Raw genomic sequence first — 72,089 nt, 5'->3', positions numbered from 1 at the left:
CATTTTTGCATCCTTAGCCGTATAAATTCCCTTTATTTGATTAGCAATTAGAAGTGAATCAGTTTTTACCTTTAAGTTTTGAACACCGAGGTCTAGACATACCTTTAAGCCTACTATCAGGGCTTCATATTCTGCTTCATTGTTGGTAGCTTTGAATTCACAGCTTATAGCCTGAGTTATCACGTCTCCCTGTGGCGATTTAAGCACTAATCCTAACCATGTCCCCCAGGCATTGGATGCCCCATCTATGAACAAAGTCCATTCTTGGTCTGGGGTTTTATTTTCTAATTGGTTAACCTCTTTTTTCAGGTCAGGTTCCAGGTTAGGGCTAAAATCAGCCACAAAGTCTGCTAAGGCCTGCGATTTAATCGCTGTCCTGGGTTCAAAGGAAATATCATATGTACTGAGTTGAACCGACCATTTAGCCATCCTACCTGACAATTCAGGCTTGCGTAGGACAGCTTTTATGGGTAAGTTGGTCCTGACTATGATGGGGTGACACTCAAAATAAGGACGTAATTTAGCACATGACATAATTAAGGCTAAAACATATTTTTCAAGTAATCCATACCTTATTTCAGCATCCAGCAGACTTTTACTTACATAATAAACAGGATGTTGCTGGCCTTTTTGTTCCTTTACCAGGACTGCGCTTACCGCTGTGTCAGTGACAGATAGGTATACTGATAGAGGTTCCCCTTTCTCTGGTTTAGCTAGTAAGGGTGGAGATGATAGATACGATTTTAAGTCTTGAAAGGCTGCTTCATGCTCAGGTGTCCAATGGAACTGTTTATTTTTTCTGAGCAGGTTGTAAAATGTCTTACACCTTTTAGAGGATCTTGATATAAACCGGTTCAGCGCAGCTACCCGGCCTATCAATTTCTGAATATCCTTGACAGCCTTGGGTGACTGAAGTTCCAGGATAGCTTTTATCTGCTCCGGACTGGCCTCTATGCCTCTTTTTGTCTCCATGTAACCAAGAAACTTACCTGCAGAGACTCCAAAGTGGCATTTTGCAAGGTTGAGCTTCATGTTGTATTTTTCTAATATTTGGAATGCTACTTCCAAATGCTTCACATGATCTTCAGCATTTTTAGACTTTACTACCATGTCATCTATATAGACTTCCATGATATCACCTATTTGATCTTTGAACATCATGTTGACCAGGCGCTGGTACGTTGCCCCTGCATTCTTCAGACCGAAAGGCATGGCTGTGTAACAGTATATGCCTCGTTATGTAATGAATGCAGTACTTTCCTGGTCAACAGGGTGCATTTTTATTTGGTTGAATCCACTGGAGGCATCCATGAAGGTCAGCATCCCATGCCCTATTGTGGCATCTACCATGGCATCAATATGCGGCAAGGGAAATGGATTCTTAGGGCAGGCCTTATTCAGGTTAGTGTAATCTACACAGACTCTCCATTTACCGTTCTTTTTCTGCACAACAACCACGTTAGCTAGCCATTCAAGGTACATTACTTCCCTGATCATTCCCATATCCAGAAGTTTTTCCACTTCCTCGTTGATTATTGCATTTCTTTCAGGTGCAAATTTTCGTCTTTTCTGTTGCACAGGCTTAAAAGATTGATCAATGTTAAGTTTGTGTATGATTACATCAGCACTAATTCCAGTCATATCAAAACGAGACCAAGCAAACTAAGATGATTTATTCTTAAGGAATTTTACCAGTTCTGGCCTGACACAATCTGGGGCGTCAGATCCTACTAGAACATACCTGTAAGGATACTCAGGGTATAGGTTGATCTGTTTTCATTCTGGGAGTACTACATAAGTACTCTTGACAGGGTACGGTAATTGTTATGCGAGAGACTTGCCTGCTTTGGAAGGTTTCAAGGCTGATGTATAGCATTCTTGGGCTGTCTTGTGTTCTTCTTTGATTGTGGCTATGCCCCAATCCGCTGGTACTTTGATACACTGAAGGTAGGTTTGGGGATATTTGATGTGACCATAATTAGAGCTTATTTAGTCCGCAAATTAGCCTTGTTCCCATGCTTTTTAGTGCATATTTGGGTCATTTATTGTCTTTAGTCCTTTGTTTTGCATGTTCTTTGAGGTTTTGTGTCCTTGGCAGGAAAGGAGTGCAAACCTTGCATTTTCATGGCAAAATGAGGCTAAATTGATTGAATTCAATGACCAAGCATCAAAGAGAAGACAAGATTAGAAGGCCTTTGTACATACTATAGTAGATGGGCAATGATGAGAAAAGATCCTTGCATCCCCGAGGAAATCCCCAAGGATTTTATGAAGAAAATGGAAGAAAAGAAGAAGGAAAGAAGTCAGAAGACAATCCGGGCGGATTGTCCTCAAGACGCCTCCGGCCAGACCCACAATCCGAGCGTCTTCCTCCACAAGACGCCCGTGCAAAACGCCTTAGAATCCGCCCGTCTTCCCCTTCTAGACGCCCGTCCCGAAACACCCAAATCCGCCCGTCCCGTGCCCGGACGTCCGGATCCCCATACAGACCTTTTTCGTCTTCTACAAGCTTCAAGGAAGGATGCGCATATTTTTCTAAGACCGGCGAAAAGGAGACCGGAGTCTCCCTAGAGACCGGCGATTCCTCAAGGACTTAATCGTCATTTAAGCCCTTAGTAAACCCTAATTTATGTAACTAATCCCCACTATAAATACCCCATTAGTCTAATTAGAAGAGCATGTTCTTCTTAGCAATCTTTAGAGTAGTTAATATCAATCAAATCTCTCTTTAATCTTGTAATCAACATTTAATCAAGTTTTAATACAAGTTTCATTTCCTTAATCTCTCTCTTGTTCATCCTTTGTTTTGGGTAATTGAAGACTATTTGGGTTATTATTGGGAGATTGACAACCTTCCAATCTATCATCAAGTACTTCTATTATTCTTTGCTTTATTATTGGAATCATTAGTAGGTATAATTCTCTTAATCCCTTTTTAATTATTGTTAATCACTTTCATTTATTCATCATGTTTTACTTTGTTGGTGTGATTGACAACCTTGCTAGCATGTTCAACATGATAATGAGTGAGTAGTTTCCTTAGCTAGGGTTAATGGGTAATTAGGGGAAACCAACATGGAGGATGATTCATGCTTAAATTAATATGTTTTCAAGCAAAGAAAGCTTCAATGGCTATGGTGGTTGCTAGTGCACACTTGGAAGATCAACAACAACAAAATTCTCCCTTGGAAGCAACAACAACAACTCCGGAAATTGCTCTATTATCAAACTATCCGGAGGTAATTTTCATTTCTAACTCCCATAGGGATACATTTGCCAAGTATGCTAGGAAATCCTTTCTACCCACCAAATTCATATGTGAAGATGCCTTGAACAAATTGGGTGTCCTTGAGCAAATAAAAGTCTTCTTTGAAGCCATGGGGTTGGGAAAATTGTTTACTACAAGAGAATTGACATACCCCTCCCTTACCTTGGAATTCTTGAGTTCATTGAAAGTGACTAAGGTAGAGACTAGCGAATACATCGAGTTTCGCCTTGCTAATGTGAATAGGCACATCACCTTTGATGTTTTGAGTAAAGCATTAGGTCTTAGTGATATACCTCGTTATTACAAGAAGCCTGAAACATATGACCCCGCTCCTCTTTGGGAGGCGATTTCCAGGAAGAAATTTGAGAACTATCATGCTTGTCCCGCTCTTTTAGTCCACCATTCGGGCATTAGAGTGTGGCACAAGGTCATCGAGAATACTATCATTGCAAGAAAAGACACTAACCACTTTACCAAGCTCGATTGTGTTCTACTTAAGTCGGCCTTAAATATTGGAAGGGAATTCACCAAGCCTTACAATGCTCTAAGGCTTTTGCTGGAAAGATGGCTCAATGTTGATTGTGCAAATAAAGGCACCGCTTTTATCATAAATGAAGGTCTAGTTACTCTCTTGGCCAAGTACTTTGATCCGAATTTCAACAAGGATAGCAAGTATGTGGCGAAAAGAGGGGGTCATCTCATTGACATGGATGCCATGATTAACAAGTACAAGTGGGTCAAGCATAATCCTCTTGACACCAAATATGGGTGGCTCACCAATGATGCTAGATCTTTTACTTTGCCTTCCAAGATATGCCGCTTGAGTGTTCATAGAACAAACTACCTTCTTCCCCTCTCAAAGGAAGCCGAATACATCATCCGGAAACAAAGGGGTGAAATTGAAATACCCTCCTCCTCCATTGTCACACCACCCTACCCATTCAAATATCAAGAGTTCAAACCCAAAGGTGTTGAAGTGGGCAATGACTACATGACTCTACTTATGCAAGAGATGCACAAACAAGCTTATAAGGATCGGGAAGATGCATACTTGGCCCAATATCCACCCCTTATTCATTTATCTAGGCAAGGACTACTTGATCCTTCATGTCCTTTGCCTAGTTGGGCGGATAGGGAAGTTTTGTTTCCAAGTGCATCTAGGGGTGAAAGACCGGGTGACGATGAGATTGTCGGTGATGAGGTTATTAATGATGAGGACATTGTTGAAGAAGTAAATCAAGAAGAAGAGGATGATGAAGGAAGTGAGCAAGGAAGTGAAGAGGGAAGTGGTGATGAGTCCACTTCTATTGAGGAAGATGATGACAATGATGATATGGTGGAAGACTAGCAAGCTTTGGAGGCTCCTACCCTCTTGAGGTTTGTCTACTTCTTTCTTTGTTTTATTTATTTTTATCTTGATCATGGTTGGAGAGTCCTAGCAACATAGAGGACTAACACCTCGGCCCCATTGAGGTGTTCTTATTTTATTGTTCCCACTTTTGAAAATCCAAAATGACAATTTAGTTTCATGCATTGCATCTTGTGTGCATGAACTACCCCAACTTTTAGTACATTAGAAATAATGTCTATCTCGGTTTGGGGAAGTACATGCATACGCAACGGGAGGTAATCTAAATTACGCTCTCCGTCATAAACAAAAAAAAACCCATGCATCATGTAGTGTAGATTAGTGTAGCTTGCATTTAGTGTAGAATTCATTCATCATTCTTGCATAGTTTCCCATCATTTTGGCCATTGAGGACAATGCCTATATTAGTGTGGTGATGGGGAATTCTAACTTAACTTTTATTCAAAAATTCAAAAAAATCAAAAAGTTTCGAAAAAATCAAAAAAATTGAAAAAAATTGAAAATCCAAAAACAAGTTCATTTCCTTTGTAGTGTAGTCTTGTATATATTGTGTTTGCTTTATCCTTGTTCCCATTGAATGACTACGCCACATCCGAGACATGAGGATATTGAAGACCGCATGGTATGATCTTTCTAATCTCCTTTTTCCTCTTTATGTTAATGACTATGTGGCTTTATTTTGATTGATGCGGTATAACAATGTGAATTTAGGACTTGCATCTAGTTTATTTGGCATATTAGTTGGTAGAATCATTTGTATTAGGATGTTTATATGTTAGTTGCATCATGGCATGTAGTTGCATGTTAGAAAATTTTGCGAAACCGTCTACTTGGGAAGCTTGACAAGTGTATATAGGCCCTAGTAGATGCTTTTTCTTCTTAAGACTTTGCTTGTTAGAATACTTGTAAAACACCCTAGGATGTGTCATGCTAGTATCCTTTGACCCATGGTTTAAGGCCTAGTCAAGAGTACCTTGTGGTGTGATAACTCCTTGGCTACCGTTTATTCCAAGGTGACCCTTGAAACCATGCAACCATCATTCATCCATGTTCTACCACATCTTTGTCATCAAAGGGAATGGGCACAAAAAGAAATCAATTTGAGTTCAATGAAATGAAAAGTGAAAGAAAGTTTGCAAAATGCATCAAATGAAAAGAGGAGTAAAAATAGACTCCTAAAGCTTCAATTATAAGGCACCCTCACTACATATGGGGTGACTTTAAAAATGTTCAAAAAGAAATGCAAAAAGTTGTCAAGTGTTGAAAAGCCAAAAATCAAAAGAAATGGCAAAAGAAAGTGTTCTCAAATGTCAAATGCCACAAGAAATTGGGGGGAAAAACATCAACAAAGCAAACTCCCAAAGTGAAACTCAAATACTATTAATCCCTTTATCCATCGTATCCATTTTTGTGCATGGTAGAGAGGGGACGACCCTTCTTCTTGTCTAGGCAAGAGGGGGAATTCCGCGATCCTCCAGTGTTTCTAACACCATAGGGAGTCTATTCTTGACAAAAGCATTTAACGATTGAGGACAAAGGTACCCTAACTTGACACAATTTGGAGGTGATTTGTTGGTATCCTTCTAGGCTTAGTAGTTTGAAGAAATTGCATCTATGAAGGAGTGTGTACCCTTAAATTGCTTCCCTTGTAGATAATTTCCGCCACTTAGATGAGGAAAGTGGCTATTGTTTTGTAGATGCATCCTTTATTTGACCTTGTGTGATTAATGTTTGGATGTGTAGCCATTTTGGCAAGACCCACCTTGCCTTGCAAGAAGGCATCCTACCTCATGGTTGTCTTGTTGTGAGTTGAAGGGGCGGAGTGAGACCCGCTAATTGTCTCATATCGGCTATGCTATTAGGTTAGTTTAAATAATGGTCCTAGTCTTTGTCACCTCTTTACTCGGGACGAGCAAAGGTTCGGTTTGGGGATATTTGATGTGACCATAATTAGAGCATATTTAGTCCCCAAATTAGCCTTGTTCCCATGTTTTTTAGTGCATATTTGGGTCATTTATTGTCTTTAGTCCTTTGTTTTGCATGTTCTTTGAGATTTTGTGTCCTTGGTAGGAAAGGAGTGCAAACCTTGCATTTTCATGGCAAAATGAGGCTAAATTGATTGAATTCAATGACCAAGCGTCAAAGAGAAGACAATATTAGAAGGCCTTTGTACATATTATAGTAGATGGGCAATGATGAGAAAAGATCCTTGCATCCCCGAGGAAATCCCCAAGGATTTTATGACGAAAATGGAAGAAAAGAAGAAGGAAAGAAGCTGTAAGACAATCCGGGCGGATTGTCCTCAAGACGCCCGTCCAGCACCCACAATCCGAGCGTCTTCCTCCACAAGACGCCCGTACAAAATGTCAAGAATCCGCCCGTCTTCCCCTTCTGGACGCCCGTCCAGAAACACCCAAATCCGCCCGTCCCGTGCCCTGGACGCCCGGATCCCCTTACAGCCTTTTCGTCTTCTACAAGCTTCAAGGAAGGATGCGCATATTTTTCTAAGACCGGCGAAAAGGAGACCGGAGTCTCCCTAGAGACCGGCGATTCCTCAAGGACTTAATCGTCATTTAAGCCCTTAGTAAACCCTAATTTATGTAACTAATCCCCACTATAAATACCCCATTAGTCTAATTAGAAGAGCATGTTCTTCTTAGCAATCTTTAGAGTGGTTAATATCAATCAAATCTCTCTTTAATCTTGTAATCAACATTTAATCAAGTTTTAATACAAGTTTCATTTCCTTAATCTCTCTCTTGTTCATCCTTTGTTTTGGGTAATTGAAGACTATTTGGGTTATTATTGGGAGATTGACAACCTTCCAATCTATCATCAAGTACTTCTATTATTCTTTTCTTTATTATTGGAATCATTAGTAGGTATAATTCTCTTAATCCCTTTTTAATTATTGTTAATCACTTTCATTTATTCATCATGTTTTACTTTGTTGGTATGATTGACAACCTTGCTAGCATGTTCAACATGATAATGAGTGAGTAGTTTCCTTAGTTAGGGTTAATGGCTAATTAGGGGAAACCAACATGGGGGATGATTCATGCTTAAATTAATATGTTTTCATAGTTTATTTGTTTGCTTGTTGTGATCTCAACTTATGCACATGTTATGTTTGATGAAATGAGAGCCTACGAATCCTTGCATTTTTTACCCATCACCTATCTTTTCAATGAGACTTGTAAGACACAAACCAACTCGAGTCTCATTAGACCATGCATATAGTTGAGTAGGGAAGATTAAGTCGACTTGTAGGTGTTGTACAATCTAATCGATTCGGCTCCGGGACCCAAACTTTCCTAGGATTGTAAGATATAAACCAACTCGATCCATCACAACAATAATTGCTTGCTTATAATTTGAGAATATGTTTGTATGATCAATTCCCATGAATCCCCTATGACCCCATGACACCCTAGTGCCTTTTATCAATTGTTTACATCCCTTTCAATTCATCTTGCTTGTTTACTTTTATTGCTATTTAGTTTAGTGATCTTCTACTTCAAACCCCAAATTGTGACACCCTTAGACACCACTAGTTGCAATACAAAATCTCATCTCAATTCCCGTCCCTTGGGATCCGACCTTTACTTGCCTCTTTACTAATTGTAGAGTTGTTTGTGAAGTTATAAATTGTGTTTTGTTCTAGGTGCTCCTAACGACAAGTACCGAAAACTAAACCTCCTCGAGAGTCCGGCCAAAAATGGCGCCGTTGCCGGGGACGGTGTTAACTTGATTTAGATTTTCTTGTATTGTTATTAGTTGTGTCTTTCTTTGCCTTGGGGAAGTAAAACTCCTCAAGGTTTGTTCTAATTATTTTTGAGTTGTTTGATATTGTGCATGTCTAGAAGATCACAAGGTAACTTGTTACTCTTTGATCACGAAATTGAAAGGACTTTGACAACCAATAGAAGACTTGTTAGGAGAACTTTGAGAGGTATTGGTGAGGTTGTAGATATTCAACCAAATACTATTGAGTTCATCAACCCTTTTGCAAGAGAAGGTGAGGAGAACCCAACACAAAACCCAACACAAAATCAACCCACAATGCCTAAATTTTCATCACATTCCGTACCAACCGAGTAGAACCTACCCAATGGTACTCCCACACCACAACACTTAACCGGAAATTTCATTGCCAAATCCGCATTTATCCAATTAGTCGAAAGAGGCCAATTTGGGGGGATGCCTAGTGAAGTCCCTCACTCTCACATGGAGACTTTTTGTGACTATTGTGATGCGATATCTCAAACCGGTGTAACTCAAGACCAAATTCGATGGGTCTTATTTCCTTTTTCTCTAATTGGCACCGCGAAACAATGGTTGAAAAGCCTTGATAAGGCTACTCTCGGAATTGATTCTTGGAAGAAATTGGCTCTAGCTTTCTACAAAAAGTTCTATCCACTGGAAAAGACTAACATGCTAAGAGCTCAAATTACGGGCTTTAAGCAAAGAGATGAAGAATATTTGTATGAAGCTTGGGAGCGATTCAAAGGAATTTGCCGCTCATGTCCTCATCATGGACTTAGCGAGTGGTTCTTGGTACAACAATTTTGGAACGGTCTTTATAAAGACTCAAGAAACGTTCTCAACATGGGATCAAATGGAATGTTCACCGAAGTTGATGACAATCAAACTTGGAACAAAATTGAGGAAATGGCGGTCTATAACTCACAATATAGTAGACCTCGCAAGGCTACTAGAGGAGGAAAGCATGAAGTGGACTCCATTACTCAATTAGGTGCTCAACTTAGTGCTCACATTGATACCATCAATTTGAAGTTTGAAAAAGCTATGGCTAGACTTGAAGAAGCCTCAAAATCACCAAAGCATCATGTTAATGCCATGACGGCATCTTCATCAATCCCAAGTGGGATATGTGAGAATTGTGGAACTTTGGGACATGACCAAAGTGAATGTAGAGGAACAAATGAACAAGTGAATGTTTTTCAAGCATACAAGAGTGGTACCCCTTATTCCAACTATTACAATGAGAACACCAAATTCCACCCAAATCTCTCATACAAAAGCCAAAATGTTCAAAACCCTCAACCAACATACACCCCACCTCCCATGAGAAACCAAAATCAAAGACCCTTTTACAAGCAAAACCAAGGTTACCAAAATCAAACTCCTTACAATCAACAAAATGACCAAGGTTTTGATGTTCAAAAAGCGGTCCTCCAATTGCAAAAGAATCAACAAGAGTTTTTCACTCAAATGCAAAAGGATAGTCAAGCAAAGGAAATCACCATCAACAACATCCTAGCCCACACCAAAATGTTGGAAACACAATTGACTCAACTAGCATCTTCAAACTCACAAAGACAAAAGGGGCAATTACCACCTCAAAGTAATCCCCCAAGACATGAAACGGTTAGTGCCATTCACTTGAGGAGTGGTACAAGGTATGAGGCACCAAAGAAGCAAGTTGGGGATGAAGTTGTGGAAGCTAGTGACAAAGAAGAAATTGTGCAAAACTCCAAGGATGGAGAACCATCAAAAGAAGAAGTTTCAAAGAAAAATGAAGACAAGGTCAAGGAGAAGGAGCCCATTGTGATTAGACTTCCTTTTCCGAGTCGTCAAGCCAAGCCCAAATTTGATGACCAACTTGGAAAGTTTATGGAGATTGTGAAGAATTTGGAAGTCTCGATCCCTTTCACGGAATTAATCAATCACGTGCCGGCCTATGCAAAATACATGAAAGACATCCTTACAAAGAAGAAGTCGATCCGGAAGCTTGAGACTATCGCCTTCACTAAGGTGAGTAGTGCAATACTTCAAGGGAGTTCACCTCCAAAACTCAAGGATCCGGGAAGCTTCTCAATACCGTGTACCATTGGCGACACCACGATCAACAAAGCCTTATGTGATCTAGAGGCTAGTGTGAGTGTTATGCCGTACTCGTGAGTAAAAGGTTAGGGATGGGAGAGCTTAAATGCACCAATATCACACTCCAAATGGCCGATAGATCGACGAAGACACCGTTAGGGATATGGGAAGATGTTCCTGTAAGAGTTGGGAAATTTTTCATCCCGGTGGACTTTGTCATTGTTGACATGGAAGAAGACTCCAATATTCCGATCATTCTAGGAAGACCCTTCTTGCACACCGCGGGTGCGGTGATTGATGTGAAGCATGGAGAGCTCACTCTAGAAGTGGGAGATGAGAGCATAACTTTCAATCTTGACAAGACCATGAGAGCTCCCCGTTTGCATGAACCATATTTTATGGTTGATCATTATAGCTGGAAGGATGATAGGAAGAAGTCGGAATTCCAATGGAAGAAGAAAGTTGATGATGCTCCATTCAAAGAGCAAGTGAATTGTAACAAAGAGAGCTTGAAAAGCTCACCAAAGTCAAGCAATGAAGAGGATGGCCTCCTTGGCCAAGACAAGAAAGTGGGAGAGTTGTCTCTATCAACTCAAGAGATCTTTAGTGACCAAGTAGATGAAGTTTGTGGTCTTTGGGACGATGAGTTTGAAGGGATTTTCAATCCCTATATTGGTAATGCTATCGATAAAGACCAACATGAAGGACAACAAGTGCAAAGATCTATTGAAGATCTTTATCATGACAATGAACAAGCTTTTGACTACTTCTTCAAGGTGTTGAGCAACATCAACAACACCTTGGACATGCCTCCATGACATCTCACTAAGGATGAGAGTTTGGTGGAGTCCTCCCTAAACCACCACTTGTAAATATTTCTAACTCCCTAACTTGCATTTTAATTCTTACATTGCATTTTTTGTCATTTTTGGATTTTTATGCTTTGATCAAGATAATTATCATTTTTGAGAGAAGTGAGGGAGGGACTAATGATTTTAATTGATGTATAGTGCTTTAGCTTAGTGTGGGGATAGCAATTGCCTAGGCTATTTATGCCTTAGTAGTGCCCCTACAATGAAGAACATGGGATTTGAAGAATGAAAATGACACGGGATATGCAAGTGCACGGATGGAACTGAATCCGGGTAGACCAGGGAGAATCCGAGCGACCTTCAGGGGAATCCGCTCGTTTTTAGGGAATCCGAGCGTCTTTTGCAGAATCCGTCCGTCCAATTGAACTGAAAAATTGAAAATCTGGGACAGTTGAATAATCCGGGCATCCCAGCAGAGAAGACGCTCGTCTTAATGAATCCGCTCGTCTTTGCAGAAAGACGTCCGTCTTTTTTTCAGTGTAAAATAAGAAAACCTGCTGTAACAAAATACGCCCGTCTTTGAAAGAATCCGCTCGTCCCGCAGTCGAAGAATTCGAGCGTCCCAGATGAAAGACGCCCGTCTTTAGGCGAGAATTCCTGAACCCAGAATAGGCAGAATCCGAGCGTCCCGAAGGAAAAACGCCCGTCTTCCCCTGCAGTTTCAAAATTTTCGGGTGTTTTTAAATATCCCTCCCACATTCATTTCTTCATTCATACATTCAAAACACTACCAAAACCCAAAAACCCTCACCCTCTCCACCACCAAAACAAGATTTCCTCAACCAAATTCAACAAAATCAAATCCAAACTTCCTTTCAACAACAATTAATCACTCCTTTTCCAACAATAATCAATCCAAGCACCAAAATCTTCAACCTTTGAGTCAATTTTTGAAATACAAAGGCAAAGCCTTTCATCTTAAAATCGATTTGGGTAAAATTGAAAATTGAAGATTTTCAATCTTTTCTTGGTATAATCATCAATGGCAAGAACAAAAGAATCAACAAAGGCACTTAAGGCAAAGGCACTCTCAACAAGGCAACAATGCCTTCAAGCAAAGAAAGCTTCAATCGCTATGGTGGTTGCTAGTGCACACTTGGAAGTTCAACAACAACAAAATCCTCCCTTGGAAGCAACAACAACAACTCCGGAAATTGCTCTATTATCAAACTATCCGGAGGTAATTTTCATTTCTAACTCCCATAGGGATACATTTGCCAAGTATGCTAAGAAATCCTTTCTACCCACCAAATTCATATGTGAAGATGCCTTGAACAAATTGGGTGTCCTTGAGCAAAAAAAAGTCTTCTTTGAAGCCATGGGGTTGGTAAAATTGTTTACTACAAGAGAATTGACATACCCCTCCCTTACCTTGGAATTCTTGAGTTCATTGAAAGTGACTAAGGTAGAGACTAGAGAATACATCGAGTTTCGCCTTGCCAATGTCAATAGGCGCATCACCTTTGATGTTTTGAGTAAAGCATTTGGTCTTAGTGATACACCTCGTTATTACAAGAAGCCCGAAACATATGACCCCGCTCCTCTTTGGGAGGCGATTTCCAGGAAGAAATTTGAGAACTATCATGCTTGTCCCGCTCTTTTAGTCCACCATCCGCGCATTAGAGTGTTACACAAGGTCATCGGGAATACTATCATTGCAAGAAAAGACACTAACCACTTTACCAAGCTCGATTGTGTTCTACTTGAGTCGGCCTTAAATATTGGAAGGGAATTCACCAAGCCTTACAATGCTCTAAGGCTTTTGGTGGAAATATGGCTCAATGTTGATTGTGCAAATAAAGGCACCGCTTTTATCGTAAATGGAGGTCTAGTTACTCTCTTGGCCAAGTACTTTGATCCGAATTTCAACAAGGATAGCAAGTATGTGGCGAAAAGAGGGGGTCATCTCATTGACATGGATGCCATGATTAACAAGTACAAGTGGGTCAAGCATAATCCTCTTGACACCAAATATGGGTGGTTCACCAATGATGCTAGATCTTTTACTTTGCCTTCCAAGATATGCCGCTTGAGTGTTCATAAAATAAACTACCTTCTTCCCCTCTCAAAGGAAGCCGAATACATCATCCGGCAACAAAGGGATGAAATTGAAATACCCTCCTCCTCCATTGTCACACCACCCTACCCATTCAAATATCAAGAATTCAAACCCGAAGGTGTTGAAGTGGGCAATGACTACATGACTCTACTTATGCAAGAGATGCACAAACAAGCTTATAAGGATCGGGAAGATGCATACTTGGCCCAATATCCACCCCTTCGTCATTTAGCTAGGCAAGGACTACTTGATCCTTCATGTCCTTTGCCTAGTTGGGCGGATAGGGAAGTTTTCTTTCCAAGTGCATCTAGGGGTGAAAAACCGGGTGACGATGAGATTGTCGGTGATGAGGTTATTAATGATGAGGACATTGTTGAAGAGGTAAATCAAGAAGAAGAGGATGATGAAGGAAGTGAGCAAGGAAGTGAAGAGGGAAGTGGTGATGAGTCCACTTCTATTGAGAATGATGATGACAATGATGATATGGTGGAAGACTAGCAAGCTTTGGAGGCTCCTACCCTCTTGAGGTTTGTCTACTTCTTTCTTTGTTTTATTTATTTTTATCTTGATCATGGTTGGAGAGTCCTAGCAACATAGAGGACTAACACCTCGGCCCCATTGAGGTGTTTTTATTTTATTGTTCCCACTTTTGAAAATCCAAAATGACAATTTAGTTTCATGCATTGCATCTTGTGTGCATGAACTACCCCAACTTTTAGGACATTAGAAATAATGTCTATCTCGGTTTGGGGAAGTACATGCATACGCAACGGGAGGTAATCTAAATTACGTTCTCCGTCATAAACAAAAAAAAACCATGCATCATGTAGTGTAGATTAGTGTAGCTTGCATTTAGTGTAGAATTCATTCATCATTCTTGTATAGTTTCCCATCATTTTGGCCATTGAGGACAATGCCCATATTAGTGTGGAGATGGGGAATTCTAACTTAACTTTTATTCAAAAATTCAAAAAATTCAAAAAGTTTCGAAAAAATCAAAAAAATTGAAAAAATTTGAAAATCCAAAAACAAGTTCATTTCCTTTGTAGTGTAGTCTTGTATATATTGTGTTTGCTTTATCCTTGTTCCCATTGAATGACTACGCCACATCCGAGACATGAGGATATTGAACACCGCATGGTATGATCTTTCCAATCTCCTTTTTCCTCTTTATGTTAATGACTATGTGGCTTTATTTTGATTGATGCGGTATAACAATGTGATTTAGGACTTGCATCTAGTTTATTTGGCATATTAGTTGGTAGAATCATTTGCATTAGGATGTTTATATATTAGTTGCATCATGGCATGTAGTTGCATGTTAGAAAATTTTGCGAAACCGTCTACTTGGGAAGCTTGACAAGTGTATATAGGCCCTAGTAGATGCTTTTTCTTCTTAAAACTTTGCTTGTTAGAATACTTGTAAAACACCCTAGGATGTGTCATGCTAGTATCCTTTGACCCATGGTTTAAGGCCTTGTCAAGAGTACCTTGTGGTGTGATAACTCCTTGGCTACCGTTTATTCCAAGGTGACCCTTGAAACCATGCAACCATCATTCATCCATGTTCTACCACATCTTTGTCATCAAAGGGAATGGGCACAAAAAGAAATCAATTTGAGTTCAATGAAATGAAAAGTGAAAGAAAGTTTGCAAAATGCATCAAATGAAAAGAGGAGTAAAAATAGACTCCTAAAGCTTCAATTATAAGGCACCCTCACTACATATGGGGTGACTTTAAAAATGTTCAAAAAGAAATGCAAAAAGTTGTCAAGTGTTGAAAAGCCAAAAATCAAAAGAAATGGCAAAAGAAAGTGTTCTCAAATGTCAAATGTCACAAGAAATTGGGGGGAAAAACATCAACAAAGCAAACTCCCAAAGTGAAACTCAAATACTATTGATCCCTTTATCCATCGTATCCATTTTTGTGCATGGTAGAGAGGGGACGACCCTTCTTCTTGTCTAGGCAAGAGGGGGAATTCCGCGATCCTCCAGTGTTTCTAACACCATAGGGAGTCTATTCTTGACAAAAGCATTTAACGATTGAGGACAAAGGTACCCTAACTTGACACAATTTGGAGGTGATTTGTTGGTATCCTTCTAGGCTTAGTAGTTTGAAGAAATTGCATCTATGAAGGAGTGTGTACCCTTGAATTGCTTCCCTTGTAGATAATTTCCACCACTTAGATGAGGAAAGTGGCGATTCTTTTGTAGATGCATCCTTTATTTGACCTTGTGTGCTTAATGTTTGGATGTGTAGCCATTTTGGCAAGACCCACCTTGCCTTGCAAGAAGGCATCCTACCTCATGGTTGTCTTGTTGTGAGTTGAAGGGGCGGAGTGAGACCCGCTAATTGTCTCATATCGGCTATGCTATTAGGTTAGTTTAAATAATGGTCCTAGTCTTTGTCACCTCTTTACTCGGGACGAGCAAAGGTTCGGTTTGGGGATATTTGATGTGACCATAATTAGAGCATATTTAGTCCCCAAATTAGCCTTGTTCCCATTCTTTTTAGTGCATATTTGGGTCATTTATTGTCTTTAGTCCTTTGTTTTGCATGTTCTTTGAGGTTTTGTGTCCTTGGTAGGAAAGGAGTGCAAACCTTGCATTTTCATGGCAAAATGAGGCTAAATTGATTGAATTCAATGACCAAGCATCAAATAGAAGACAAGATTAGAAGGCCTTTGTATATACTATAGTAGATGGGCAATGATGAGAAAAGATCCTTGCATCCCTGAGGAAATCCCCAAGGATTTTATGAAGAAAATGGAAGAAAAGAAGAATGCGCCCGTGGAAAACGCCCAGAATTCGCCCGTCTTCCCCTTCTGGACGCCCGTCCAGAAACACCCAAATCCGCCCGTCCCGTGCCCTGGACGCCCGGATCCCCTTACAGCCTTTTCGTCTTCTACAAGCTTCAAGGAAGGATGCGCATATTTTTCTAAGACCGGCGAAAAGGAGACCGGAGTCTCCCTAGAGACCGGCGATTCCTCAAGGACTTAATCGTCATTTAAGCCCTTAGTAAACCCTAATTTATGTAACTAATCCCCACTATAAATACCCCATTAGTCTAATTAGAAGAGCATGTTCTTCTTAGCAATCTTTAGAGTGGTTAATATCAATCAAATCTCTCTTTAATCTTGTAATCAACATTTAATCAAGTTTTAATACAAGTTTCATTTCCTTAATCTCTCTCTTGTTCATCCTTTGTTTTGGGTAATTGAAGACTATTTGGGTTATTATTGGGAGATTGACAACCTTCCAATCTATCATCAAGTACTTCTATTATTCTTTTCTTTATTATTGGAATCATTAGTAGGTATAATTCTCTTAATCCCTTTTTAATTATTGTTAATCACTTTCATTTATTCATCATGTTTTACTTTGTTGGTATGATTGACAACCTTGCTAGCATGTTCAACATGATAATGAGTGAGTAGTTTCCTTAGCTAGGGTTAATGGGTAATTAGGGGAAACCAACATGGGGGATGATTCATGCTTAATTAATATGTTTTCATAGTTTATTTGCTTGCTTGTTGTGATCTCAACTTATGCACATGTTATGTTTGATGAAATGCGAGCCTATGAATCCTTGCATTTTTTACCCATCACCTATCTTTTCAATGAGATTTGTAAGATATAAATCAACTCGAGTCTCATTAGACCATGCATATAGTTGAGTAGGGAAGATTAAGTCGACTTGTAGGTGTTGTACAATCTAATCGATTCGGCTCCGGGACCCAAACTTTCCTAGGATTGTAAGATATAAACCAACTCGATCCATCACAACAATAATTTCTTGCTTATAATTTGAGAATATGTTTGTATGATCAATTCCCATGAATCCCCTATGACCCCATGACACTCTAGTGCCTTTTATCAATTGTTTACATCCCTTTCAATTCATCTTGCTTGTTTACTTTTATTGCTATTTAGTTTAGTGATCTTCTACTTCAAACCCCAAATTGTGACACCCTTAGACACCACTAGTTGCAATAGAAAATCTCATCTCAATTCCCGTCCCTTGGGATCCGACCTTTACTTGCCTCTTTACTAATTGTAGAGTTGTTTGTGAAGTTATAAATTGTGTTTTGGTCTAGGTGCTCCTAACGACAAGTACCGAAAACTAAACCTCCTCGAGAGTCCGACCAGCACACCTTTAACATTGTGGATCCAGGGCCTACCCAAGATTGCATTATATGATGACAAGCAATCCAGGACTCCAAATTTCTCATAGGATGAGACTCTTTCAACATAAGTTGGAAGATGAATTTCTCCTAAAGTGCTTCTGGTTTCTCCGCTGAACCCTACCAAAACGCTGGATTTTTTGGTAATTTGATCTTCATCAATTTTCATGGCTTTCAATACATCAAGCATGATTGGGTTCACTGAGCTGCCTCCATCTACTAGGATCCTCCTTATTGCTGCGGTTCCAATGTTCATAGAAATTACTAGGCCATCATGATGAACATCAGGGATTCTTGCCAGGTCACAATCACTGAAAGTGATTGTTGGGACATCATCCGGTTTACAAGGTGATGTAATCCTTGGCGTCCTGGCTATCTTTTTTGCTGTTGAACTGGTCAGGCCGCAAATTTCTAATCCACCAGATATGAATTTTACTTCATAGATTGGGGGTGGTGGAGGAAGGCTGCGATCCTGTTTAAGCTCCTGGTTCTCTTTGCCCTGGTCTGCATTTCTGCCTTTCGTCTTGATCAAGTCCTTTAGATATCCAGATTTCAACAGATAAGCCACTTCTTTTCTCAGGGTGAAGCAATCGTCCGTTGTATGTCCAATGTCCATATGGAATTTGCACCATTTGGAGTTGTCTGTACTTGGGTTGGGATTTTCCACCTTCCTGGGCCATCTGACTACCGGTCCCATGTTGTCAAGCCTCTGGATCAATCCTGCAATATCAACACTGAAGTTATGCTCAGAAATAGGCGGAAAAAATTTAGCCTTACCTTGATACTCATGTGCCAGGTTAACTTCTGAATGGTCTGGCCTGGAATACGAAGTAGGTCTGTAATTGTTTCCTTTGCTACTCTTCCTTTTGCTCTTTTCATAGCCTTTTGGTCCACTGGATGATCCGACTTTGTAGCTCTTGTCTTCTTCCAGCCTGATATATGCAAGAGTCTTGGCCTGGACATCTTCGAAGGTATGGTAGGGATACTTAGTGAGTTCATTGTACAAGTCACTATGAGGTAGTAACCCCTGCCTGAATGCCTCCACTGCTGTTCCAACGTCACACCTAGGAATAGACACTTTCTCTTTGTTGAACCTGGCGAGGAATACCCTGAGAGTTTCCTTTGGCTTCTGTGTAATCCTGTAAAGATCACTGGACCGCTTCACTCCCTGCTACTTGCAAATTGCTGGTTGAAGTTGTTGATCAGGTTGGCAAAAGAATGGATGTTCCCGGCTGGCAGGTTGATATACCACTGTAGAGCAGGTCCGGTCAAGGTTGTCCCGAATTCCTTACACATGCAGACTTGCCTGAACTCACTGGGGATAGATGCAGCTAACATTTTCTGTTTATAGAGAGCTACATGATTCTGTGGATTTGTGGTCCCGTCATAAATTTTCATAGACGGAATTACAAACTTTTTAGGCAAATCCACTTTTGCTATTTCGTCTATAAAAGGCGAATCGGCATAGTTATCAGGGGCAGCTTCTTCTAGACTGGCAGGAACTCCGGGTATTTTTTCGAATTTTTCATTTAGTTTCTTGATCTCCTGGACTACTGCCATCATGATGGCTGCTGCAGATTCATCAGGTTTTTCATTGTTATTATTTGGCTCACCATAGCCATCAACATCGATAAATTTAAAGCCACTTGGACTCCCAAAGCTGGAGAAATCAATGTTTTTGATAATTGATGAAAATGGTGTTCCTGGCTGGAATCTAGAGCCTGCTCCTTGGGTTTTTTTTCAATTTTTGTTTCAGAGCTGACTCAGATTCTCTCAACTGAAGGATCTCAGCCTCAGTTTACACTACCTTGTCTTTCAAGCTTTCCAGCTCAGCTATTTGTTGGAGGGTTGCATTCAATTGTTCTTCAATGGTAGGTTGGGCCATATTTTGTAGGTTATTTGGATTTTTGTAAGATAAGGGAAAAAAGATTTTAAAGAGCTAGATGCCCCAAGTTGGGCGCCAATTGTTTTGTATGGATTTTGCGCAAGGCGAAATCAGGTTAGGCTAGGGTTAACTAGCTCAAACTTATCCGTGAGTGTGTATGACAGGGTACGAAATTAGAAGAATAAAACAAGAAAAATAAACGAATAGCAAGACAAAGAATTTGTACGTGGAAAACCCTTTAAATGGGAAAAAACCACGGGCACCAAGCCAAGAGAGGATTTCACTATGATATTGAATATTTAGCACAAATGATTGCAAATAGCTTAAGTATTGTGAGAGAATATGGTATGCTCGTGTATGTCTTGTTGTTTTTTGCAAATGATCTCTAAGTGCTCCTTATATAGCCATGCTGAACGGCTGCATAATCCAGTAGTTAAGGCCAAATATTCTGTCTTGATTATCCGCCTTAATGCTCATTATTGTTCCCTTGATTGCCGTCATTTATTGCTAAATCTTTCCCATTAATGCTCCAATTACTGGCAAATATTCGTCTATAATATAATCTTCTGGTCAAATATCGTCCTGACATTTTGACCGTTGTCCTCTCCGTGGCTTGGCGCCTGTCTTCTTACGTCCTGGTAGCTTGACGTCCTGACACCCTGATGGTCAAGTCGGGGTAGAATATCATCCTTGGATATCTGCAAATTTCCAGGCCTAACACACGGCTACTATGCGGCCCTCGATCGTTTGGAGAGCGTATGCGTCTTGAATGGCTTGGAGTCGGAGTAGTGCAGCCAAAACTTGATTATTACCATTACCATCGGGTTGACCTTGGACGCTTCCTTGACTTTTGTTAGTTCCGACCATCTTGGACAGAGGATAAGAACCGACGGTGAATCAAGACACGATCGACTACATTGCACACTTACTCGAAGAAGAAAGAAGACTCGTGAAATGACTCAAAAAAAGAGGACGTGAGCGTCCTTTGTGTCGTGTGGATTTTGAAAATGATGGTTTTGAAATGTTATCCTAGACAGCCATTGTGTGTGATTGTAGGAGTGTTGACTCGAAGTGACTTTGGAAATGATAGCATAATGCTTTTGAAATTTTGACAGAGTTTCGACTTAGACTTTATTAACTTTGTGCTATTTAGGCCATTTTTGAAAGATTTACATTTTACAATTTGAAGAAATATATTTTTGAAAATTTCGTCACGGTTTTGTTTACAAAAGGTGATAACATACAAGCTACAAACATAGGCATAGGTATTATAACGGTATGCTGAGTGCTTTTAGAAGGGTTTTGGTTAAAAGGGCGGGTTGTCATACCAAGCTATCATACTCTGGTCTGTGGATAGGTCCATGCCAAACATGAGTCGGGTCGATTCCTAGTCCATTTGCTCGAGTAGTGAAAGCCCTTGATACAAACATGAGTAAGCATCATGGGATGGTTGACGTCAATCGCTATTCATCTTTGGGAACAAATTGGTTTTGCACCGTCCAGAAGGGACGATTGGTCGAATTTGTTGGGTTAAGAGCCTAGGAAGGCTGGCTAAAACGACCTAAGAAGGTCGAGTAATAAAAACCGACAACTGTCTCATATAAACTATTCCCTAACCTTGTTCAAGTTTCACCCTAGGTAATACTAGACTTAGTCTAAGTGTATCATCCCCAGCAGAGTCGGCAAACTGTGGACACGGCCACCCGCGCCACGAGCCATCCCGCGCGTTTTGTGTTTGAGGCGGCGGCACTTCTCCCACGGAACTTTGGTGAACAAAGCGCGTCATGGGTCGTTACCGATTTGTAAGGCATTGAAACCGGTGAAAGGTTTGACAAACCTGCATTTGTGGAGTCGCCACCACGTTTTATGGAAAATTGGAACCGTTCGAATACTTCATGCCATGTCAAGACACAAAGTAGTGACATGAACACTAAGAAATCCGTTACCCTTAGAATTCTATGTCTAGAATGACTCTTGTGATGCCAATGAACACGGATGTTCACAGAGATCTTGAGTAAAGGGTGAGGGTACGTATTAGGAAGCTCTTTATTTGAACACTTAATCCCGCCCGCCTCGATAGCGGCGTCTACTAATGATCAGGGAAGTTGTTTATATTTGATATGTTGTCAATTGTATGCATGCAATGCAACATCCAATAGATTAATCCTAGCACGTTTAGACTATGTCGGTGAACAAACAATTTAGCAATTCTATAGGTCGAAGTAGGAACTTAGGTTGATTATATGTGAATGCCAAGCAAGTAAATCATACAAGAACAATCTAAAATAAATATATTACAATAAATAAATTACAATCGATTACAATGAGTTAAATTGAATTTGCGTCAAAAATATGCTCAAAAGGAATTGAAAAGAAAAGAAGAAAAGAAAATATGATAAATATGTCGAATCAAGGGTGATAATATGAATAATAGTCAGTTAGAAACCTAATTAGAAACCTACGTCAAAACGGGAAAGAGTTCAGAGGCAGAAACCAACCCAGAACAGGCGCAGCATCTGGTGCGCCCTCTGGAAAAGGCGCATCAGTTCGTGCGACTGTTCTTGAGCTGGGTTCTGACTGTGAAAGTCAGACCCGCAGGTTAGTTATTGTTCGTTGGTCGATTTATGTCGGTTATTGATATTTGACTCGAGTAGAAGTGATTTAGTCAGATTATATACACTAATATCGTCACAAGTCAGATTAGAGAACATGATTAAATAAATTATTGTGGCGACTTGCATAATTATAATTTTACGATGTCGAATTATAAAGGTTAAAACTTTAAACTTGAAAACGAACGAAAACGAAATTAGAGTAACTAAAACTAGAAAATAGGAAAACTATGTACCAAAGACGAATTCTAAGGACTTGATATGGGAAAATTGAACCTTTAAAATCCGGGTTTGAATAAGATGGTGAAAACCCGCAAATATTGGATTATAAGGGATTTAAGCCGAAAAAAAGGTTAGAAAAGAATTATAAAAAATTAATTTGAAAATTATTAGACGAAATAAGAAGAAAAAGAACGAAGAAAGAAAATAAAAAGTAAAAGAAGCAAAAAACCCGAGGCAGAAGAAGAAGTGCAGCAACTGAAGGCAGCCTCTGGAAGAGACGCGGCAGATGCCGCGGCCTTTCCAGAAGACGCATTAGTTGATGCGATTCTTCCCCACGTCAGATCTCTGCTGTTTCCGTCAAAAGGTTTTAGAAAAGCAATTTTAAAGACGGTTTGAGCATACTTATGATATAAATCCTTACATATGTTATATATACAGAAAATAAAATAAATAAAATTGGGATTTACACCCTCAAACTTACATGTTTGACGAAATGAGATTAACTAAGTTGTCGTTTAGTGATTGCTCAACTCGATGTATGAATGAAAGTGCCCCTTAAAAAGGATTTAGAAACAAATTGATTAAATTGATTAGGTGGAGTTGGTCAAATTGGCCGGTCTATGCAACGTGATTGGTACTCAAAATGATCTGAGCTTACGTGGTCGCGTAGAGCAAGCACGTAGGCGTCGATAAGCAAGAGCACGGTCTTAGAATGCAAAGGGAAAAGAAAAGGGCGGACACTCGCGTGAAAAATATGTGAGGCTGAGGCCTCTATTTATACTAATCACGTGGAGGAATTTAGGTAAAAGTCAGATTAGGAAAGAAATCCGGAAAGATTCGGGAAACTGAGGAAAAATCAGCCCAGGAAGAGGTCGCAGAACCCTTCCAAGAGGCGCAACTCCTGCTGCGTTTTCTCTTGGGTGGTTTCCTCCTCAGCAAGAAATTTTTTTGCGGTTAAATTAGGAATTAGGGAAGATGTATGCTTACTTATTCCGTAAAGGAGATATTTTCCATGATTTAAATCATAAAAAATAAAATTTAGGAATAAAAATCTAGAACATTCCGACTCGGCTTAAAGACAGTTTTAGAAAATGGAAACGGTTTTTGACCCGAACTCCAAATGTACTCTAGTTACTGTCAAAATGACCGTATCGGTGCGTAGATGACGACCATGAGGTTGACTCGACTGTTTGAGCTGTCACTTCTCGACGAACTTACGAAATATCATAAATCACTCCGCGTGATTAAACATGCGACCTAATCATCACTGGGTGTTTGGCGGAAGGTGTAGAAACGAGGTGTCTACACACATTAAACCAAAATTGCGTAGAAACACACCGAAACAACGCAACTACTACCAAAATACATAAGTGAGCTAAAATAACCATAAATAACATATATCGTGGCTAAAGTAGCTAAGAATTGGGTTGGTAAAGACGTGTAAATCCGCCACATCAGTAGTGGTCATGTGTAGAAATCACTTGTATTATTCATTTATTCATTATGTAATTCATTAAATATGTTAATTATTTAAAATGTTGCTTAATTGAAGTTCCGATTCACTCCTCGGGAAACGAGATGGTGACATCTCCCGATTATCTTGGTCGAGTAAGAAGGGGGGTATTATACTCTGCTATTTGATCAGGTCTAATATATATTACTCGGTATTAGATAGTACTGCGTAGAGCTGGCAAGTCTGACCCGACCCGAACCTGTGCAAACCCAACCCGATAGAATCCGAGAGTTTTGCAAACAAAAACCGATCCAACGACGACCCATAACCCGACACCACTCGATGATCAGTTACCCGAACCCGAACTCGACTCCGATCGACCTGACGACAACCGGTAACCTGACGTTACCCGAACACGATCCTAGACTAACTCGATTAAATTGATGACCCGGCAATTATTAAGCTTAATGAAAGTGTTTAAGTGTTTAGATTGATACGTTAGACGTAATGTTGAAGTAATTAAGTCAAATCAAATAATGGTTAAAAATCTAAATTTTATGGTCAAAAAATTAATTAATGCCATAAAGTAACCAGGCGAGATAATGACACGACCCAAACCCGATCCGATACAGCATTTGACCTGAAATAGTCCGTCTCGATAACGACCTAACCCAAATCCAACTCGACCCGAACTCGATATGACACAACCCGACTCAAACCCGACCTGACTGATTTTATTGATATCTCTAGTAGTACCTAGTAGATAGAAATATCGTAGATGATGTTATTGTTTGTTTGTTTGTTTGTTTATTTGTTTTATATTGTCCAAATTGATTACAGCAGCGGCCTTTCAAGTCTTTTTTTTTTTGTTTTTTTTTTTTGATAAGGTAAGAAAACTAGGTTGATCCTCTAGGATAGGACCAACCTATCTCATCCTTTTGAATGAGAGAGGTAAGTTGAAGCCACCGGCTTTCAATGTCGAATAGAAGCCATGAAATCAGCAACCTTGTTGGCTTCACGAAAGCAATGTTTAATTATCAGTTCATCGAAGAAATGAAGATTTAATTTTACATCCTTGATAATATAATAAGAGATTTCCCAAGGAATTTGCCAAGTACTACAAAGTGAGTTAATATCACATAAATTATCACCCTCCACAATTAACTTTGAGATTCCTAAGTGTTTAGCGGCTAAAATACCTTCTTTTAAATCGAGAGTTTCAGCAACAAGAATACTATTAGATCCGCACTTTTTTGCTCCTAACAAAACGACTTTACTACTATGATCTCTTATACAATATCCTAAAGCAGCTTTATTGCGTTCTATTCTCGAACCGTCAAAATTTAGCTTTAGAAAACTGTTTCTAGGTTTCTCCCACCAGATTTCTTCCTTACTATAATTGATTCTAGTTGACTTATCTTTTTCGGGAGTGTTGAGATCATTATGTCTAGTCTCATTCCAGATCTTAATGCTATTATTACATAAAATAATAATTTTGCTTCTATTGATATGAACATCGTTAAAAATAATGTCATTTCTATAAAACCATGCATTCCACCAAATAAAGATAATTTTAATGAAATCCTCTTTTGGACTTTTGGAATTAAGTCTTTGAGATAATTGAGTTTCATAAAAAAGTTTTGACTTGTAATATTATCATACTTTAACAAAAAATTGTTAAAGCTAATATTATTCATATCTTTGATAACCGAACCAATCAAGCGGCCTTTCAAGTCTTGAACCCCACTTACGTATGAGTTTTTTTTAGACAAATGTCACTTACGTATGAGTTACTGCAATCATAAATGTTCATCCCTGGATTTAACACATGAGTCTGAATCCCACCTCTTCTTCCTTTGTCATTTTTTTATCAACCCTTTTATTTATTTCAGATAAACACTCAACTTACACAAATTTCGTTGTTTCTATGACTTTCTTCTCAATCATTATTATTATTATTAGGTTTTTTTGTCAAACACAACCTTTAAATTTTTTTTTTTTCCAAACACCACCTTTAAAAAAAAAGTTTGTCAAACACAACCTTTAATAATTTATTTTTTGTCAAACACAACTTTTTGGCCGCTTGCAATGGGATGACTTTCAGTCTATATTTGAGATAGCAAATGAGGTCGATTTGAGGTGTTTTTGAACTCGCTGGAAAGGTGGAGTACAGGCTTTCTAGGAGTTGTCAACACGGTGGCCAAAGATGGCCTTATGTGGGGTCGATTGGTGCGTAAACTAAGGCTGGTCAGAGAAAGGGTTAGAAGTTTGGGTTTATAGCGGGTTGTTACAGGAGTTTTCGAGGGTCTTTTAATGGGGTTATGATGTTTTGTTTGGTCTGAAATTTGGTATGTAGGTAAAAGGGACTGCAGGGTATATCGTAGTTGTGTTGTTTGTGGTGGTCGTTGGTTGCAAATGGTGGTTCAAGGGGAGTGAATTGACCCACGGAAAAATCCTACTTTGAATTACATCAACCCCATGTGACCAGGCTTACTTTATACACCAATCTACCCCATATAAGGTCACCTTTGACTACCGTGTTGACAACCGCTGGAAAGCCTGTACTCCCACCTTTCCAACAAGTTCAAGAACACCTCAAACCGACGTCGTTTGCTATCTTAAACATCAACTGAAAGTCACCCCCAGTACAAGTGCTCAAACTTTGGCCAAAATGTCGTGTTTGACAAAAAAAAAATTATTAAAGGTTTTGACAAATTTTTTTTAAAAGGTGTTGTTTGGAAAAAAAAAACCATTATTATTATTATTGGTATTGAATGATAGATTATTTAAATCCACTTTTCATTAATTTCTCACTAATCACCAAACATCTACTGTATATCACTTGAATTATTTCCTGAATAATAATACTCGTAATTGTGTTGGTGGAGCGAGACTTTTAACATTTCTGCGGGTGAAGGAAGACCAAGTCTCAAGTGAGGTGGTCAACTAAGTACCACTTCCTATAAACTCAACTAGACCTGTCAAACGGGTCGGGCGGGTCGGGTCCCGGGTCGGGTCATACGGGTCGGGTCAGAATACGGGTCGGGTCAAATACGGGTCGGGTCAGATACGGGTCGGGTCATACGGGTCACGGGTCGGGTTAGGGTCAGAATACGGGTCAAGAAATAATTTTTAACGCCTTTTTTAAACGATTTTTTTAATTTAAAAAATATATTTTTAAAAATTAAAATATGTTTAAAATTATTATTTTAGTCATATTCATCATATACAATAATTATATTGATATAATTATTAAAATAAAGTTTTTTTAATAATTATTTTATTATTAAATATTATAAAAGTTATATAAAATTGACTTTTTGGTTGAATTTTTAATTTTAAGTAATAAAAAAATAATTTTTTAACTATATTTTCAAATATAATATATAAATAATAATATTTTTAATAAAATTCATGATTTTCCTTGATCAACGGGTCAACCCGTTGTCGGTCTTGTCTCGACCCTAAAATAACGGTCATTTCGGGTTCAAAACGGCCATTGGTCGAAAAATTGAATCCCCTAAGAAAACGGGTCGGGTCGGGTCGGGTTTCGGGTCGGGTCGAGTTTTGACAGGTCTAAACTCAACCCCTTTTTACATACTTGAAACTACTTAATTATCTTCTTTCTTTAATCTTATCGTTTATTCAACTTTGCGGCTTTGATTCCATTGTTTTCTGCTTAATCACTCTGAATTAACTGCCATTTTCGGTACGCTAAGGCTTTATCTTCCTTGGATCCATCGATACTTGTGTTTCTTCATTTGGGATTGAAATTTAATCACTAAATTTGGTTGGATACATGGGTATTGTAGCATAATGATTATTAGTGTAATGTTTTGGTTGGTTGATTTCAGGTTAAAGATGGGGGTATACCTGAGCACGCCAAAGACCGACAAGTTCTCAGAAGATGGTGAAAATATCAGGGCTAGGTATGGCCTATCTTCTATGCAAGGTTGGCGCGCTACAATGGAAGACGCTGTGAGTTACCTACATCTCTTTTTTCCTTCTTGCTTATTGTCTTCGTATTGGAAAATTCCATATTACAAGCAAATGTAAAACATGCATGCCTTTTGCTCCACACTTGCTTCTTCCGTTTCCTCAACTCTGCCCACCAATTGCTACATTTTTTTGATTTTTTGATTTTACTGTTTAAAATTTCTTATTCATCAGTGGGAATTACATATGCTCTTTCATGCTTACAATTTTTTGAATCAAAGATCCCTGCTGAAATGACGTGGTTATCAAATTTCGGGGCACATACAATCTGGATCTTATTTCATTATCTCATCTATTCATTCGGATTATACTCTACTTAACTGAGTTTGTTGCTTTGCTAGCATGCTGCCTTTCCTGATCTTGATGCTTCAACGTCATTCTTTGGCGTATATGATGGTCACGGAGGTAAATGCGGAAAATTCTATATCTTTCAGGCTAAAAGCTCTAAGTTTATAGCATCCTCTAGTCTATATTGACATTACTTCACTGGCACAAGACAATGTTGTCAAAATAGGTTTTTGAATTATGCCATTTAACGTGGGAGATACTGGTGAACTTTATCTATTTAGTGTCTCTTCTGCGTAAGGTTGAAAATGCACACAGTCACCAGCGTCACTTCAAGGATGTATCTATCTATTTAGCGTGTAAGGAAATGCATGTCTCAGTTGCACTGTTTCTTAATTAACCCCATCAATTTCTGTAGAACATGTTAGTCTGTGCTGTATGTGTTAATTGTGGATTTTGATGCTTGTAAAACTTGAAGGATAGTTTGTTAGCATTTTCTTGTTTGTAATGGTTAGTCTTGTGCTTTTCCATTTCCAGTGAAGGCATAGACTCACTATCCTTTGGCTTTAGAATATAACGTAATGAAGTGAATTTGTTCTCTAAACTATGTGCACTTCTACTATAGTGAAGTAGCAGTGACTTGGTGCATTTTATGATCCCATTTTTGTTTCAGTCAATTGGAAACCAACTTTTTGTGTTCAACACAAGGTTGAGGTTGTGTACATCCAACCTCCTAACCACGCCACGGATGGGAGCCTTTTAAGGCATTGGGCTAATGTTGTTGGTGTGTTACTGTTGTAATGGTTGATGCTGTGATTATCTACTTATTTATTTTTCTATTTTTTTAGGTAAGGTAGTTGCTAAATTCTGCGCTAAGTTCCTTCACCAACAAGTGCTTAAGAGCGAAGCCTATTCAGCTGGAGATTTAACAACAGCTCTCCAGAAAGCTTTCTTTAGGTATTATACATAACATATTATGATCTTAAATTGATCAATAATTGGTCTTTTTACTAGATATAGGTCTTAAATCTAGCGAGTGTATATACTTTTTATGATCGTGGATATGTCATCATCCATTGGCATATGCAGTTCGTGAAGGCCTAAGAAAGAGAATGAGGAATAATGGTCCATGACTCTGTATCTGTGCCGTGCACTGATCTCAATTGTTTAAATTGGATAGAATTGAATACAATGTTGATAAGGCCGCCCGGCAGTCGCTTTGTTGGAAAGAGACTTGGCTCTTGTCTAGTTGTCAACTTGTCATCCCGCCTCTTCTTTAGATATGACTAGTGACCCAAATAAATTTAGCGGGAAACAAAAATGATGCTTCCTTAAGCCCTTGAATCTGTATTCTTCACTGTGTATGTCTTGTTTTGTTCCTATCATCCCTCTGTAGACCTAGCTTTGAATCATTTTTGGTACTCGAAACAGTTAGTTAAGAAAAATTATTTTATGGTCTGTTGGTTATCGAATTGTGGGGCCAGTCAATCTTTCTATTAGCTGTCACAAAATTGTACAATTAGATTAGGTTAGATGCTCATATTGACATTACTTTTTTTGTAGAATTTTGTGGGTTGAAAGCTAAACAATTTATGGATTTGCTTGTAAACTTACTAATTAAGCCTTTATATAGTCATACATCATATAAATATCAGCTACTAAGGAGATCCACCAAGTAAATAACCTCCTATTAAATAAACTAGGCTCACTAAGTAAATAACTTCCAACTATATTACCCACTAAGACCATGAACAACAACAAAAATATCTATGTCTATAGTTGATATTTTTCGACTCATCACCCCACAACAACAAAAACTTTTTATCACAAAATGACTTTTTGTGAAACTCATCCAAAGTTGATGAGTTTGACAATGAGTTTGGCACACAATTTTGGAGTTTTTATAGAGTATTTTATTCTTTTTGGTGAGCCCAATTCAATGGTCATTGTGTGAAATTTTTGATAAAAACTTATTGTTGTTATGTAAAGTTTTTGGGAAAAATTTCATCTTATCATAAAATGAGATGGATTGGTTGGGGACCCACAAAAAACAACAAAAAGTTTTTGTTGTTGTGGATGCTCTAAATCCAATACTTTTCAAGCAGTAATTCCAATTTTGTTTTCTGCCTTCTACATTTGAAGATCTGGATTTGTTTGATTAAAATGTAGTTAGGTAACCTCTTCTAAGGGTATGTCTTATATGGTGCACTATTGATGTTTGCGTCTATTGGTTCTTATTCTAATACTTCCAAATGTATTTTATGTATCTGTTGTAGTTCCTTGTGTATTGATAATGTGAGCTTTTACAGGATGGATGAGATGATGCGTGGACAAAGAGGCTGGAGAGAATTAGCCTTTCTTGGTGATAAGCTAAACAAGTTTACTGGAATGATTGAGGGACTCATTTGGTCACCGAAAGCTGGTGATGGCAATGAACATGATGATGGCTGGGCCTTTGAAGATGTAGGTATTTGTGAACTTGGTAATGTCTTCTCTTTTATGCTGGGTATTGTTTGTGCAAATGTGAGACACAATGTTCATAATGGGTCATCCTTAAAAGACTGTGTCTTGTGAGTATGGTTGTGTAGAGTGTGTGGCCCGAACATTTGTAGGAGCCTGTGAGGCATTGTTGTTGTTGTTGCTGCTGCTGTTGTGATGGTGTTCGTTGTTGTTGGCTCTGATCTAATTGTTTATCTAACTTTTTATCCCCACCTTTGTGGTGCTTCTACTCATGTGGCTGACGTTGAGAAAGGGTTTGGGTACGAACATTTAAGGTTGCGTTCTTTGGTCATTATTCTTTGTAACATAGTGGACTTCCAAGCAGTGACTGTTTTGTCTGTTTCGGGTTTCTTCTATTGTTCTGGCCTCTCTTATTCAACAATCAAGACAATTTGAATCATTACTTTTCTTCTCTGGGTGCATATTTATATTCACTTTCTTGACATTTATATTACAATTTCAGTGGTCACAATGTACTAATATCAAGAAGCTAAATTATGCATCATGGAATTGGAATTGTGTGTTTTTAGGAAGCTTTTCCAAATAAACTGATTTGATTTAATTCATGGCAGAAGGCCCACACCATTTAAAGGCCTTGTTCATTTATCACAAGATTACAGATTTTTTTCCCTTCTTCCGAGTGTATGGAAGATGTTCTTTGGTGGTGTATTGTGAAAATGTTTTACTACAGCGTTACGGTACTGTATATGCATTTAGGACCGAAAGTCCTTTGCTGGAAATTATACTAGCGAACAAAAACTAGCACCCCTTACCCTTAGTGTCCCCAGTTAACGTTGATGGTGAACCGACGTTAGCTTTGACTGTTAATTTTATGAGGTGTATGTATAGGTAACACACACTAATCACTTTCTATTTCTGAAAACATCTCGTATTTTCATCTTTAAACAAATTTTCCTAGTGTATATTGTGCGAATGTATTGATCCAAGTTGAAATTGTTTGATTCCCAAAGTCAACTACAGTAGATAAAAATGGAATGTAGGAAGCATTATCTTTTTACTGTACCAAATTCTGGTTTCGAAATCCATGGCCGTGGACCAAAGTGCCGATGTTTTATCATATCATATTGCAGTATCTTTTATGAACAATATGTTCCTAATCGTATCATTGGTATTATATTATTTTAAATATTGTCAGTGTCGCTTTAACTTAAACGTTCTTTATGCCAGGGGCCTCACTCGGACTTTTCGGGTCCTACTTCAGGATGTACTGCCTGTGTCTCACTAATTAGGGGCAGCCAACTCCTTGTCGCCAATGCTGGTGATTCTCGCTGTGTGATCTCCAGAAAGGGCCAGGTGTACTTGCAGTTCAACTATCTTGTAATTTAGAAGTTATTGGGACATGACACTGCAAGTTATTGGGAGTGTTTGGATAGGAAAAAAGGAGGGAAAGGGAGGGGAGGAGGAAGGAGGGAAGGGGAAGGAAGGGAAAGGAAGAGGAGGGGGAATGGAGTGTGGGTGTTTGGATACAATTTCCCTCCAAATCTTGCCTATTGTGGAGAGATTTTGATTAGGCTAGGAGGAGAGAAATTGAATCCCTCCAAATCTCTCCCCCTCCATTTCCATCCACCCTCATTTGCTATCCAAACAAGGGATTTTAAATCCCCTACTCTCCCTCCCTTTCTTTTCCCTCTAAATCACTCAATCCAAACACACCCTAAGATTCAACATAGTGATTACGACAATTACATATTCCATCATTGTTAAGTGAATTCATCTTTTTTGAGGATGCAGGCTTATAATTTATCTAGGGATCATAAACCTGAACTGGAGGCCGAGAGAGACAGGATATTAAAAGCTGGAGGTTTCATACATGCAGGACGAGTAAATGGAAGTCTAAACCTTGCAAGAGCTATAGGTACCCCTCTTTTGATTCGACTATATTAGCTGTGTCTAGTTTTGACAGTGGTTTTGTACTCTTTCGTTTCTGAACTTCTAGTAAGGTTATGTTCTCTTTAAACGGCTGATCTGTTCAGAAATGAAGTTCGTATTGTTAACAAAGACTAAGTGGCTGCCAATTAACCGAAGTGACCATTCCTGATCTCTAATGTACCTGTTCCATCTTTCTCAAACTCAAATGCAGCTTGATTCAATTTTAATTACTCTCTCCATAACATATATATATATATTGGCCTTCTTTTATGTTTTGGTCCATCCCATAAACTTGGTTCCTTTCTAAATCTAGTGAGATTTTAAAGAATTGTCGATGGTTCAGTTACAATTGACTTCTAAGATCATTAACCTACGTGATTTCTGATGGTCATAGATTAAAAGTAGCAACTAAGTAAGAGGAAAGAAAAACAAAGATACGGAGTAGATAGAAAGTTATTGATTTTGTCTGTTGAGAGCTTCACCCTTCTGTTCCCTTAGTTGCTGATGAATCAGCTGTACCTGTACGTGAAGGCTTTCTGTTTTTGTTTGTTATAAATATAAATGTTCAGGTACAAGCTTTTTTGAACCAATGTAAATAATCTTGGGCAGGTGATATGGAATTCAAGCAGAATAAGTTCTTACCTGTTGAAAAACAAATTGTGACAGCAAACCCAGATATAAATACGGTTGGTATCACAAAGTAACAATATTTGTATTTGCAGATAGTTTATTATGCAGTTTATAATGAGTTCGTTTGTGAATTGCTTCATGTTCTCACCTCCTTATTTTCTCGCTTGTCTTTTCTTGTGTATTTGTCTTTCGTAAGCTTTGAGCGTTTGACTTTTGATTATCTTTCTCTTTTCGCTTTACAGATTGAACTTTGTGACGGCGATGATTTTCTTGTGCTAGCTTGTGATGGCATATGGTAAGAAATGCAATCCTCCCCTCCAATCGTAGTTAACTTCAGTAATTGTGGTTCTCATAAAGTCGTAACCTAAATCAGAAGTTATCTCCAATTGATCTTCACTTAAACCATTCCTAAACAAATGTTATCTCATAATATACTTTTAACTGTAACTTTTTTTAAAAAGATACCACAAAAATATGTGTATTGACAATCAAACATGCGCAAATATATCATACTAACCGTATATATATTTGGAGAAATAAATGTTCATAGTTGACATTGTGTGACGTCCAAAGTCCGATAGGGATAATAATATAAATGGATATAGGAAATAACTCAGGCAAATTTTTTGTTTGTTTTGTAAAGGGACTGCATGTCAAGCCAGCAACTTGTAGATTTTGTTCATGAGCAGCTAAAGACGGTAAGTGCATGAGACACCTCAAATATTCCATGTGGTTTGGGGAGTAAACTCACTAAAATGTTACATATTGGTTGCAGGAAACCAAGCTGTCTGCTGTTTGTGAGAGAGTGTTCGACCGGTGTCTGGCCCCATCAACTGCTGGAGGTGAAGGGTCGGACAACATGACCATGATTATCGTAGAGTTCAAGAAACCCGTGCAAAACTCAACTCTTTCCTCTGACAATGAAGCTTCACCCTCTGAACCCATGACCGAATCCGAACCAAAACCGACAGAATCTAGCGAATTTAGAAAAGAAGAAGATTAAATTCTGTAATTCAATTATATGAGAAAAAGCATGATTCGTATTCAGATTCGTGGTTGGCTTCTCAAGCTAGTGTTGTATATGAAAATTACCCACTCTTATGTGTCTAGGTGATTGTATTTCTGTTCAAGTGCATACACGACAAATGCTGGAGCCAGTGGCGGAGCCAGGATTTGAACTTAGGGGGGCGAACGACTAATTTTATAAGATACCCTCGAAAAAATTTCGAAAAATTTAAGTAAAAACTTCGAAAATTTCATCCGCAAGGGGGCGGCCGCCTCTGCTAGCTCCACCACTGGCTGGAGCTTTATAGGATGTACAGATTCTCTGGTAATTAGTGCAAGCTTTTGTTTTTTTTTTCCCCTTCTAAATATAGAAAACGTAAATCTTCTAATAATTCGTCAAACACCTACCTTGCAGTATTTGGTTACGTTTTTGAGTGGAGATTGTTTTGAAAGTAGTTACATACTCTGTCTGTCCCCGTCCCGATTATTTGTTTATTTTTTATATTCTGTGGTAAATATTTTTATCAATGGTAAGCAAATGATTGCGACAGGAGTATTTTAAATTTAAACTAACAAAAGTAGTAGTCGTGTGGCTTACCTTGTGAATTTTTTAACTCGCGTTTTCGATATGGATATTATGTGATATTTATCCGAGTTAAACTCTCTTTACATTAAGTCGTGGTAAAGGTGATAATTGGAGCATTTGAGTCGGTTTGTCGAGTTAAAATGGCTCAGGAATTTCGGAGTTGAGATGTTTCATGTCGATCAGATCGACTACCATTTCGGAGTTGAGTTAATTTGTGAGTGATGAAACTGAACTGAATTAAATTATTAATGAAGTTGAATTGAACCGGATAAAGCTGAAATTAAGTCAGAAAAAAACATATATAGCCTTAAAAGATTATAAACAACTTTCTTATAAACAATTTTCGACCCGTATTCTGACTATGACCGACCTATGAGCCTATAAAAAACCCGTATTCGGGGCCCAGTCCGGGCGGCCCATTTGACAGATAGTATTCAGTTAGTTGTTTGAATTTTTGTAGGAGAAGATACTGTCAATGCGGATTGTCAGAGTAGGTGAGCACTGAGCAGTGATGAAAGCCAATCTATATATATACATAAAAGAGAGTTTTTTCGAGCGATTCTAGAGCGTCCACATCATCAAAAATTAATTTAGGAAAGTTTCATAAATAATATTTTCCACATAAAAAATAGTGGAGAATCTTTTAATTATTATAATATCTATATTTGCTATTTTATATTCATGAGAAGTTTCTAATTTTTATATAAAAATTTTGACATTTCATCTGGCAAAAAAATGTCGTTATAAAAATTATGAAAATAATATAATTAGATTCGTGGCAAAAAATGCTTTCATTAGAGTATAGATTTCATATGATTTGCACATACGAGTATTAAAGATGGTGTACTTCTTTTAATATGTTATATGTCCACATTAAAAAACAATGTTAGTGTGGTGATTATAATACGTATAAATTATATAATTGTCCCACATCGAAAGATTAACATAAGGTGGGTGATCCTATAATTATAAATAGAAGTCATCATTGGAACATATATACCAACCAAAAACCTTTTGAGTCTCTTAAGTATTGTTTTGGAGAGCTCTTAAGAGTTTATATCATTATCTTCACAGTATGATATATACATATTTTTTCTATATTATGTATTATATTCAAGTGATGTTTATAATCTTTATATAAAAACTTATACATCTCATTTGCCAAAAAAATATTATAAAAAAAAACGTGCGAATATTAATAAATAGTACTCCCTCCATTCAAGACCAAATACAATATTTTCATTTACACACTTGCCAAGACACAAATTACAACGTAAATATCTTTAAGTTCACATTATAAAAAATTTAAAATTTGATATTCTCATTGTACTTTATAGGTGAATCAAATAAGATCTCACATGACCATATTTTGTCTTACATATTGCAAGGAATCGTAAAGATTCTATTTGTTCATGAATAGTGTAAAAAAAGGAATGTTGTATTTGGTCTTGAATCGAGGGAGTATAGTATTTGCTCATTATTATTAACCTGAGTTAGATGTCGAATTATGTACGAAAAAGATGGTGTATTTCTAAGTATGTTATTTGTCCCACATTGAAAAATATGTTGGTGTGGTGAATATATTACGTATAAATAATAGAATTGTCCCACATCGAAAGTTTAGCATAAGGTGGGTGATCATATGATTATAAATAGAAGGTATCCTTAGAACCTAAATACCAACCCAAAACCTTCTGAGTCTCTTAAACATTGTCTTGGAGAACTCTTAAGAGTTTATATCATTAACTCCACGATATGATATATATATTTTTTTATATGTCCAAGTAATGTTTATAATTTTTATATAAAAACTTATACATCTCATTTAGCAACAAAGTAACATAATTTTTTTTTGGGAAATTATATAATTAGATTCGTGGTAAATAAATGCTAGCATTAAAATATAGTATCATATTATTTGCACATATTTTAATTACGATAAGAAGTTAAAAAAAATGTATTATACGAATATTAATAAATAGTACTCCTATAGTATTTGCTTATTATTATTATTATTAAATTGGGTTAGATGTCGAATTAGGTGTGAAAAAGATGGTGTATTTCTAAGTATATTGTTTGTCCCACATTGAAAAATAATGTAGGTGTGGTAAATATACTACATATAAATAGTTGAATTATCCCACATTAGAAGATTATCATGAGGTGAGGTATCACATGATTATAAATATGAGTCATAACTTAGGGGTATCAACCCAAAATCTTTTGAATCACTTAAAAATTATCTTAGAGAGTTATTATAAGAGTTTGTATTAACGGCAAACCTTAGTTACAACAATACCATACAAATATTAATCACGTAGATATTTATAAAAGCGATTATATATTACTATATTAGTGATATTATAATGTTTATTTTAAGACAATCGATAGTATAATAACTTTATTTAAGACAAAGTCATAATTAAAAAATAAAATGGGTGCTAAATATACATAAATTTGTTTGTGTCATATAATGATAATCTTTGCACTAAAATAGAAAATTTATGAATTATAATACAATCAAGTGTTGCATAAAAAAAATCTTGAATCCACAAACAAATCAATAATGAGCTTTTTTACTTTGATAAATAGTAGAATTAAATCTTTTTAACTTTCAAATATAGGTAATTAATTATTATGCCTCATTACATTTGAGTAACTAAAATACATCATAATTTTTAACCATTAATCAAAATCGCGCCAGAAAAAAGAAATATTTTGCATTTGTTTATACATTCTATTGTCCCTCAATTACATCTTAAAAGTCGTGTTAGGAAAAAAAATGTAATTTAAATCATATCATTTGTACATATTTTAATTATGACAAAAAATGGAAAAAACGTACAAATATAAATAGATAGTATAATATTTTCTCATTATTAAATCGGGTTGGATATCGAAATAGGTGCAAAAAAGATGGTGTACTTTTTCGTGTGTTATTTGTCCCACATTGAAAAATAATATAGGTGTAATAAATATACTACATATAAATAGTTGAATTGTCCCACATTAGAAAATTCACATAAGGTGGGGTGATCTTAAAAATTAATTTAGGAAAGTATTATAAATAATATTTTTTGATGTAAAAAATAAAGTGGAGAATCTTTTAATTATTATAAAATTTATTTCCTATATTATATTCAAGTGATGTTTCTAATTTTTATATAAAAAATTTTACATTTCATTTGGCAAAAAAATATCATTAAGAAAATTATGAAAATAACATAATTTGATTCGTGGTAAAAATGATATCATTAGCGTATAGATTTCATATAATTTGTACATATATAAAATTGTGTATTTCTTAGTATGTTATATGTCCCACATTGAAAAATAATGTAGGATTATATAAAAATAATAGAATTGTCCCACATCGAAAGATTAACATAAGATGTAGTGGTCTTATGATTATAAATATGAGGCATCCTTGGAACTTAGGTATCAACCTAACATCTTTTGCGTCTCTTAAATAAGATGTTTTAACTTTTGGTCATATCTAAATAAATGATTAGAGATAAGATGTAAATATTAAGACCTTATAACCAAATTTTTTAACTAAGTTAATTACCCCGTTGCAACGCACGGGCATCCAAACTAGTTAATATAATTCCAGACGAACAAAGTTTAAACGCCTTTGTAATTAATTAATTGCACCAAAACAAGAAAATAACCAAAAAAAAAAAAAAAAAAAAGAGCACCAAAACAAGAAAATAACCAAAAAAAAAAAACGCAAAAGGAGAGAATCAGCGTAAAGTGGTATAATAACTTGGAGCTGCTTGGTTTTGCAAACCCAAAACGCAAATCATCAAAAACTCTCTCTTTCTTTTGCCATCATCATGGAACAAACACACGATGATGATGATGCAACATCTCCTGATCGTAACGTTCCATCCCAAGGTTTGATTTTTGATGATGATAATTTGCATTTAATGTTTGATTCTTTTTGTTGTTATGATTGGGTTTTGTGTTATTTTAGGGAAATTTGCTGTCAACAACAATGATGTTGGTGATACTGATGGAAATTGCATGAACCCAGATGAAAGTAATGCTGTTCAATTATCGAGAGTGATAGAGAAAAGGAAGATTAGGGAAGAGATCATTGCTTCTGAGTCGATTCGACATCGAAAACTTGAAGATGAGGTTAGGATGGAGCTCATGATTGAGAGACAAATTATGGGTATGAGGAATTTTAATGGGTTTTCAAATGTTCATCTTGATATGCTTAACAAATATCAGTCTTTGGGTCCACAGAATTGGCCTAATTATGATCAATATTTGCTTAATTTAGGCACTTCAGATGATAATTTAATGAGGGAAATGAAATTGATGAGTTGTCCCAGTAGTGGTGGTGGTGGTGGTGGTGGTGGGAGTGATGAAATCTCGCAAATTAATCCATACCCATCTGAGAGTAATGCGATTGCAAGTGAGGGAAAGCTGCACATGGAAGAGGTAGCCTTAGGGAAATGGCCTTTCAATCGAGACCCGGGTTCTGCTGCTGCTCGTGTTGCAGAGAAGTCTAATGCCGATTTGGCTGAGGAAGTAATGGCTGAGGTGATATGTTTTACCTCAACCTGTTTCTTGATCTGATTCAAGCATTCACTGTTATATTGGTTATGTTGTTTAACGCATTGCAATTTCTTTCGTTGGCTTTCGATTCTTGCTCGTGCATATGTTCCGTTTATGTTCTTTATTACCCTGGTCATGTTTATCGCGTGATGTAATAGTGCTGTGAGTCGGTATCATTGACTAAATATCTGTAGGAGTGCTATGTTGGAGCTTGGAAACTTTATAAGAGTCTGAACTTTTACTAGAAAGAGTTCTGAAATCCGAAATTTTGCTAATGGTTTCAGGTCTTGTGAAATATCTCCTATTAAACATCCTTCACCTCGAAAGAATGCTAGATGCTGTTCATTTTTTCGCTTTTTTCTTCATCTTCAGGTTTTGTGAAATATCTCAAGTGTTGGACACATGTATAGTCCTGCACAATTAAGCTTACCTACTTTTTCTCGTGTTAGAATATGGATGTTCTGCTTGAATTCATTGTTATGATCGTCATGCATCCCACAATGATAACCTTCGTCTTTCTTATAGCTATTTTGTCCGAAGAAATGATGGGTTAGGCTTAAGTGCTGTACTGTTAAATCTACTGCTTTATGTACTCTTGACGTGCCCTAATCTTTGTTCAATGTGATTTATGTTCGAGAGTTCTTGGTTGAAATCTCAGCTTGTTTTGGATCTCTGTCTTTTTGTTCTATTGAATCTGTCTCTAAACACCTTTTTGTCATATCATTACTTTGCAGGCGATGCCTAGTGCTGGCACAATTGGTATGAAAAGGAAAGCCGAGATGCCTTGTGATGAAGACACAACTCCAACTATGAGTAGGGATTCAGAGAAGTTGTTCTGCTCCTTGTGTGGAGTGTCTACTACATCAGAGCTAACTATGAATAGTCATCTCCAAGGCAGAAAACACAAAGCAAAAGAAGCAAGATTCAAAGCTAGTGACACTACGCCGTCTTTGCAACACGTTAGTACCTTGAGCTCAGAGCAAGAGAATAGCTCTGATACCAAGGAGTGGGATTGCTCTTTGTGCCAAGTGTCTGTTACTTCTGAGGCACTCCTAGCAAGTCATCTCCAAGGAAAGAAGCACAAAGCTAAGGAGGCTAAGCTTCAAACTGGTGAAATTATTGACAGCATACAGGTAATGTCAGTACCTTCAAGCGGTGGGAATGCTACTGATAGCGACAATCAATGGCACTGCTCAGTATGTGGAGTATCAGCTTCATCCGAGAACAATTTGAATGCTCATTTACAAGGAAAAAAACACAAAGCTAAGGTGGGGTCCACCGAAAAAGGTTCAAAGATCGAGGTTGTGAGGGATAAGAGCTTAGATAAAGAGGATACTCTGAAAAATGAAGAAAAACCCGATAATTCCGTCTCTGAACTAAGCAAACCTGACCAGGCTGAGCCAGAAAACAAGCAAGCAAGTATTCCTAAGGATATACTAGAGGTTGATGGTGATCAAAGCGTGGAGTTAGTGAAGTACTGGCATTGCAAGATGTGCAACAAGGGGACACGCGATGAAGCAACTATGGCAGCTCATCGGAAGAGTGATGAGCACATGACATTGCTGAGGAAACATGGAGGTGGTCTTATCTCTGTGAAAACTATTCCTAAAGAAGTAGTGGAAGTCGGGGGGATGTCCCGAGAGGATCTTTCAGCTTGATAGCTCCATGGTTATGTTGGAAGGTTGCTTGATAAATAAGCTAGTATTATTGAACTAGATAATATTGACTACTCCGGATGCTTAAAAGATGAATATAACTTCTGTGGATGGGTAAATGTTTTTGGAACTATTTTCATCCAAAAACATGGACAAGTCAATGGGAGGACGGATATTAGATAGTATTACGTCTGGTGTTATTCATATATTGCCATGCTATTGCAATTCTTTAGTCCGCGGGGGTGCAAAAAATTCACTTTCATAAATGTTTAACAGCCTAAATTTTTAAATCTTTTACCCTTTTCTTTTCGTTTTTTGTTCCAACAGTAACCCTTCAGTCTTAAATCATTACAACATCAACCTGACAAACCCCGCTAATATCTCAAGGTATTCCGCCAAAAGCGAGATTAGGGTCACGAAACGTGGCCTTTGGATGATATCAGTTGTAGGGAAAGTTATGTTAGAAGTGGACTAATGACGTTTCTAAGTAAATGATTCAATGAGATGTTATTCATCCTGTCTCAAAGCTAAAGAATAAGAGTATGGCAACATTGTAAATGAAAAAGATCCGACATTTAGGAGAGAAATAATGAATAAAATAAGGGGTGTTAGGTTGGAGGTTTTCGGAAAGGAAACGAAAAATGTGTATACCCCTTCCTGCCTTACATGATGTTTGTTTATCTCACAACTAGTTTAGAACCCGTGCAAATTGCACGGGTATGTATAAATGTATTACATAGTTTGAGCCTTTGAGGTGTAGTAGACATTATTTGATAAGTTAATAATTTTTTATATCATATTATGTTTATTTTGTATGAAGCCTATGATTTAAGAAGTAAAATGGAACAATAAAAAGCATGTGACATTTACAGAAAATGTAAGTATACGGAGTATTTATATAATCGAGAACATAAAAATCGGAATCGAGAAATATACAAGAGGTATGTCGTCTATTTGGAACAAACGAACCGAGATAGCATAAAAAAATAGTATCCTTATCCGGAAAAAATAACGGACCGAGGTATGTCCATTTTTTAATCTGCCATCCTTTCATTTCATCCAAAAATAAAAAACAATCTGCACCTCACAATAGCAACCTTAGATTCGATGGTCTTCTTTTCAAATCAAAATAAGGAGGTGTTAATTAAAGCTCTGTATGTTCGCTTCTTGAGATTTCGAGTGCTTGATTGAATTTAGTATATCTTTGATTTAGTATTTCAAATTCGATTGCTCAAATTTGTGGATCCATCCATCATCGGCCTCGCCGAATTGGACCCTCGATGCATGTGTAGGTGTATCGGTTGCCGGATCAAACTAAGCCACCGAGAAAAACGATCTTAATCAATTTATGAGAATAATAAATTGAAAGAAGGTATTCGGTCTACTGTTGGATCTTAATTGCCGGTTCATCACCATTAAACTTGTGCAGATGTAAATATGTGTTCGATATGTGTTTAGATGATATCGATTGCTAAGGATATTTTTGTGCATGCTTTTTTTTCCTGTATTTGCAGGATTTGTACATCTATTTATAGACGGACCTCCGGTTATCTATCTTCAATGGAGTTAGAAAGGCATTTTAGCAGATAAAACTACTGTCGGGATGATGTAATAGGCTCAAATAAAGGTACTTGTTATTGCAGAGTGAATATAATCATAATCATTGGGGATATGTATTGCAGATACTTGTTATGGCGAGGTCTTAGATTTAAGTTTTTTGCGGTGTCACTTGTCAGTATGACTTAATGTTTAATTGAGATGAAACGCAGTTGAAACGCAAGCTAAACAAACACAACATTATACACTTTATGCATTATTTCCAAAAAAATTGTTTTATTTTACTTGTTTGTAGTTTGATTGTGTGACTGGGTTTACTGCAGCTTGCTTTCATATATGGAGCGCCTGGTTTGGTAAAGCTTCTTTATGGGATGGGTGGAACGATGACAAAGGTAATAGATATTGCAGGTTGACTGTAATTATTTGAGATACTCATTGCAGATATTGCTTATAATTAAGTTTGAGCTTTAACTTTTTGTGTTGTCAGTATACCTTTAAGTGCAACAAAAGGTTTGCTTATTTGTAGTCTGATTGTGTGACTTGTTTTTTTATCTACAGTTTCGCATTTATTATATTGAGTTTATTATATTGAGTCCCTGGGTTAGAAAACATGAATTATCGGGACAGATTGAACGATGATAAAGGTAAATCAATATTAATCTAATTAGCGGTAGTAGAGTATTGAACATAAAAGTAACCTTGCTAAATTACGCATAAGAATAGAAACCTTATTCTCACAAGTGTATCAAAATCAAACCAAAATAACATCGTAAGAGTTTGACAAACATGAAAATTATGAAAGTAGATCACTAAAATAACTCATAATATTGCTCAAAATAGGTCTAAGTTGACTTTCCGATGAACTCGGCCTCATCTGGAGCATGTTTTTTTGTGGTGCTTAACTGCCCATCATCTTCAAATTCATATGCATCTAGGGAACGCTTTGTCGGCGTGATATTCACTGAGCTCGTGACGGACTCATCCTCAACAGTACTTTGGATGGACTCCTGATCGATTTGATATCATTTTAATGAAAATGGTTTCTGTAATTTGTATTGAAAATGAAATATCACCTTTTCTTTACCATTTTGTACGCTCTCTGTAACACCCGCGAATTTCCCACGTTGACATTTTAAAATTTATTAAACCGTTTGATTACTTTACTTTATATTTTTGAATTATTCAATTTAATTAATTTTATTTTAAATACGATTTTTATAAAAGTAATATATATAAAAGCTCATTTATATAAAAATACGTATTTTAGTCGGACAGTAATAATAGTGACAATACTAATATTAGTTTCCGTCTCAAGTTAATATAGACTCGAGACACTTTTCCGTCTAACATTAGACCGTCACATTTCAATTGGGAGTCTTGTCTAAACTCGGACCAACCATATGTCGACAACACGTACCCCTTATCCACCCCACACTCTACCTTTATATAATTATTATTATTATTATATATTATTATTATTATTATTATTATTATATATTATTGTTTTTACGCTACTCTACCCGTGTCCCACCCCCTCATCCCTTCTTCTTCTTCTTTTTCGAATAAATCAAGCAGCAGTCACCAGTAAACAACAACACCAACTGCAACACCATTTTCGCGAGCTTCAATCCCAGATTTCTCCCTCGTCTCTCCACCTTTTCCTCTAATTTTTACACCATTCTCTTCCTCGTTTCTTCCTCATTCTTTTAAGGTAAGAAAGCTTTGATTTTGTTGAATTTTCGAAATGGGCATCTTATGATAAACTCGGTTTTGGTGACTCATATGACTCGTTTTTCCTCTTTGAAGCTGAAAACCTTGAAGACTGAAGAAAAACGCATGTTTTGGGGATGTTTTACTCGGGAATTCGAGAGCTAAGGTAACGGTGATAGGTTACTCGACAAAACGTCGGGAAACTCGCCCTTCTTACTCGGCATTGTCTTTGTTTACTGTAAAGTTTAAGTAAAGTTTAAGTCTTTACTGTGTTCGTCATGGATGGGTTTGATTTTATGATGCTCGAGGTCAGTTTACATGGCTGGTTTTTGGTGTCTTCGTGGTTCGTCCCATAGGGAGTAGTCGGCCATGGTGTTGTCAAACATGGGCTGTCGATTTCTTTTTTGTGCGAGTAAATGGACATCTTGTTTGCTGATTTTATGGGTTTACTTATGGCAGGAATTGGGTGGTGTTTATCCTTGTTATAGTCGTACTCATTCCGTCTCGAATTTACCTTTTGTTGTCTGTCTGAAATCGTACATTTGTTGGGCTGCTCACCCCAGTTTTATCCTCCATTTTACTGCTCTTGTCATCTGTTTTGGGACGGATTAAACGGTCCCTCTGATCGGTTTTCCTACTAGTGTCTTTACGCAAATGTCGTCACATGTATACCCGATATTTTCCCGCTTGAAAAACTCAGTTTTTGAATTGTTGGTGCCCTGCTTTGGAACCGTGTTTAGGACTGTTTTACTCCCTGTTTTGAGGGTTGTTTGTGTGGTTTAATGATGACGTGAAGGCCGTGTTTGGCCGCGGATATGGACTGACCATAGGTGGCAGTGGCCACGGCATCGTTGTGGGTTGAATGGCCTCATCCATGGCCCGGTTTTGTCAGTTGTAGTCACGGTGTAAGTGTGTCCTTCCCGTAGTTCTGTCTTCTTGTTTTATGCTTGGGCAATTCTTTTATGATCAATCTATGTTGGGCTTGAATTATTGGATCTTTTGGGCTTCATTTCTTGCATCTTTTGGACTCGGTTTCTAATTCCGGTTGGACTCACTTGCCTACTTTATTTAGACTCATTTTCTTGGTGGGTTTGGACTCACCACCATTAAATTGATGGGCTTACTAAAATTTAATGGTAGGGCCCATTTTGCCTTTTGTATTAAAATTTTGGTTGCATTCCGTTAATTTTCATATGACGTAAATTACCCACTACTACTTGTTATACCTTATTCGTTTTATTTAACCGGCATGTATAACTATAAAATGAAATGTTTATTTTATATATTACAAGTATGAAAAGATGATTATAAATAATTACTTGTAAGGGTCGTATTCTTTTAGAAATGTCATGATACTATCATATATGATTGGTTTACATTTACGCCTTACTTGTGCCGTTCTGCCAAGTATTGGTTTACGCCGCTCTCGTGCCGTTCAGCTGGGAGTTGGTTGATTTATGTTTTTCCCGCCCCTTTCTGACCGTTTCGCCGATTGTGGGTTAGCTTATATCGTATTCTCGTGATAATGCCTTTATGCTATACCGTATTGCTTGACTTATCTTTACGCCTCTTTCTGATCGTTTCGCCGATTGTGGGTTCTCGACTTAGTTACGTCGATCGAGTCTTGGATGCGGATCGTTACTCGCCGCATGTCGAATCGGGGACCGTTCGCCCGAGAGTCCGGCGATTTAGACTAGGACCGAGTCTTGGGAGTACCATTGTCGTCCTACCAGGGGAATTATATATTGATATATGAGTAGTAAAGGTCTTGCTTGGTTATAGATATTGGTATTTGTCTTTCAAGGTAAGAGTTATGCCTTGTGTTGTTTGTCTTGGTCCTATCGAATACTAGGGGTGAGCTATAAGCCCTCTAGTTGCGATATGATCGTCGGGATTAATGCTCCCATCCATTCTTATGGTGAGATGCAAGCCATAAGTATGAATGTGACATTGGTAGCCACGTCCCGTGCAATGTTGGCTAAGTGGTTTTCCAAGTAATGGCTACAGTTTCTATTTTTGTAATTTGTATTGATTGATCCCTACTTGACTATTTCACATGATTCGGATTCCAATCTCACATCTATGTTGTATTTCCTTGAAATGCATGCTTTGGTGTAGATTACCGTATTCTTGTCTCTCATATTATTAAATTGTCTCACATGAATAGTTGAATCTTTATTATGCTAATGTTATCTATCTTGTTCCATCTCATTTAGTTACCATGTTTAATTATAAACTTAATATACATATCTTTTGTAAGTATCTTATATGACTTACCTGTTTTAGTTCTTTCTTATGTTCGTTTCGACATTTTGTGGCTGGGAGAACCTTGAATTACTCCCCCACTGACTGTGGCGTCCATGTTTACATGAATGACAGGTATTAGTGGTGCGTTCATGGGGTGAAGACATGTGTGAGCTAGCGAGCACTTTGGCCTAGTAGTTGGTTTATTAGGATTGTTTAGACTCACCTTTTATTGTATTGTCATTCGAGGGATATATTTTCCCTCACCTTGACTATCACGTTTGTATAATTTAATATTTATTTCCGCATTATTTATTTATGTTTTACATTTTAATGAACCCGCTCTTTAAACTTTAAAGGTTTCGAAAATTTTGTAATTTCCGCTTAAATTTATAACTTATGTTTTCCGAGTTTTTGCGGGGGTTCACAGTTGGTATCAGAGCCTATGTTGCTCCCAACGCACACACGTGTACCCCAAATTTAAATTTGAACTTGACCTTGAATAATGAATGAGAGATGGGTAGACTTAAGGACCTAAGGTGGTAGTCTATAGTGTGTTTGTTCTTTGTTAAGTTCTAACATGTTTGTTAATTGTCAATTATTGTTGTACCCTTGGATCAATAACCGTGAGCTTACTGACGTGAAGATCAAGATTTGGTGCCTATTGCCAAGAATTGAAGATTTGTTCAACCTTTGAAGAATGCTTCTCCTTCCTCGAAAATATTCTTCATTCTTTGTGTACCCTGCCTTATTCTTTACTTCTTGATGCTTACTTCTTCTTATAAACTCTCTTTTCTTTTCCTTGGAAGTTACTCTTGTAATCTCCCAACTTGTCCTTTGTTCTTTGCTTATCCTCCCTTAATGCCTTTTTTATAGTTCTTTTTCTTTTGTGAGATGTTAATTTTGGTTGGATAATTTGGCTTTGTGGAGTTTGTTTGTGGTTAACCCATAACTCTTGGTTTCGAGAAGTTGCGATGTTGGAAGGACTTAGGTAGTGTGGTGAGACATACTTAGTGATTCTTATACCTAGTTCTTTGGTAAAGTGAGTATAATTTATTGGTGGAATTATGTGTGTTAAGTGTGAGTTGCCTATGATACTAAGACTATGGAACTTGACCTTGTTGTTTATACTTGGAATTTGAGTATTTGGTAACTCGAGTTTTGTTGCTTGGGTTTTAACATGGAGTAGAGTTTATGATGAGAGCTTGGAAGGAAACACCTCTAGGACGTTGTTGGCCATTGGTGATGAAAGTGTTACTTGGAAATTTGAGTTGAACTCGAGGTTAGAATAGTCGGTATAATTTTGTGAGTGTTGTGATGATTACATAGGAACCAGGTTAGGTGAGAGTTGTTGCTAGTTTTGGGATCTCATTTGGGTATTCACTTTGTGGTACTGAGGATTAGTAGCCAGATTTCTTGAGATGTAATTATAAGTTGGGATCGATAGATGTTGAGTTGAGATGAGTTAGACTTTTTGGGTGGTTGTCTTGTGATCTGGAGAATGTCACCATCTATGCTTTAGGTTTCGAGAGTATAACAAGATCTCTTTGGGAGGATAGAATGTGCAAAGGAACTTTTGAATTTGGATGTTTGATCGAGGGTTATGCCATTTTGAGAAACTCATAATTGACACTAGTTGGATATGAATATAGCTTTGACCTTGATCTCGTGGAGGTTGTTTGTGGATGTTTAAGGATTTGGAGAGGTGAAATCACACTTTTTATGAAGCACCTTGTTTCATGGAATTGCTTAGGATGAAGTAACGTAAGTGTTTTGAGAAAATCCTTGGGAGTGATGTGGCTATGAGTTTTGTTGCTAGGAAGTTTTCGGAGCCACTTTGAATGATGTTGTTGTTTGAGATATGAGTACCTGGCGTTTCCTTTTTGTCTAATTCCCTTTCTTCTTTGACCATAAGCTTACCGTTCATACCTCTCTTCCTCGCTTCATCGTGCTCCTCCTTTAAGTTTGATACTGGTAACCTATAAAGCTCTATCTTTGACATCCTTGTTGATTTGACTTCGAATCTTACTCCTAGGAAGTTCATCATAGCTCTTTTGTTGGTTAAGTTTGAATTCTCTTAGCGTACTTTGTATTTTGATATTTAAGTTACTTTCCTTTTTGTACAACTTCTAAACTTTCAAGCTACCAGCTTTAATCTATATAATAACATAAAAAGGCAAGTTGAGCCTATTGACTTGACACATGGCACTACCAAACACCATGAAAATGCCATGTAGATATATCATATCTATGGAATAATGAAGAATGTATTTGATGGGGCATATTCTGCACCGCTGACCAAAGTCAACACACTGAGCAAGGTCAAAGATATCCACAGCAAGTCAACGACTTAGACTGTCTAGCCGATGCATCCCATCTGCCAGCGGCTAGCGACGTCTCGGCGACAACCCGCCCGGTAAATGACACATACCCGCGTACTCATATCCAAGACCCTCTGTCCTGCCGCCATAGGTTCATCGGCCGAGGGTAGAACGGTCTTTCCACCTGATAAGCCACTTGGCCACTTGGCCACTACGTGACAAAAGGTGAAAGCCTATAAATACTCCTCAACCTTCTTTGAGGAAAGGATCTCACAACTAAACCTAAATACACTATTCATCCTGTAACATCTCTCTTATCTCTCTACAATACATTCCTAGCCAATTAGCATACAACTTATACCTCTAAGTTCACCGACTTGGCGTCGGAGTGGGTACGCTGCACAAAGCCAAGCCCTCGCCTTCGTTCATTGTTGCAGGGGAGGCCGAGGGAGACGATAGAAGCACGAAGGGTCTAATCCAAGACATTATTCTACAAGCCACGGGTGGTAACGATACTTGCTCGGAATTATACCCGGAACAATTGGCGCTGCCTCGGGGAAAAAGACACTAGAAGCTAGTCACATTCATTCCCAAACAAAAAACACAAAACAAAAACCCACCCAAAAAGCTAAGAAAATGTCGAAACAACAAGATGCAATCAGAATCGACGAAACCGCATTTTACCAAGATGATACTTTCCACAATTCTGAGTCGACATGTTCCCTCCACCGGCGGTGTAATCCAACCGGAGTTCGGATGCCATCAATACCCGACACGCCGCCGCCCCGACCAACCAGGTCACCATCACGGGACATGTGGTTGACGTGGCAAGGTCAAGATGCTCCTGACCTAATTAGTAATACGCCCGCTCACACCGTCACGTCGACAAGAGCGGCGAAATCGTCCGGAGACCGGGGCCCAAAATATGACTCCGAGAAATTTGAACGAGCACTAGGAGAAGCCGCCCCAATCAAGACGCCGGGGAGCCCAAAGTGGGCGTGGTAGACCTAAGTCCTTCCCGCACTCGGGGGAGGACAGCGTCCCCGCCACACGAACGAGGCTCACCCCGAAGAAGCTGCAGGAGTCCGACTCAGCAGAGTTGGAGAAGAAGCCCGAGTCGAAGAAGGAGCCCCTCCCGTCACGGAGGAAGGAGCCAGGTTAGGGACGCAAGAAGCCGATCGCCGCGTGTCGTTCGACACATGGTTAGCGACCCCTCAACGCCTACGTCTTAGAAGTCCCTCTTAACCGAACAAGCTCAAGCTACCACCTCTGTCGTCAAGGGAGATGGTGATCCATCGACCACGCCGAGGCTTTCGAGTCTTACATGTCGGTATGGGAGCGGCCCACGAGGTCCAGTGCCGAATTTTCCCAACAACTTTGCATGGGATGGCTCGGAGCCGGGTGAAAGGACTTCCGACGGCTCGGTGTATTATTACGCCGACCTAAAGGGCGCTTTCCTAGCCCAATACTCCCGCAATAAGAGAAGGGCCGTAGAGACATCGACCTCCCGACCGTCGACAATTGGGGGCGAGTCTCTCCGAGCTACGTGAAGAGGTTTGATGAAAAGGTCCAAAGATTCGAGAAATTAATCCCGAGCCGGCGGCCTTGCGATGAGGGCCTCCCGAAGGAGAGATTTGAAAAATGAGCTCATCAAGTGCGGAGGCCTCGAGCATGGACGCCGCCAGCAGCGTTGGCGACCAAGCCATCAAGGTAGAAGACTATCACAAGGCCTCGGGTAGGCCCCGGCCAAGCCGAGCACCCAGGGGAAGGACGCCGTGGCGACAACAGGTCACGGTCCGACGAAAGACGCCGTAAGAATGATAGGTCGCGGTCGACAAGCCTCGCTGGAAACAAAGCTCGGCGGATACCCGGGAGCTCGAACGTACTACAAAAAACAAGATTGAAAATCACACCCCCCGGTTATATCACCGCCAAGTTTTCGCTTTAAGCAAGAACGAGGGCCGAAATGGGAAAGACCCCTAGGCGAGGAGTGACGGTGACACGAGCCAAGATCACCGCAAGTACCACGCCACACCGACACCTTACCAACGATTGCGACACCGAAGGATGCCATTGAGAACTAATCCGAAGGGGAGCCTCGAAATATGTTGCCAAGGGCCGAAAACTGATCTGGCGGACCGAACAAGTCCGCCGCCGAGCGTTTAGAGTAGTCAATGTCGTCATCGTGACAACGAAGCGGTGGTCCGCTCACGGGGCACAAACGGCCCCATGATGAGCCTCATCCGGCCATCAACTTTGTGCCCAACACAAAGAACCCCGCCTCCCAAAGATCCCGGACATGACCATTGGACAAGAAGACTACGATGGAGTCGTCGCTTTTCATAAACCCACTTACAACGCTGGACATAGCCAACCACTTGGTGAAGCGATGCCGATTGACACGGGCGCCTACACAAACGTTATGTACGAGAGAATGCTTTCTCGGCCTCGGATCAAGATCGAAGATCTGAACCCCCGCACCGACCCATTGTACGACTTTTCTGGGACGGCCTGGTACCCACAGGGTCGGTTAGATTGCCGGTGAAGTTCGGCGAGGGGAATACGACCAAAAGCGTTATGTCCGAATTCATAGTCATCGACGGCGTGTCCGCCCACAACGTTCTCGTAGGCCGGGTCACTTTGAGCGAGATCGACGCCGTGGTATCCATCGTGACCCCGACATCGATATATGTCTCGGACCGGGGGGAGGCGCAGAAGCTCACCTCGAAAGACGAAGACCCCGATTTATGGGAGGTTTACGCTAATAGCTCGAAGGCCGACATCGTTATTATCGGCCAAACGGAGACGTGTTCGAGCACGCCTTGAAGCTTACCTCATTGGCCTCAAACAATGAATCCAAATATGAGGCGGTAATAACCGGAGTTGAGCTAGCTAAAGCCACGGAGCGAGCGTATCATGGTGACAACGGACTCACTATTAGCGGCCAACCGATCAAAGGCGAGTGCGAAGCCCAAGACTACGGACAATCGTGTATCCGGTGAGGTTAGAGCCATCGCCTTGAACTAAAAACCTTCCTGGATACGAAAGTACACCCCGGATCCGGGAGCGGCCAGGACCATTGGCATGGTCGAAGGAGCAGAGACCGAGGAGGTAGAGATTGACCACCGCCGCACCGTAACAAACTCGGTGTCAACCTGGAACCAAAATTCAGAGCCGACCTCCTAGATCTGCTGAGGAGAAATAAAGATGTTTTCGCATACTCGGCGGCCGAGATGCCGGCGTGGCCGGAGGTGATTGTTCACAAGGTCGAACGTACTCCCCGCCGCTCGCCCATCAAGCGAGAAAGGAACTCCTCCGCCGAGAAGGACGACGCCATCAAAGCCGAAGTAGATAAACTACTAGCGGCGGGTTTTATCATGCCTTGTACTTACCCCGAGTGGTTAGCCAATGTTGTAATGGTGAAGAAGTCATCGGGGGCATGGAGAATGTGTGTAGACTTTACCAACCTTAATAAAGCATGCCCCAAAGATTGTTATCCCTTGCCTCGAATAGATAGTTTGATCGACGCCACGGCGGCTGGCTACACCATCTTGAGCCTCTTCGGACGCCTTCTCGGGATATCACCAAGTGTTTATGGCAAGAAGAAGACATGCCTAAATGTGCACTTATCACCGCCAACGGCACGTACATGTACAAAATGATGCCGTTTGGTTTGAAGAACGCCGAGCAACGTACACAAGGTCAGGTGGACAAAGTGTTCCAGAACCAAAAAGGACGAAACATTGAGGCTTACGTCGACGATGCTATTGTAAAAAGCAAGTCCGACAAATGAGCATCCGGCCGATTTACACGAGACATTTTGTTCACTAAGGAAATACAAGATGAAGCTCAACCCAATGAAATGCAACTTCGGTGTCCGGCGGGTAAATTCCTTGGTGTACTTGTCAGCGCCAGAGGCATAGATGCCAATCCGGACAAAGTCCGAGCAATCCTGACTGCTTTAACCAAGGAATCGAAAAGAGGTTATGATCTTGACCAGGAGGATGGCGGCTCTCCCGTTTCATCTCCCTACACCGACAAGAGCACCCCATTCTTCAAAGTGTTGAAAGGAAATAAAGACTTCACCGGGGAGGAACAGAGCACGGCTTTCAAACAACTAAAAGCTCACCTTCGACCCTCCCGACTGGGCCCAGCCGATATTGGGGAGACGCTATACCTATACATAGCGATTACCTCGGCACCACGGTCGGCCGCCGTGATCATCGAGGGAAGAAGACAAACAAGAACACCCATCTACTTCGTCGACCATACACTCGTTGCTGCCGAGAGAAATTACCCACTAATTGAAAAAGCCCTTCGTTGTCATTGCCACAAGGAAGTTAAAACCCTACTTCGATGCACACCCCGTGACGGTCCGACCGATCACCAGATTGGAGAAAGCCTTGGAAAAATTCGAGCAATCCCAAGAGCTCATCAAATGGGCAAGTGAACTTTCGGTTTCGGCATTCAATACAAGCCAAGGCCTTCGATAAAGGGGCAAGCGCTTGATTTCTGGCCGAATGCACATATCAGGAAGAGCCAAACCCGGGAATATGGGAGGTCTACACCGACGGCTCCTCCACGACGAATAGCTCGGAGCCGCATCCTTATCATCAGCCCAAACGGGGACGAGTTTGAGTACGCCCTGAAATTCACCTTCTCGGCCTCGAACAATGAGTCCGAATACGAGGCGGTGATAACCGAGTCGAGTTAGCTAGAGGCCGCCGAGGAGCGAACACATTGTCTTTGAAATCGACTCTGCTTGGTTACCAACCAAATCAGAGGGGAGTATGAGGCTCGGGACGACGGAATGGTAAGGTACCTGGAAAGGGTAAAAGCCGATGTAGCAAAATTGAAATCCTTCCAAATCCAAAGTCGTTCCCGCATCCGAGAACAACCGAGCCGACGCTCTCTCTAAACCGCCACCAACCATCAAGAATGTCACCGACCGTCTTTGGTAGATATCGTGAATGCGAAAAGCATCGCTGAGACCGTCGGCATGATAGGTAACATAGAGACCGAGACAACGTGGATGACTCCGATAATGAGATATAAACTTACAGTGTGAATCGCCGAGGGCCGCAACCCTCTCGCCAAAATAAAAAGGATCGCCGCTGGTACTTGGTGTTCGAAGGGGGGAACGTATGGAAGATCCGTAATAAGACCGCTCTTGAAGTGTGTCGGTCTGGCCCGCCGACGCAGAATCGACATCGACGAAATTCACGAAGGCATCTGTGGGCATCACATGGGGCAAGAACACTAGCCCACAAAGCTCTCCGAGCCGGCTACTCAGCCCACCATGCTTCAAGACTCTAGAACGAAGACCAAGAAGTGCACGAATCGTCGGATGCACGCCCGGTGATTCATGCTCCCTCCAGAGACCTACAACCGGTGCTTAGTCCCCTTCCCTTCGCGCAATGGGGGATGGACATGCTAGGGCCATTCCCAACAGCCTCCGGAGGAAGGAAGTTCTTAATCGTCGCCGTTGACTACTTCACCAAATGGGTTGAAGCCGTAGCAGCACCGGAAAGACCAAGACCACGGTAAATCGAAAGGTGATCTGGGGAAAACGTCATAACCCGCCGGATTGCCCCAAGTTATGGTATTTGACCACGCCGAGAATTTTGGAGCGACGATAATGAACTCGCTGAGGAGCTTGGCATCAAGTTCGCGTATTCCTCCGTCTCGCCACCCGCAGAGTAACGGTCAAAGTGAGGCGACCCAACAAAACCATCCTCAACGGCCAAGAAGACAAATTGAAGACCTTAAAGGAAGGTGGGCCGACGAACTACCCGGCGTCCGTGGTCCCTTCGAACCACGGAGAAAGAAGCAACGGATACACCCTTCCATCTAGTCTACGGCTCAAGCGATCCGCCGATCGATCGGCGACGGTGCCAACATTCGAACAACCACTTTTGACCCGGGCTTGAAAACGAGGAGGGCCTAAGGGTTTCCCTGACTGTCGAAGAAAGCCGAGACACGGCACGCCGAACCTCGGCCGTATATCGAACCGAATGAAGAGAGCCTTACAACCGAAGAGTCCACAAAAGGGACTTAAAAATAGGAGACCTAGTCCTAAGGAAGTCACCGCCACCAACAAAGGAAACATTCATGGCAAACGACGGCCAATCGGGAAGGTCCCTGCAGGGGTGGTCGAAGAGATGAGGCTGCACGCACTTGCTGAATGACATGGGAGGCGTGCCTTTGATGATGAGCCATTGGAACACCGACAACTTGAGAAAATACTTTGTATAGCGGCGGAGGTATCCAAACCCATTGTGGACACCCCAACGCACAATCATAACATATGAATGAAACGCCTGGTTCTCCATCAAAGTGTCTTTCCCCTCCAAGATTTGCCACCGGCGAGGAAAGAAACGCTTATCGGCCGCAACCCCGATTACCTCGGTGGCCAAAACCGAGAGCGACGGGAACACGACGGCCGATACGCTAAAAGAAAAACGTATACTCGCCGCATTGAGACGCCAATCTAGCGGTCCAATATGCCTACACATTCTGACGACGCTTCTCGAAGCCGCAACCCCGATTACCTCGGTGGCCGAGAGCGACGGAACACGACGGCCGATACGCTAAAAGAAAAAACGTATACTCGCCGCAATTGAGACGCCAATCTAGCGGTCAATATGCCTACACGATTCACGACGCTTATCGAAGCCGCAACCCCGATTACCTCCAAAAGCCGAGAGCGACGGGAACACGACGGCCGATACGCTAAAAGAAAAACGTATACTCGGTAGCAATTGAGACGCCCATCTAGCGGTCCAATATGCCTACACGATTCTGACGGGACGCTTATCGAAGCCGCAACCCCGATTACCTCGGCCAAAGCCGAGAGCGACGGGAACACGACGGGCCGATACGCTAAAAGAAAAACGTATACTCGCCAGCAATTGAGACGCCAATCTAGCGGTCAATATGCCTACACGATTCTGACGGACGCTTATCGAAGCCGCAACCCCGATTACTCTTGGCCAAAGCCGAGAGCGACGGGAACACGACGGCCGATACGCTAAAAGAAAAACGTATACTCGCCGCACCGAGACGCCCATCTAGCGGTCAATATGCCTACACGCTTACGACGCTAAAGACGCGTTGACACAAGACGTGCATTCAAACTGCCTCGGCCATGTCATGTGTGAAAACAAACGCACTCAACTAGTAAAGTGGAAGAACGAACGAGAGAACCGTAATCAAAGCCCCGGCCAAGCCAAAGGCCGACAAAATAACTTTATTAAGAATGATCACAAGGAGAGTACAAACGACGGCTGTCCCGTTGGGGTAGCCTAAACTCTACCTACCAAAGCATTACAAAAGCAAAGAAACGAAAGGAAAGCAAAAGATTACGGACTTAGGATTTGAAGCGCCAAAAGAATGGCGGGGAGAGAAGGCTCAATAATTGGCCCCCGAATCGCATTAAAGCTATCCGAGACGCCGGTGAGTCCGGTGACGACCGCCCGTCTCCCTATGCCTCGCTGTTGCCCTCCATCGCAGCAACATCATCCTCGGTGGCGGCTGGAGGAAGGTTGACCGTCTCCGGCAACTCGTTGGCCTCGGTATGCCGAGCGCCTTCGCCGCCTCCGCCTTCTCGCAGCCGCCTCTCACAGCCTCGCCTATCTCATCCAGGAACCGATCATATTTATCCCACGGGAAGGAGCGTCGGGGACAGACCTTCGATCGCCTCCCGGCCGCCTCTCCTCGGCTGGTCCCTGAATCGGGGCGCACATTTTAGGGAGGAGATCACATTGGAGCATTTCAATATCCTTCTCTTTTTGAGCAAGGATAGCACGCACGTCACTAAGCACCTCCTTTGCTTGTGGAACCGCTCCTCCCACTCGTCCCTCTTGCAACCACGGCGTCATAGGCACCTTTGTACCTATCCCGCTCCTCCATCATCTTGGCGTGGCGCCATCAAGATTCTCAACTTTGGCCCTCTCGGCCCTCGGCGACCTCTCGGCCTCCTCCGCACGCCCCACGGCGACACGAAGATCCACTGAGCCTTCCCGCTTCCTCCTTGCGGCGGAGAGATCAAGCTTGAGCCGTGCAATCACTGTCCGGGACCGGGCGTGGCCCTTTCTTGCTCTGGATAAGAGACACGGCCGGCGACTCCATCTCCCCACCTCTTATATATCTTCTCGCCCGCCACGAGCTCGGCGGGGTAACCTTCTCGGGAAAGGAGTCCACGACGACGTTTTGCCACCACCTTCTCGGTAGCCTTCTCACCGCCTCCTCGGCCGCTTCCCCGCTCGCCGTTCGGTGAGAACGGCGCGCCGACAGTTGATCTACAAAAAATGACACAGAGCATCCATGTCACCTTGTGTTGGCACGTCGAAAGCTTTGTCACCAGGGAATGTCCAACGAGCCACCAAATCCGAACCACATGTTAAGTCCGTACCGTTTGAACCCTCTTATTTGGAGGGTCAGGGAGCAGCTCCTCCCCGGAACGGTGGAAGCAAAGCGGTGGGTCTTTCCTCTTCCTCGGAGAAGGGACCTTAGCGCAGCGATTGCCTCCTCCTCGAAATGTTGATCACCTCCACACGAGCCTTTTCGGCCGGGGGTCGAAGAGGAGTCGCACTGACACAATCTGACCGCCGATCGGGACGTCGCTTCTTCGGTCTCTTCGGCACGCCGTCAAGAACCCGTGCTCGAGCCGTCTCCCGATCCAACGCCCTCGATCGCTTTTCCATGAGCTCGTTAGGGGATAGCCGCGATCTTTCGTTTCACCTTTGTGGATGACGGTGAGAACCTTCCCGTCCTTATCAAGCCCCACCTCTTCAGTCCCTCTCGGGCAGATCCGGCCAAATCGATCTGCAAGAAACCGAACAAGAGTTACATAAAAGAAGTAAAAACAAAGCTCGAAAAAAGGAACATAACGAGCGGTGGGCCTCTCACACCGACCCCACTCACCCCATTGAGGGCGGTATGAGGCCGACGCGGCATAACGACTCGTCTGAAGAATAATCGAGTCTGGGGCGCCATCCCTCCTCGGCGTCAAATAGCCGCATTGCCGTTTCTCATCCTCCGAAAGAGGGACAAAAGAAGCGTCCATCTTAACCTTGCTACCCCGGGAGACGTATTTCTCATACTCTGCCCGGGTCTCACACCGTAAGTGAACAGGGCCCTGAAAAGACCGAGGCAACGGATAGTCCTCCCAAGACTTTGACATACACCCATCGCTCTTGCTACCTTTTTGAAGTAAGCTTGTTTACGGAGACATATCCCGCTCCATCCGCACGCCGTACCACCCCACCCTTTTGGCAAATGACGGTAAAGACTATGAAGTCGGCGGAATAAGTCGACCGTAGGGATCTCCCCTTTAAAGAGGCGAGCCACACAAAGCCGATTATCGTCCTCACGACCAACGGATGCGGTTGGGCCACGGCAAGATTCATAGCTCTGATGATGGGCACGAGGTGTTCGTTCAAAGGAAACCGGAGCCGTACTCCAATTGCACGATGTACACGCCGATATGACCTGGGGAGGACAAAGAGACCGCTGACCCTCCCGAGGGAAAACAATTTCATACCCCTCACCAAGGAAGAAGTGATCTCCGAAAAGAGTTTCCCCCGAGTCGCCATGCGAATTTATTTGTCCAGAACGGTCGAGAGGTCGTGCGAGCCTCACCATGGTCCGGAATAGCCCTCCTCCCACCACCAACTAAGCCCCTCACCACGATCCGGAGTGATAATCCTCCCGCCATCACCTAAGCCCCTCACCACGATCCGGAGTGATAATCCTCCCGCCATCACCGGAGCCCTCATCATCATCCTCATCTTCCAACTCCTCCGGAGGGGCGGATCGGCCTACGGGGAAGGAGACTTAGGGCCCCCAAACCTTAGCGGATGGCCTCCAAAGACCTCCTCCTCATCAAGACGCGACGGGAACCCCGGCGCGAAGTACCAATCCGGCGTCGAAGACATGATTCACAACAAATTACCAAAGAAAAAAAAAAAAAGTTTGCTTGTTTACCTTAAAGAAAAACACTCACGGATCGGATACTCCAAGATTAAGAAGAAGAAAACCCTTGAAAGTTTGGAGAGATGAAGATTTTAGAGAAAAATTTTCGAAAATAAAATGGAGGCCAAAATCACTAATAACTTCCCTATTTATAGAGAAAAGCCCATGAAGAGGGACCAATCAGGCACGACCCGTGAAGTGTCAACCAATCGGCGAACACACACGTGTCAAGCATGCAACCGCTTAATGTCAATCGTCGCAACAAATGAATGTCAATCAATGCAACATGACCAAGCGTCTTCAACAAGCCTATTCACATCTCTCGCGATCGTTCATTTCAAGCAAATTCTGGTATCTACTCTCCGGCCACCGATCAACCAAGTAATGGAGCACGGCCGGGGCAATCAAAGTCAACCTAAGACTCTCGGCCACTGGTCTCGGCCAACATGTTCCTTTTCCACATCGGATACCCTTTACGCATCCATGTGGATGGGGGATATGGTATATGGTGCGGCCTAACAAGAGCCACGCCGGACACAAGAAGACACCGACACAGAAATTTGCGGAAGTTTGTGCGAGAATATATGCTCAAGATACATCGAGCCCATACCACGGCATAGACTACGCCGGGGGCAAATTGATGGGGCATATTCTGCACCACGACCAAAGTCAACACACCGAGCAAGGTCAAAGATATCCACAAAGAAGTCAACGACTTAGATCGTCTAGCCGATGCATCCCATCGGCCAGCTAGCCAGCGTCTCGGCCGACAACCCGCCAAATGACACATACCACAGCGTACTCATATCCAAGACCCTCTCCGCCCGCCATAGGTTCATCGGCGAGGGTAGAAATCTGTCTTTTTCCACCGATAAGCCACTTGGCCACTTGGCCACTACGTGACAAAAGGTGAAAGCCTATAAATACTCCTCAACCTTCTTTGAGGAAAGGATCTCACAACTAAACCTAAATACACTATTCATCTGGTAACATCTCTCTTATCTCTCTACAATACATTCCTAGCCAATTAGCATACAACTTATACCTCTAAGTTCACCGACTTGGCGTCGGAGTGGGTACGCTTGCACAAAGCCAAGCCCCGCCTGTTCATTGTTGCAGGGGAGGCCGAGGGAGACGATAGAAGCACGAAGGGTCTAATCCAAGACATTATTCTACAAGCCACGGGTGGTAACGATACTTGCTCTGGAATTATACCCGGAACAGTATTAAAAAGGGATGTGTAGAGAGGGAGTATAATAATCAAAGAAACGGCAATGCCCATTCATCTAACGCATTTAACACCCCACTTTGATTAATTAGCATAAAGGACCCCGTCCATGTCTAATACCCCTATCTGTTGGCCTTCCATCTTCCATTAACCTACTATTATTACCAAGGTACTGTTATATACTTCCTCCCATCCAGACCAAAGGTTACAGTTGCTTTATCACACTTGCCGAGACACGTTTTGTAACGTGTATATCTTTAGTTACACATTATTAAAAATTATAAAAATTTGATATTGTTATAGCATTTATGACGATAAATCAAACAAGATCTCACATGACTATATTTTGTCTTATAGATTAAGAATAATATCAAAGATTCCATACGACCATGAATAGTCTAAAAAGAATCAGAATCCTTTTTCCTGGATGATATGGGAAAATTGTATATATATACGCTCTACATTATTTGGGTCAAAACCAACACAAGTACACAACAAAAGGTTCTTATAAACTATGCAATAGGTTAAATCTTGTGCAATCATATTGTTGTCTCCGTTGTGGTGGCTACAAGAAGTGCAATAGCTTCGACGACATCGCACTATGGAGTGCACGACTTTTCAAATGTCACAATGTACTCGAAGAAATAAGTACGGTACGGAGGTTGATATTTCATGGGAAATTATAGGGATTAGAGAAGATTAACAAGGGGTGATGAATACGGTTTCCATTGTGGCGTCTTAATTTTATAAGCGGAGACGATAGCGGGAATTGTCTTTCACCACTCAATTAAAATAAAGGAGAATATATGCAATGTCTTTGTTTTTAATGCTCTGTATATTCTAACAATGAATTGAAATAGGATGAGAATTTATAATTAGTCATTTCAAATCTTTTAAAAATATATGTATATTTGTTTTTGGGTGTAATAATATAATGTGGTGGTTTAAACCCGCCGAATATATGTGATAAATATATAATTTCAATACCTTTAAATTCATTGTTGGACGAACCATGTATTAGTAACAAATTTTTTCAAGCTTTTTTTAGCATATGCTAAATTACATATAGGAGAGTTTACAAGACAAGTAAGTATACTCCAACATCAATTGACCACAAAGTTTTTAGCACAATAGAATCAAACTAACACCAAAAACTACTTCTTTCCGTCAAAATAATTACATCTTTCTTTCCGGTCAATAATTTACATTTTTTTTTCCCTCATAAAATAAAGTAAGTATAAATTATTCATTGGGACACCGGATATAAGGAGTACATTGGTAGTGCTCTACAAAATAAATGAAAATATAAGAAAATATAAAACAAAAAAAAAAAAAGAAATAGATTATAGATATTCCATGATTATTTGCAAAGATCAATATACATATAAGGTACCATTTGAATTTTTTTTATATTAAATCAACAATTTAATATTAGCTTTATTTATAAAAATCTCCAACAAAATATTAACCTAAAAATTGCAAACAGTGTCGGTGATGAACTGATGTTTGTTAATGTTAGACAACTACTCCCCATGTTCCGTCATTTGTTTACTTTTGATTTTGTCACAAAGACCAATGAACCAAAAGGGGTTAATTATTGGATATTAAGTAGACCAAATTGAATGTGTAGGATCAAATTGTCTATCAAAGTTATTTTTAAAATAGAAAATGGAATAAGTTAATAAATAACCCGGGATAGAGGGTACTTTGCTAACACTTTATCATATAGGGTACCAAGGAGTCAAAGTCAATACAAATTATTCCCTCCATGCCGGTCATTTGTTGTCTTTTGGTTTTGGCACAAAGACCAAGGAAAGAGGAGATGGCCAATAACTAAATGACAAGTGGAACAAATTGAGTGTGAATGATCAAATTACTCATTAAGTTCATTCTTAAAATAGAAAGGACAACAAATGACTGAGACACCCCAATATGGAAAAGGACAACAAATGACGGGGACAGAGGGAGTAGTTTTTTCAATCAGCTAAGTTCTATAATACATAATTATTACATAAATTCAAAACGTGCAAAATAACCGCTCTGCGAATTTCGCGGGTAGAAGAACTAGTTGTGCTGTAAAAAACCAATTGCAGCGTAAAAATACAATTGTAAAAACCCTAACCTTCTTATTACTTCTTCTGCCGTCAATTCTATCAAACAAAAGTTAACCCTAACAACTCTTCATCCCTCTTTGTCTACCATGCTTCTGTTATTTGAAAAAAACCTGCATATTTTCGCAAATGGTCTGTTCTGAAACTTACAAATTTTAGGAGGTTAGGTTTGTTTTTCCCATCATACACCAAATTATTATGTGTTCTTCTATATTTTGTGGATTTGGGCATTTGATACTAAAAAGTTAGTCAAAGTTTAGTTTATAAGGCATACGTTTATAACTTTTAATTGTTTTGCTTTTGAAGATTTAATTACTATAAGCATTTCACAAAAATCTTTGTGTCTCGACTCTCGATTCTTTTAATGTCTTGATTCTTTGAATTGAAATAAGATTTCACATAGTAGGTATCTTATCTATGACTTTACTTATATGTCTCTCACTTATGTTAAACATCAATAATATGCCAGATGTTAAGAGTGTAAATCTTTTGACGGCTGTTTGTTTGATTTTTCAGTTCTAGAGAATACAAGCTTGAAGGCTGTCGTTTGCAACGACTGATGATGCGAATAACATGCAACTGGCATTCTCAGGGTAATTCATTTATTCTTCTATTGTTTAGCTTGAATTGTTTAACTGCTTGGCTGTATTTTATAATATTACAAACAAAAAATAGAAAATACAGTCGATTATGAATGATCTGTTCTTATTTTGTGTTTGTAATATAAAACAGTTGATCCTAAATAATCTGTCTTATTTCGTGTTTATCAACTATGAAAGATCAGTTTTTTTGTTTGTAGTTGTAACACCCGCGAATTTTCCAATTGACATTTAAATTTTATTAAACCGTTTAATCACTTTATTTCATATTTTTGAATTATTCTATTTAATTAATTTTATGTCAAACACGATTTTTATAAACGTATTATATAAAAGCTCGTTTATATAAAAATACGTACGATTAAATTATATCTTTAAGGCATGATTTATATAATTATATATGTATACGTATTTTTGATCGGATAATAATAGTGACAGTAATAATAATCTTCGTCTCAATTTCCGTCTAGCTATAGACCGTCACATTTTCATAGGTAAGACTACCCTTAATCTCGACCAATCAAAATTCAACAACACTCATACACCTACTCACTCACAACTAGACCTGTCAAACGGGTCGGGCGGGTCGGGTCCCGGGTCAGGTTATACGGGTCGGGTCAGAATACGGGTCGGGTCAAATACGGGTCGGGTCAGATACGGGTCGGGTCATACGGGTCACGGGTCGGGTTAGGGTCAGAATACGGGTCAAGAAATAATTTTTAACGCCTTTTTTAAACGATTTTTTTAATTTAAAAAATATTTTTTAAAAAATTAAAATATGTTTAAAAATATTATTTTAGTCATATTCATCATATACAATAATTATATTGATATAATTATTAAAATAAAGTTTTTTTAATAATTATTTTATTATTAAATATTATAAAAGTTATATAAAATTGACTTTTTAGTTGAATTTTTAATTTTAAGTAATAAAAAAATAATTTTTTAACTATATTTTCAAATATAATATATAAATAATAATATTTTTAATAAAATTCATGATTTTCCCTTGACCCAACGGGTCGACCCGTTCGGGTCGGGTCTCGACCCTAAAATAACGGGTCATTTCGGATTCGGGTCAAACGGGTCGCGGGTCGAAAAAACCGGGTTTGTAACCCTAAGAAAACGGGTCGGGTCGGGTCGGGTTTTCGGGTCGGGTCGAGTTTTGACAGGTCTACTCACAACCCACACTTATATATTATTATTATTATTATTATTATTATTATTTATACTAATATTGTGTTGCCTGATGCCGTGTCCTTGCTTTCCCCACTCTTTCTTCTTCTTCTTTTCAAAAGAAAACAATACAACAGCAGCTATAGACAGAGCCGTACACACCATTTTCGCCACCTTCAACCATAGATCCCTTCTCCATTTCTCAGCCAAATTTCATAATACTTACTCCATTCTCTTCCTCATTCCTCCCTCATTATTTTAAGGTAATAAAGTCTTAATTTTGTAGAAGTTCGAAAATACCGTCTTAAATGACAACTCGGTTTCTCGCCTTAATCGACTCGTTTTTCCTTCTTTTAAGCTGAAGACTGAAGAAAGGCTCGTGCTTTGGACGTTTTTATTCGGGAATTCGAGAGTTAAAGGTAACGGTGATAGGTTACTCGACAACGGTCGAAATTTTCCGTCTTTTCTGTCGATTTACATGCTCGTGTTTGGTACTGTTTAGCTCTTTACATTTCCTTATTTGTGTGATAAAGTTAGTCTCAGTTTGGTGTTTGTGTGGGACTGTTCGAGCTCAATTTAAGCTGTGCTCCGCTACTTGGGTTCGGTTTTGGCTCGCTTGGATGGTGTGTGGTGGCTGTTTGGTTGTGGTTTGGGACGGGGAGAGAGTGAGCAGTCTTTCAGGACTGACTCGGGTTATCCCTTACCCGTGAGCTCCTGCTTTGGACCCGTCCCCAGTGCGCTCGAAATATGGTTCAAACTCGGACCGTTTCGTGTGTAAGTATGTAGTGTATTAGGCCGTGTTGCACCCTGTTTATGGGAATCGGTTTTTATATATAATTCGGGACTGGTTAAGGTAGTTTGCAGGTGTGCGGGATTCTGTTTTGGAGCCGTGAAAGGGGATGATGGAGTCTGTTTTTGGGTAGTTGAAAGGGAGATTATAGAGCCGTTTAGGGATGAAACTAGGACTGTTTTGGGACGGGTATAGGACGTGGGTTAGCGCTGTGTGGTGGCGGGTGGTGAGGCCGTGTAGGGCTTGAGTTGAGTCGTGTAAGAGTGTTGTCCAAATGACGACTTTGGGTTGGGTTATGAGTTGTGTTTGGGCGCAATTTGGTATGTTTGAAATAATTAATTTCCGTCTCGTATTTTATAAAACGTAATTCGTTAATATCGTGCCTCCACATAATTATTTTGTGGGACTCATTCGATTTAGTTTGTTGGGCTCATTTGATTTTAGTAATTAGGCTAGTTAGGTTTACTAAATTGGACCAATTATACTTAGTAAGTGTTGTTTGTCATATCTTTTCATTCGGGTTTGACCCGTTAATTTAATTGAACTCGTCATAATTATTTAGTTGGGTTTGAATGATTAAGTTATTGGACCATATCTAAATTATAGGTATTCTCATTGTCAAGACTGCTTCATTCGAATAGTTTAATGATCGTCTCGTATTTTAAATGGCCTAATCCGTCAAAGATCGTTCTTTATATATATATATTTCTCTCACATGAGTAAATAGTTGGACTTCACATGATTAGTTTGTTGTGCTTTACATGTTTAACTTGTTGGACATCATATGGTTCATTTGTTGGGCTTCAAGTGAGGCAATTGTTGGGCTTTACATGTTTTAGTTGTTGGACTCATCATGTTTTGATTGTCGGGCTAACCTTATATTCTGAAGTGGGCTCATGAATGAGTCACATAAGCCGGTTCACATTTTATTCCGTAATTTCATATAACGTAAATTATTCATTATCACTTGTTTTATTTTATTTAACCAGCATGTTAAATTATGAAATGGAATATTTATTGATATAAGCATGAAATATTTATTATTAAATAGTTATTTGTGAAGAGTCATATCCTTGATAATGTCTTGTATGGTTCGGTTGTGAGAGTCTTGGTCCTATCAGACACTAGGGGGTGAGCCATAGGCCCTCTAGTTGCGATATGATCGTCGGGACTGATATTCCCATCCGTACTTATGGTGAGATGCAAGCCATAAGTATGAGTGTGACATTAATAATCCCGTCCCATATGCATGAAAAGGTTATTATAAATAATTACTTGTAAGAGTCGTATTCTTGTAGAAATGTCATATTACCATCGTATGTGCTTGACATACTTTTTGCCTTGCTTGTCTTTATTCGGCAAGCACGGGTTTGACCTCGCTTGTCTTTGTTAAGCAAATACGGTTTTTGGCCTACTTGTCTTTGTTCGCAAGTACGGCTTTTGGCCACTGTCTTTGTTACGCAAGTGAGTCTTATCTTAGTCTTTCCGCCACTTTCGTCTTTGTTCGCGATTAGGGGTACTCGGTCTCCTTAGTAGTCGAGTCTTGGGTGCGTCTTTGTCTTTGGGCGCACGTCGAATCGGGATGTACACCCGAGAATCTGCAGATTTAGACTAGGACCGTATTATTATCGTAGTCCTACCCGGGGAAATTATAGTCTAAGAGTGATAAATGTCTTGCATTATTTGGATGGTTACTTTGGTCATATCTCCTTGAAATACGTGCTCGTGGCTAAGTGGCCGTGTCAGTTTCCTTGTCCTTCTTTTCCATTTATTTATTGTTGTTTACGCCTTACTTTTTTATTTCATCATTTCTTTTACTCTTGTTGGTTTAAACACGTATAATCTCATGTTTAGTTATGATTCGATTCACTAATGTCTTATCTAATATGATTGTTTGTTTACGTTCTTTGTTATGTTCGTTTCGACATATTGTGGCTGGGAGAACCTTGAGTTACTCCCCACTGACCGTGGCGTTCATGTTTACATGAATGACAGGTTGTGAAGATGCTTACGTGGGGAAGACGTGTGGGCTAGCGAGAACTAAACCCTTGGACCTTAGTTGCTAGTTTAGAAACTCCTTATATGTTTATTCGTGGGATATCTTTTCCCCGCCTTCTAGACTTGGGTTGTATTAACCTGATTTTGTCTATTATTATATTTGTTTCATTTCTTTTCGATAGTGGCACCCGCGTGCTATTCTTTAACTAATAATTTAAAAAGTTTTTAAAATCTCACAAATTTCCGCTTTAATTTATTAGTTATATTTTCCGCTTTATCGCGGGGTGTCACAGTAGTCTACTCCCTCCGTACAAAATACCTCCACCAGCTATCACGTCTTATAAGAGCCAACGTGAAGAGTCGATATAACATATCTCACGATTTGATACTTTTAACACCCTCAAATTCACGTCCAATGGGTTCAAGCATAGGCTCATTCCATGTAACAATGGGACCTGACATACACTAATGCAAGCAATCTTGCAGTGGTGGGTGGCCTCCTATTAGGACCCTGCTTTGTGACCTTATTTGGGTTTGTGCTCCTGTATGGACCTGGATGGCCATCATGTCGATACCCAAAATCCTCGGTGATGTTAATCAGTTTTAATTTCGCATGGTTTGTCTTCTGTTTTACGGTTTGGTGAAAGTCGAACACCTGTTTCTCATGCATCACCTTAGTGTATTGAGCCTCCATCAATTCTGAGTCACGCCTAAAGCAGTCAGGGTTGTCTTAGTGGTAATTCCGAAAGCCTCCATGTTGGTAAAGTTCAATATTGATTTTCGGGGACCATGATTGGGTACCTACGATCTTATCATGCAACAAGTAGGCTGATGGCTTGGTAAACTAGTGTACATTGGAAAGGACAATTGCTTACTAATTCTATAAATTTTTCATATGGTTTATCAAGGACATTCAAGGTGGATCTTGGATTCTTGGTAATGCCGTCTGAAACATAGCTGAAAGCTTTTAAGGTTTAATGGACAAGCAATTCAGACCAAATCCGAAATACTGTGATTGAATGGGGTTCTGAAATACCACCGTTGTACATGGGTGTTACCATTTTTTTTATTTAACGTATTCTTATTTAAGACCGTCTTAACTTAAGACCGTTCTCACATTCGATTAAAATAAAGGTGACAATAAAACGAGGTTGTGACTTGTGAGTGGTCTTAGTTTAAGACGGTCTTAAACAAGATCAATTATTTTTTGTTTAGCTTAGTTTTTCACAAGGTTTTATATACCATTGTAAATATAAGAGTGATTGTTATAAAGTTGTACAATTGAACTCCGTATTATCTATATATTTGGTGCCAACTCATTGTTTAGCTCATTATTTAGCTACTGTATGTTGAGAAATTGTTGGTACATTGCCATATATTACTGCCTACAAGGCTACAATTAATTTACCTCTACGCCATATTATTCCAATCTCATAGATAATGTTTGCTTAATCTACTAGAGTACAGAGTACTAGCTTAGCTAGGAGTATTTTTACCTCTACGCCGTATTATTCTCATGAATCGTATAGATTTCATTTTTTAAATTATGATTCAAAGTATCTGATTAATTAGGGTTTAATTGTTGTCTTATTGATTGTGAAAGATTGAGAAGGTTGGCGAAAGAAGGTTAATAGCAATTCTCATTTTCAAATCGAGAAGAAAAGACTCAGACAAGCTCCTCCATTAAATGGGATTTAGAACCAGACAGCCTTATCTATTTTCACTTTGATCAAGGCATAGAGTTTAAGGGATTTTCATGTTACTACAGTTTTGGTACTTTACTCTTAATAGGAAATTCAGAATTAGGCAAGTAAATGTATATAATTAAAAAGTAGATATAGTCGAAGAAAGTTAAAAAACTCCAAACTTCTTTATTGCTAAGGAGTAATGTAATAATTTTAAAATTATTTATATATTTTTTTAGGTATGCCCGTGCAATTTTGCACGGGTCCTAAAGTAGTTCGTTGTTAAAAGTTTATGTTACTTTTACCAAACCTTACCTATTTTAAGGGTTTCAAAATGAAAATTTGATTTAATTCTCCTTTTGTTCCTTGAGTATAGACTTCTTTATCATGATTTTAACTGCTAAACATGTGGTTTCTTAAAATTTTACCCAATTTCTGTTAAACTTTGATCTATTTATGATTTCTTTGTCAATGTATAATGTTATATTTTCAGGAATTTGATTCCCTTTTGAGTTTAAAAGTGAAACCTCTATCTCTATTTTGGATTTTGCAAGAGAAAATCTGAGTGGATGATCTTTTTCTTTTGATTTTAACGTTGATAGGATGTTTGAACTCGTTATTAGAGACATTTAATAACTTGTTCTACACTTGTCGGCAAATGATTTTGTTTTAAACTTGTCTTTGACTTGGAAAGTTAACGCTCTTGTGTGCACGACAAGAGCAATTTCGTTCCATGAATAAGAATTACACTTTGTAAAACTCTCCGTTAATGTTTTTGAAAGTGTTTTGATTTTGATTTATACAAATTATTTGCCTTTCGATCTGGTTCTGTCGGAAAATTTTATTTGAAGCTTTTGAAAGAATTTTAATTCTTACGATAAATGACCTTTTAATGTTTTGGTTACCGATTCCAAAATTCCAGTTTTATTTTATAACCTTTCATTTCTACTTTCAATTTTCGAGGACGAAACTTTTTAAAAGATGGAGTGATTGTAACACCCGCGAATTTCCCATGTTGACATTTGTAGATACCTCATTTCTGCACCTCCCGCAAACCACCCGGTGATGATTGGGCCGCATGTTTGGTACGCGGAACGGTTTGTGACAGTTCGTAAGATTATCGTCAAGTGATTGCTCAAATATTAATGTTTACCTCTTAGTTGTCATCTACGTCCCGATACGGTCGTTTGTGATAATTAGAGTACATTCGGAGTCCTGCCTAAAACCGTCTCCATTTTCGATAACCGCAAATCCCGAGTCGAATGTTCGAATGTTCCGGATATTTCTATTCCATATTTCATAAATTTTATCTTTTAGTAAGCAATTTCCCGTAATATTCACATAAGATATTAAGGAAAACCGGATTATTTCCGTCCTACCATAACTCAAACACGGAAATCTTTCTTGACGAGGAAAACCACTTGGGAACGACGCGGCAGTGTCTTGCGCCTCATCAAGGGACGCAGTGGGCTGCTGCGCCTCTTCCCAGGCCCTTTTCTGCATGTTTCTCGTATCTTTTTCATATCTTTCCGAGATTCACTTCCAAAGAGTCTCCGAAACCCTAATTCTTTCACGTGATTAGTATAAATAGGAGCTTTCGCTCCTCATATTTCTCACGCGAGTGTCCGCCCTTCTCTTCTCCCTTTGCATTCTAGACTTTGTTCTTACTTTTTGGCGTCTACGTGCTTGAACATTCGACCACGTAAGCTCGGATCCTTCCGAGTACCAGGCCTCCCGTTGCATGATGACCGACCAACTTGACCAACTCCACAATAATCAACTTAATTAATTAATCGTTTTCCTCTTACAAGGGCACTCTCTTTGCATTCGCGTCGAGCATCACTAATCGATATCTTAGTCCTTCTCGTTTCGTCAACATGTAAGTCTGAGGGTGTAATCTCTCTTTATTTTATTGTATTTTAATTTTTGTATAATCACAATTGTAAGGTTTATGTCGAAAATACCATTAAAACCGATTTTTAAAACCATGCTTTAAAACCTCTTTTTACGGTTTCCGGTAATAGATAATCGAGAAAGGACGCTTGAGTTCTCGCCGCGCCTCTTTGTGAGGGCCGCCAGATTCACCTTCCTTTCTTCTTCGTTAAATCCTCTCGTTATTCGTTCCAAAATCCTTTTGATTGTTTCGTTTTGTTTGTTTATTCTTCGCCATAATAGTTTATAATTCATATGTATATCTTCATCATCATCATTAACATGCTTTAATCATCGCAAATCCGACTTAAATCCCTTATAATCCAATATTTGCGGGTTTTCGTCATTAAATTCAATTCCGGGTTGTAGAGATTCAATTTGTTCATATTGAGTTTCTGGAATTCGTCTTTGATATAGTTTTCATCTGTCTTTTGTCATATCTATCATATATTCGTCATTAATCCATCGCATCTAACCTAGTTAATTGATTTAATTTGTTTGACTCATTAATATTTTTCACTTCTGTCATTATTCCATCTTGTATTAATTCGTTTGCATCCGTCTCATCCATGTTTTACTGTTTTCACGACCCATTCATATGTTAAATAACATGCTAATCACTTTCATCCGAGTAAATATCATTAATCGATCATTAAATTCACCAATTAACATTAACGGCTTGCAATTACGGCTTCACGGCCCGAATCGAGCCAATGACCAAGGAACAGACGCGATTGTCTGTGCGCGCTATTCAAAGGGCACGCGACTTCTGCTGCGCTGTTCTGACTGAGTTCTCACGAACTCCGTTTCTGCCTTGACCTAGTGTAATTAGTTTACATATTAACTAACTATTATCCGTAGTATCACGCTAATTCCTGTTCGTTAATTTTGTTCTTTTATCCTTTTTTCTCAAATTATCCGTTTTAAAGGTATTTTCGACATAAATCGCCTATCCCGATGTAATTATTGTAATTTTCATTATTGTAATTTAGAATTATTGTATTTTCTTTTATTGTTTGTATGCTTTCACATGTAATTGAACATTAAATCCAACTTCGACCCAATTGTTTTCTAATTAATTGTCAACCGACTTAGTATTAATTCTCACATGTTAGGATTAAAACTTGGATGTTGCATAGCATGTATATAGCCGACGATATATCAAGTATGAATAACTTCCATAATCATTAGTAGAGGCCGCTATCGAGGCGGGCGGGATTAGGTGTTCGATCAAAAGAGCTTCCTAATACGTACCCTTACCCCTTACTCCAGATATCTGTGAACACCCGTGTCCATTGGCATCCACGAGAGTCATTCTAGACATAGAATGCTAAGGGTAACGATTGCTTAGTGTTCATGTCTCTACTTTGTGTCTTGACATGACGCGAGGTACTCGAACGGTTCCAATTTCCCATAAAAATTGGTGGCGACTCCATACAAAATGCAAACGCTTGTTCGTTCCCAAGCGCCCCCTGTGGCCCATGTCCACAGTTTGGCGACTCCGCTGGGGATAATACACTTACGTGTAGCAAAGGTGAAACTTGAACAAGGTTAGGGAATAGTTTGTACAAGATAATTGTCGGTTTTCATAACTCGGTCTTCCTAGACCGTTTTATTCGGCCTTCCTAGGCCCAACCCAACCCATTCGACCAATCGTCCCGTCTAAACGGTCCTAATTCTTATTTGGGCCTAAGGATGGATAGCGATTGACGTCATCCATACCATGATGCTTACTCTTGTTTATATCAAGGGCCTTCACTACTTGAGGAAATGGACTAGGAATCGGCCTTACTCTTGTTTGGCACGAGCCTCTCCACAGACTTCGGGTTTGATGGTTCGGTATGGCAACCCACCCTTTAAACCAAAACCTTTTCTAA

At 39.6% G+C, this 72,089-nt stretch overlaps 2 protein-coding genes, 1 long non-coding RNA gene and 1 other non-coding gene across 11 annotated transcripts; 3 read left to right on the top strand and 1 right to left on the bottom strand.

Annotated features, from left to right (window-relative positions):
- Positions 1 to 9,071: 9,071 nt before the first annotated feature.
- LOC141625929 (small nucleolar RNA R71) lies at positions 9,072 to 9,178 on the bottom strand. Its single transcript, XR_012535671.1, has one exon. It is a non-coding gene; the product is annotated as a small nucleolar RNA R71 (small nucleolar RNA).
- A 17,442-nt stretch (positions 9,179 to 26,620) lies between these two features.
- Positions 26,621 to 34,178, top strand: LOC141623861 (putative protein phosphatase 2C 60). 2 transcript variants are annotated; one of them, XM_074440009.1, is made up of 11 exons: positions 26,621 to 26,709; positions 27,626 to 27,749; positions 28,109 to 28,172; positions 28,901 to 29,009; positions 30,362 to 30,515; positions 31,740 to 31,865; positions 32,304 to 32,427; positions 33,051 to 33,127; positions 33,314 to 33,366; positions 33,715 to 33,769; positions 33,847 to 34,178. In XM_074440009.1, exons 2-11 carry the CDS (start codon positions 27,633 to 27,635, stop codon positions 34,072 to 34,074), a joined length of 1,107 nt encoding a protein of 368 aa, XP_074296110.1. In that variant the 5' UTR covers positions 26,621 to 26,709; positions 27,626 to 27,632; the 3' UTR covers positions 34,075 to 34,178. The 2 variants fall into 2 exon arrangements, with proteins under 2 accessions (XP_074296110.1, XP_074296109.1); XM_074440008.1 differs by lacking the exon at positions 26,621 to 26,709 and adding an exon at positions 27,376 to 27,480.
- Positions 34,179 to 38,350: 4,172 nt separating this feature from the next.
- Positions 38,351 to 41,087, top strand: LOC141623860 (uncharacterized). 3 transcript variants are annotated; one of them, XM_074440007.1, is made up of 4 exons: positions 38,354 to 38,559; positions 38,639 to 38,839; positions 38,951 to 39,213; positions 39,963 to 41,087. In XM_074440007.1, exons 1-4 carry the CDS (start codon positions 38,499 to 38,501, stop codon positions 40,884 to 40,886), a joined length of 1,449 nt encoding a protein of 482 aa, XP_074296108.1. In that variant the 5' UTR covers positions 38,354 to 38,498; the 3' UTR covers positions 40,887 to 41,087. The 3 variants fall into 3 exon arrangements, with proteins under 3 accessions (XP_074296107.1, XP_074296106.1, XP_074296108.1); XM_074440006.1 differs by having other exon boundaries at positions 38,351 to 38,559; positions 38,699 to 39,213; XM_074440005.1 differs by having other exon boundaries at positions 38,352 to 38,559; positions 38,639 to 39,213.
- Positions 41,088 to 41,910: 823 nt separating this feature from the next.
- LOC141623859 (uncharacterized) lies at positions 41,911 to 66,772 on the top strand. 5 transcript variants are annotated; one of them, XR_012533684.1, is made up of 7 exons: positions 41,911 to 42,037; positions 42,176 to 42,255; positions 42,398 to 42,510; positions 42,764 to 42,832; positions 44,247 to 44,316; positions 62,546 to 62,622; positions 66,593 to 66,772. It is a non-coding gene; the product is annotated as an uncharacterized LOC141623859 (long non-coding RNA). The 5 variants fall into 5 exon arrangements; XR_012533682.1 differs by adding an exon at positions 64,172 to 64,226 and having other exon boundaries at positions 41,911 to 42,255; XR_012533681.1 differs by adding an exon at positions 64,166 to 64,226 and having other exon boundaries at positions 41,911 to 42,255.
- Positions 66,773 to 72,089: the final 5,317 nt, after the last annotated feature.

The sequence above is a fragment of the Silene latifolia genome, chromosome X (assembly GCF_048544455.1).
Source record: "Silene latifolia isolate original U9 population chromosome X, ASM4854445v1, whole genome shotgun sequence".
In the NCBI taxonomy this organism is placed as follows: Eukaryota; Viridiplantae; Streptophyta; class Magnoliopsida; order Caryophyllales; family Caryophyllaceae; genus Silene; species Silene latifolia.
The sequence above is the reverse complement of the archived record's forward strand: the minus strand, read 5'-3'. Positions and strand labels throughout refer to the sequence as shown.

Bases quoted from the DNA above. Each gene is read 5' to 3' on its own strand.
- LOC141623861 (XM_074440009.1), top strand. From the start codon at position 27,633: ATGGGGGTATACCTGAGCACGCCAAAGACCGACAAGTTCTCAGAAGAT. The intron at 32,428-33,050 runs GTACCCCTCTTT...AATCTTGGGCAG, and splicing joins AAACCTTGCAAGAGCTATAG to GTGATATGGAATTCAAGCAG. The intron at 33,770-33,846 runs GTAAGTGCATGA...TATTGGTTGCAG, and splicing joins TTCATGAGCAGCTAAAGACG to GAAACCAAGCTGTCTGCTGT.
- LOC141623860 (XM_074440005.1), top strand. From the start codon at position 38,499: ATGGAACAAACACACGATGATGATGATGCAACATCTCCTGATCGTAAC. The intron at 38,560-38,638 runs GTTTGATTTTTG...GTGTTATTTTAG, and splicing joins TCGTAACGTTCCATCCCAAG to GGAAATTTGCTGTCAACAAC. The intron at 39,214-39,962 runs GTGATATGTTTT...ATTACTTTGCAG, and splicing joins CTGAGGAAGTAATGGCTGAG to GCGATGCCTAGTGCTGGCAC.